This window comes from Mya arenaria, chromosome 1 (genome assembly GCF_026914265.1).
Source record: "Mya arenaria isolate MELC-2E11 chromosome 1, ASM2691426v1".
Lineage (NCBI taxonomy): Eukaryota > Metazoa > Mollusca > Bivalvia > Myida > Myidae > Mya > Mya arenaria.
The window spans coordinates 10,658,897-10,722,810 of record NC_069122.1 but is presented as its reverse complement, the minus strand read 5'-3'; the positions used below and the strand labels follow the sequence as shown (position 1 = coordinate 10,722,810).

Sequence of the window (63,914 nt, the reverse complement as noted above, 5' to 3'; positions counted from 1 at the left end):
GGGAAGGCCAAAAATAAAAATGTTTTAAATATTCATGGTTTGAGGAACGCTCTTTTTCAATTATAGAACAAACATCCTTTGCAACATATTTTAAGGGAATAAGGAGCTAAGCGAATTAAACGTAAGAAGATTTTATCACAATTTGGTTAAAAATGAATTTGCTTTTTTTTTCAGAAAAGTTTGTCGATAAAATTTACTTATTTTTCTTATTGAACCCCACGATATTTCGCATCCGAAGCGAAAGTTGTCCCACTAAGGTATCGGGAGGGTAAAATGGCATTTGAAATTTTATATCTGTAGAATTTAAATAAGTCAATTAATTTCGTGTTTTAGCAATACAGTATTTTTTATCAAATACACATGGCCATTTATTAAGCACTTATTCACAATGTTGCATATATTATCACATGATTATTTACTAACACGATGTGTTTATAAATTGCTCTCATAGAAAGTAAATATTTCTGACTTGACTTGCTACAGGCCAAAATAAACAGTATTTAAACAAGTTTATTGGTATGATTGGTAAGAAACGTCCATAACATATCTGGGAAATGAAGTTTAATGGTACGAAGCATCAAAATTCATTCAAGCGAGCATACGTAAATGGCACCCATTTTGGCCTGTCGTAAGTCAGTAACGTATGTTCGATTGAATGGTTCGTATGTGTGTATAAAGCAGTATAAATCATATCCAGCAGTACTTTCAGTACTTTGATTTATTCTGAAAAAAAACCAACCTTCGTCATAAAGGGAACGGTTATTGGGCTACTTTAGAAAGATATCTAAAATGCCTTTATTATAAGAATGCATAGCTTTATATTAGTTCTCTTAAGTTCATTCTTACTCTAATAACGCTTATATATTTAATTCGCTATATACGCTTTCGTGATACCGTTTTAGCCGGATTTTGCATAGACGTCATTGTTACGAATATTTACATGTTCTGGAATTGAGAGTCTGAATCGCGAAAATACGGGCGTCAGTACGCAGTGAAAATGCGACAACACGAACCGTATTCATAAGGATTCTTTGTGAAATTTTCAACCTCGTCAATTATTTCGAATTTTTAAGAACGATTTTTGTTTATTTTGGATCGTTTTCTTGTTGTTGAATTTATATTTATGATGTTAACAACAACGCTATTTTTTCTTAAAATTCAACTTAAAAGAACACTTTCTTCACTAGGTTGACATTTCTACAAAGATGCTTTTTGCATAAGGTCCCTGGTGTTATCAGCGAAATTGACTACAAGTAAGGAATGTTGTTACAAGTGTGAGGTTGAGTAGCATTAACTATTTGGAACCACCAATGAAACCAGTGAAAACTGATAGCAACTACATTAAAATCCCAGTTTCCAGTGAATTCGTGTTTCAGTGAACGTTCCAAGGCGTTAATTCCATTATATTTATGTATTAAGAAGAGTGTGTGGTCCGTCTGTGGTAAATATATGTATGTATGTGGTGTTTATACATGTGTGTATCTAGTGCATTGTCGTTTGAGCCCATGTCCTGTGCCACTAAACAGGGTTTATTTTGGATTTTTCGACTACTGGGCTTGCCCATCTAGTTTTCATTGTATAATTGCTGTCAGATCCAGGGCGGCTTCCCCTTAATGAATTAAAGAGTTGCATAAATGTATATGGCATATATTTATATATAAGGTTATGTTTTACTCGTGACGTTTCGTTAAGACATTGACCCTTGAGTCTATAAAACAAGGTTATTTTTTGTGGCTATTGGGCGTGTGCCTTTTGTTTCCAATGTTTTTAAACATATTCATAATTTTTGTCTTATAGTGTTGGGTGACCTGGATAGCACGCGACTTCTGGAAATCTCAGATATCAGGCTCTTAAGGTCTCAAAAGGGTTGTTACTTTTAATATTTAAGGTTTAATACATAATTGCAGTAAATATACTAAGACAGGTAAAATTGCTAAAGACTGTTAATGTTGGTGGGGTTTAAGACCCGAGGCGTACTAATTAACTAATATGTACCAGACAAAATTGTTGTTGGCATTCAAGATCACCGAGAAACTGAGAATCTTTCACGTGACTTAGTGTTTACAGATGAAATTTTCCCAGGTGAAAAAAGAGTCACTTAATGGATTTAAAAGCAATTTTAAGTATTTTTGCCGTGGATTTGTACCTAAATAAGTTTTCTACGTGGCTATTTAACTTTTGAGTGCTTTATTGGATTTAAAATATGGCAAATAGTGATTTTTCTGTGCCAGTACAGAACAGGTATGGGGCTTTGTCCGAGCGGGAAACTGGACATTCATATGGACAATCATTTCCTGGGCAAATTACAAGGCAAGACTTTATGCAGAGTTCATTAGACAATAAGATGGTGCATATGTTTGATGAGTTACGTTTTATTAGAAACGAGCAAGTGAATTGTAGTAAGGAAATAGTTTATCTCCATAAAACTGTTGTAAATGTCAATGAAAAACTGAGTCGGGTTATTTCAACAACAAATGAACAGTCGGACCTCCTAAAGACATTGGCTTATAAGTCCATTGATATTGAAGCCAGATCTCGACGAAATAATTTGATATTTAGGGGATTTATTGAGAACAATGGAGAGAATTGCACACACATCTTGCTTGACTTTCTGAAAAACCATTTCGATATTGACCCACGTTGCATATACATTGCTCGAGCGCACAGACTAGGGCAGAGACATCCACGGAGGCAACACCAAAACAGGCCGATCATCGCTAATTTCCGCGACTTCGGAAACGTCGAGCTTGTGATGAGTAGCGTCCGGCGACTGAGAAACACCCCGTTTTCTATTGATTTTGATTTCCCGCGTGAGATCCAGGAAGCTCGGGGGCGTCTCTGGCCAAGGTACAAGGCACTTAAAAACCAGGACACGCGATCGAGGGTGCAAATTGTGTACCCGGCCAAGCTGACCCAGGATGGTACCCTGGTGCACGACGAACTACCTGAGTGGGGTCAGTATATAGCGGCAAATAGACTCTCACAATTGGAAAACCTTAACATGGTAAAACCCCAGTATATTCGTGATGAAAAGGAACTTGATCATCAGACTAACGGTTGCATTACAAACTCACCCTCTGCAAATCCACCCCTGGTGTTATCCAACGGGATATAGTCGGTCATAGTGACTGTGCAGCGCCGGTAAGCAGGGACGTGACACGGACGGCATCACCGCCGTTTATCCCACCGAAAACTTCGAGTCCGCCGGTGCATATGCCAATGGAGGTGAACGTACCACTGGTTAACTCTCGAACGCAGGCACAGGAGCCGCAGCACGTAATGCCTGAAAATAGCGTCAGCGGTTCGGGTAGGTTCATAACTTGTGAAAGTCCCTTAGTCATGGGTTTGGCAGCAAATGACGTTTCTATCACCCCAGTGATGTCTACCAGTAACAATTCTCCGTATCCTACGCAAGCAGTTAGTGATACCAATGTGCAAAATCCGGTAACCACGACGCCAATCGATTTAAGCACAAACTATCCCACCGTTACGGCAATGGATGAAACTTCTGTTAAATCCAGTGTTATTGACCCTAACACTCTAAATATCAGTTCCGACGGAAACACACCTGCACGTGGCCGCCCTAGGGTTGCAAGGTCTACAACAAGGGCTGATCACAGTCACGGTCACAGTCAGCCATTCATTATATATGTACAAGGACTAGCGACAATGCGTGTAAATAAGTTGCAATCTGAAGAATTAATTAATGTTTTTAACTCACATGACATTGTATTGTTTACAGAAACATGGGCCAATAACTTTTCAGATTTACAAGTAAATGGATTTGAGTATTTTGTCTTAAATAGAACCGAACTTTTAAAGACCAGTAAAAGGTCATCAGGTGGAATTATAGTATATATTAGGAATGAATATATTTGTAAAGATACACTTGTTTTCAAATGTCACGATGATATTATATGTGTAAAAATTTCAGCATCGAAAATATGTTTAGAACATGATTTGTATATTTGCTTATGTTATGTTGTACCAGAGGGTAGCTCGCGGCAACCGATGGTAGACAGTCATACATTTGACAGGTTAATTAATTATGTTTGTGAGCTCAATTCAAAGTGTGGCGATAATCTTAATTTAATTGTGTGTGGAGATATGAATGCACATACATCCGATTTACCAGATTATGTGCCGGATGAAAATTTAAACCATATTGATTATTTGCCCGAAGGCTATTTTATTGATACATGTATTGCTAGAAATTCCCAGGACAAAGGCTTAACAATAACGGCTTAATTTTATTAGATTTTTGTAAACAGACGGGTATGCGCATTTTAAATGGGAGATTTGACGAAGATAAAGAAGGCCATTTTACTTTCCTGGGTAGAGCTGGGTCTAGTTTAGTTGATTATGTTATTTCAACGCCTGATATATTTAAATGTGTTGATAAATTCTGTGTTTGTGACCCAAATATTTTATCTGACCATTGTTTGATAGATTTCACGTTTATGTTTAGCAGTTCAATTTCAGTTACTACGAGTAACAGTGAGGCTAAGGACGAAATATAGAGTATACCTCATAAATATGTTTGGAATAATGACCATAAACAAACATACAAAGAAAGATTAAGCAGTGAGAATATTATTGATAGTTTAAATACATGCAATGATGTTGTTAGTAATAGTACTTCAATGCATGATATCGATGCTAGTATTTTACAGCTCAATGACATATTAGATACAGTTGTATCTCCAATTTTTAAACGAAAAATAAGAACTAACAATATTGATGCTAATATTGATCGCAACTCTGCTCATAAAGTTTGGTTTACTACTGAGTGTGCTGGGAAAAGAAATATATTTCATAGACAGTTGAATATTTATAGAAATGATAAGTCGGATGAACATAGGGTTTTACTTAATGCTGCCAGGTCAGAATATAAAACATGTATAAGAAAACATAGATTTAACTATGATAAGTTTCAGACTAAAAAGCTTGAGCAAGCTAGATTTAAAAATGCTAAATTATATTGGAATATGCTGAAGCAATCTGCTGGTATTCAGAATGCAAATGTCACATTGGGTGCTTTTGAGCAGTATTTTAAAAGTGTTAACAACCCAAATAGTATAGTTTTTTACGCCAGATGATGATGTAGTTTATTTTTTGGAACGATATGAAAAAAATGAATTTAGTGTAATGTTCAAAGAATTAAATATACCGATCAATGTTGAAAGTATTTCTAAAGCTATTAAGGAATTAAATACTAATAAAAGTGGCGGTCCAGATATGCACTTAAATTATTTTTTTATTCACGGTAAAGATGTACTATTACCATATTTACATACTCTTTTTAACAAGATATTTGATTCCGGTCATTTTCCAGCGTCTTGGTCTGAAGGTTTTGTTGTGCCATTACATAAGAAAGGTAGTATAAATGATGAAAATAACTATAGGGGTATAACGCTACTAAGTACTCTGGGGAAACTTTTTACACGAATTTTGAACAACAGACTATCTGAGTGGGCCGAAGGTTGTATATATTGAAGCGCAGGCTGGATTTAGGTCGAATATGGGTACTATAGATAATATTTTTGTACTTCATGGTTTATTAACGCATGTTCTTAATCAAGGTAAGCAACTGTACTGTGTATTCATCGATTTTACTAAAGCCTTTGATTATGTTGTTAGGGATAATCTCTGGAGTAAACTTATTAAGTTAGGATTACGAGGAAAATATTTTGGTATAATTAAATCCATGTACTCGTCAGCGAAATCCAGAGTAAAGTATTGTAACCAGTTGAGTGGAACATATGAATGTGTGATAGGTGTACGACAAGGAGAATGTTTATCGCCTTTCTTGTTCTCGATGTTTTTAAATGATTTAGAGTCAATTTTCTATGAAAAGGGTATTAATGGTATCAATATTGATTCGTTTAAACTTTTTCTAATACTATATGCTGATGATATTATCGTGTTTGCTAATAATGCTGTGGAATTGCATGAAAGTCTTAATTTATTGTCAGAATATTGTGAACGTTGGAAATTAGTTGTGAATACTGATAAAACAAAAATAATTGTTTTTAGGAAGGGAGGACGGCTCCCGGCAAATATTCATAATTATTATCATGGTAATGAAATTCAGATTGTTAATAAGTTTAATTATCTGGGAACGGTTTTTACTCCCGGGGGCTCATTTTCAGATGCCCAAAATACAATTGCAGGGCAAGCTTTAAAAGCAATTTTTAAGATGAACAAGTATTTGTATAAATTTACGGACCTTACTATTAAACACAAGTTAGATTTGTTTGATAAGCTTATTTCGCCCATTCTAAATTATGGTAGTGAAGTGTGGGGCTTTGTCAAAGGTAACGCCATAGAGCGAATACATATGCAATATTGTAAAAGATTGTTGGGTGTTAAAAGAAGTACACAGAATGATTTTATTTATGGTGAGCTTGGACGTGTAAACTATCAGACAATTAGATACAGTAATATTATAAAGTACTGGGTTAAGTTATTACGTACAAGTGATAATAAGTTTAATAAGAAAATATATCTTACTTTATTGAATGACTGTGAAATGTACCCTAATAAGAAAAGTTGGTGCTCTTTATTACGTGATCTGTTGAGTTCACTCGTTTTTTATGATGTATGGCTCTTCCAAGAAGTAGGGAACGATAAATTATTTCTTGCTTATGTTAAACAGAGACTAAATGATAATTTTATCCAAAACTGGAATGGAAGATCAGAAGCCTTTAGTAGAGCTTTGTTTTATAACAATATAGCATGTTTTAAACTCCAACCTTACTTAATCTCATGCAGTATTAAAAAGTTTCGATTTAGTTTATCAAGATTACGTGTATCTGCACATAGACTTATGATCGAGAGTGGAAGATGGGCGAAACCCAATCCAATATCCGTTGATGAGAGAAAATGCAATACATGTCAAGTCTTAGAAGACGAATACCACTTTGTTCTGGAATGTGCCCTATACTCTGATATAAGACGTAAATATATACCAATATTTTATAGGCGTAGACCAAACATGCAAAAGTTTATCCAATTAATTACATCTGATAAAGAAGACATATTAAGAAATCTTAGTATATATGTTTACAATGCATTTTTAGTTAGATCAGTTGACATGTATGCGTCCTAATTATTGCACGTGTATTGTGATCTATCCGTTTATCATGTAACGTTTTGAATTGTGTAGTTAGTTATAAATATTTACAAGTTAAACAAACATGTATGATATACTTTTTCATAGAAGTACTGTTACATAAGTGAGTGTTCAGCTTTTATTATTTAGTAAAACAAAATCGAAAGTGATAGTTGCATAAATGATGTGTGCTAATACTTCTGGTGATGTATCTCGACCTGAAACAAAATAAGTATGCATGATTGCTTAAATCCGTATAAGTATTTATTAAATATAACTTTTCACTTCGACACACACTCTCTGTCTGTATTGTTACTAGACTGAATATTTGCACACAGTGATCATATACAATGATTCTCTAAATTTTGTTTCATTTACAGTCATTATCTAATCTTACCTGATTCAGATATGACTATTACAACAGTGAATTTTAAAGTTTAAGTGATTTCCCTTAGGCTCCCTATAGTTTCGTTTTGTATAGGTTGTCGGATATAGGGAATTGCAGATATTTTGCAAAGACAACTCTCATTATAGAACGACTATTGTATATATGTACATGTATTTATTTCAACTTATCTGTGAACAAACATACAACGTTATTGACACGTTAATTTAATTAATAGATTGTATTATAACAGATTTTGATTTACTGAACTTATGAAGTTGGTGTATTTGCGTATTTGATATTTATGTTGTTGTTTTTTGTGTTGTTGTTTTCTGGGGTTTTTTGTTTTGTTTTTTTGTGTTGTCTAGTTTTGTTGTTTGTATGCATGGAATCACCTGAAAACACTATATTGTATATATATTTGTCCACATGGCCTATGGCCTTCTGGATATTCTGTAAATAAATCTTGAATCTTGAATCTTGAAACAATAGTTCGACCGATCTTAAAGCTGCACTCTCACAGATATACCATTTGTGCAATAATTTTTTTTTATTTTTTGCCTTGGAAAGAGCATTTTTTGCGTAAATATCTGCAAACCAATGATAAAAGATTGCTGACAAAAGATCTGATCGCAGATTTGCATATTTCCGTTCGAAAATTAATGTTTTGTGTCTTAAAACGTTACTAACGGTTTAAGAAAAATGCATAAAACATCAATTTTTGAAATTAAATATAAAAATCTGCGATCTAATTCTTTGTCAGCAGTCTTATGTAACTGGTTTCCATGGATTTTCGCAAAAATTGGCTCGTTCCAAGGCAAAAAAATGTCAAAACGTTCAATCTGTGAGAGTGCAGCTTTAAACATTGTAGTCAAATAATATTGGTTTGATAAATAAAATAAATACGCGTTTGTATTGTAATTGCATTTTTAGCGCACATGAACTTATGGAATACCACACAAACAAAGATTTGTCCGCAAATACGTAAAATAATCATAGTCGTAGTTACGAAGAATATTATTCGTTAATAGTATCATCGACTTTTCATACATCTCAATCGAAAAAGGTATAGTTAAAATGAAATGCAACATGGCTAACAAATTTATCTCTCACTAATTGAGAAAACATATATCAAACCTAGTCATAACAGGGGTTTTATTATTGGCGAAAAGGCTTATATTGTCTGTTAATGATAAGGCGTTGCAAATGTCAGGAATTTAATTGGAATTGACGTGAAAATGTTTCGCTAAAAAACAACCGTCTACAACATTGTTTAAGAAACGCAAAATTTCTTCTAGCTGAAATACAACAGTTTTCTAAAGGATATAATATGTTATTATGTTATTCTTAGATACTAAGCACATTGTGAGAAATATTGTTTAGTTCGCAGGTATCAGCCAGCTTATTCCTGGAATTGTTCCAGTAGGAGACAACAGTTCTAAGTGGTAAAACTGGAGATTGTTTCATGCTGTAAGAAACATTGTACAGACCTGGAGTTAATTGAAATTTGCTTAATTAATGGAGAGTAATACTGGAAAAAATATATAAAATACTGCAGATGAATGACAATAATTACATTATTCTAATAAATATGGTAAATCTTGGAAACAACACAACCAATGCTGCAAACAAACTGGGGTCTCTCGCTCCGTATGTCCAGTCGACTGTGTTTTTGTCGATATGTTGGGTTATAGGTCTCTTTGGAAATGTTACGATCATTGTATTTTACCGACGAAGGTTAAAGTTGTCCATTAACGTGTATATTTTCTACCTCGCCATTGTTGACCTATTAGCGACAGTTTTAGCAATAACAAACAATGTCGCTGAACTGGTAATTAAGACATATCCAAAAGTAGATATCGTTTGTCGGACGACAACTTTCCTGGAATATTTCTTGTTAGGAATACCATACTCCGTGATGCTGGCGGTAGCAGTAGACAGATACCGACGGATTTGCCATCCACTTGGATGGCAGGTTAACCGCCGACGAGCAATTTTAGCCTGCGGTTTGGCCACCGTCTGGGCATTTGTAAACGCACTCCCGGTGTTTGCAATGTACAAATGGAGAAGGATCGAACTGAAATCAAGCTACAGGTTAGTTTGTCAGGTCGCTGTGGATGGGGATATTAGGCGATTCGTGACCTCATTTGGTATATTTGTAGTTCTGAAGACGATTATTAGAATTGTTTGTTACGTTATGTTGTACGGACGTATTATATACGCAATTAGAAAACATTTTAATTTTCTGTCTTCGTCAACATGCCACCGAGGACGCGATTCCGGCACTTCCACCGTCGAATGTTCAATTCACCAAGAACGAGCAACATTAGCTTCATCAAGTGACCATTACAGGCAGGATTCCACCGCATCCTCCGGAATTTGTTTAGGAAATAGAGACGTCAGAACAATGAAACCTCACGGACGTTACGTTTCCAAACATACACCATTCCAAGCGTCAGCTGAATATGTTGTTAAGTTCAAGAAATGAAATAACCTGTCAAACATACGAGCCCTTTTCTTTCCCGACAGCTGAAACTGTCTCAGTCAAGAAAGTATACCCACGTGTTTCATCAATCATACGCGAAGCGTATCGGCTCCAAGTTCTATCTAAATCGGCAATTGAACTCAGGGCCTTAGGGTCACGCGAAGCAGGCAGCGTTAGACTTATTGATATAAAAGCGACGAAGATAATGATTATTTTGACTTTTGTCATTGTGATAAGTCTGATTCCCTTTTTCGGAAACCAAATGTACCGAATCGTACATGGTAATTATAACGAAGAGGACATAGGATTAGCCTATGGGTGGTTTCGTCTACTTGGATTTTCAGCATATATCAACATACCGGCAAACTTTATCACTTACTGTGTATTTCATGTAGACTTTAGACGCTGGGTTATATCTTTGCTAAAATGTTCATAGATGAAAATATGGTGGATTATGGTGGTCCCAATTTAACTCTTATTTTTTAACGGTCCGTCGTGCGTCATACTTATTTAACTCTTAATTTGAACCGTCCTTTTTGCGTCATCCGTATTTTACACTCATTTTAAACGGTCCAACATGCGTTATCCGTATTCTACACTTATTTAAAACAATCCATAGTGCGTCATCCGTATTTTACACTAATTTAAACGGTCAATAATGCGGTCCTTAGGTCGTCGTTCATATTCTACACTAAGTCTTACTATTAATATTCCTTAGTGCGTCATCCTTATTTTACACTAAGTCTTATTCTAAACAGTCCATAGTGAGTTATCCGTATTTTACTCTTATTCTAAACAGCCCATAGTGCGTCATCCTTATTTTACAATTATTCTAAACAGTCCATAGCGCGTCATCCGTATTTTACAATTATTCTAAACAGTCCATAGTGAGGTATCCGTATTTTACACTTATTCTAAACAGTCCATAGCGCGTCATCCGTATTTTACAATTATTCTAAACAGTCCATAGTGAGGTATCCGTATTTTACACTTATTCTAAACAGTCCAGAGCGCGTCATCCGTATTTTACAGTTATTCTAAACAGTCCATAGTGCGTCATCCGTATTTTACAATTATTTTAAACGGTCCGTCGTGATTCATCTGTATTTTACACTTATTTTAAACAGTCCGTCGAGAGTCATCCGTATTTTACACTTATTTTAAACGGTCCGTCGTGAGTCATCCGTACTTTACACATATTTGAAAAGTCCTTAGTACGTCATTCACTTTTAACACTTGTTTAAACGATCCGTTAGGCCGTTATCCTATGTGCACGCAGTTTACATCATCAGTCCAAAGTCGTGTAATACATTCACAATTCCAAACGGAAAACCATGTGACACGTGTAAGCAACACATGTTAAAACATATTTGGATTCATATTTGTTGAGGTCGCGCCAATTGTTATTAATAACAATACTTTAATATTTGTGGAATTAATGTCTGTTCTATTGTGCCGTTGTTTTTCTCGTTGCGTGCCTCGTAGGCCTCCATCCGGGTTCCTTTAAACAGGAGCATTGATCGGCTTTATATTGTTTTGGTCGAGTAGTGAAGATGTATGAAATAGTGGTTTTGCCAAACTGAATGGTTAGTTTTCATTGTTAAAATTGCTTCAGTTATATTTGACTGTAATATTTACAAAAAACTGCTTGTGTCGTGTGCTTGATAAGAACTGTTTGACAAAAGCTTGTGTCGACAGTTTTCAAGTTAAAGGCTTGTCGACAGCATGGCCGAATTTGTCATGTCTTGTATGATCTTTTAAAATACCAATTTTACTGTTCGTAAACTGAAACTGGTGTAAGGTAAAGCTATTTTGATGCGCGTATAGTCTGTTTGTGATGGGTTTTATATTTGTGCATGTGGTGATTATACACTCTTGTCTCTAGTTTGGCACCTTGGTAAATCTTTTTAGATGCGCGTATGCTCTGTTTGTGAGGGTTTCATATTTGTCTATGTGGTGTGTATACACTTTTGTCTCTAGTTAATTGTCGTTCGGCTCCTTTTTCTATGCCTCTAAACAGGGTTGTTGTTGTTCTTGTTGTTGTTGTTGTTGTTGTTGTTGTTATGTTTGTGTGTGGGGGGGGGGTAATTTTCGACTGATGGGTTTGTCCCTGTACTTTTTATTGTATTATTGAAGGGTGAAAGCTAAATTGTTGTTTCCGCCAATTTATTCCATGTAACTTGGAACCTTTTCGCGTTCAGCCCTTGTGCGCTTAGACATTTCATGTATTAGTTAAAGTTCATGTTTGGAATTTATAAAAAAAAAACATCACAAGCAAGCTTAACGATCGACGTGATATGTCTCATAAAATTAAAAGTGTGAACGATAACACATTTAATATAGTTTGACATATCGAATCACGTATGCAATCGCGTTTCATCATATGAACCGCAAACAGGAAAATGACTTTTTCATTTCCTCCGCATCAAGGCGTCTGGGAATGTTATGATAAATATCATGTTGTCTGGGAATGTTATGATAAATATCATGTTGTTATAATTTTAATTAAAAACGCAATACAGCTATTTATTTCATTGGTTAACAAAGAAGGGCAAACTGTAAATGGTGTCATTGCTTACATTTGACCTATTTTATATTGACCTAGATATATTTTTTGAATGATTAATACGTAATACGTTTGTGTGTGTCATCATGAACTTGCTGTTTAACTTGGTGTATTCATTTCAGCATGACTTGTACAAACGAATAAGGTTTTTGGTATCATTTGTAGTAGTTTGTGTTCCATCTTTACAAAATCACAGCTTCCTTTCAAGTTTGGACTAGAATTTATATTATTTACTGGGTATTTGGTGGAACTCTGGAGTGAATGTTTGAACACTCTATGAGTAGGAGACTTTATTAGTGTATGATTTGAATAAAAGCTGCACTCTCACAGATTGACAGTATTGACTTTAAATTCATTTTTGTCACAGAATCAGCTGATTTGGGCATCAATGCCTTCATCGCAAATCAATTTCAGTCATATTAGAAAACTCTCTACAGATCAGGCCCCAATATCACAAAAATACTTAAGTCAAATCTCAAACTCAATCTCAACTTATTTTACCATATAACATCAACATCTATTGAAAAGAAATATATGTCTTTACACATTTTTAAACTACATTCTATCATTGCATATGGTGATTGAAACCTTTGGTCTAGATTCCAATCGAAAAATATTCTACAGGCAAAAATGTACTTGAGTTCAATTTATTGCCTTTTAACAAGTACTCAAGTATGTTTTTTGCTCTAGAATAAGATTACTTTGAAATATTGTCAAAATCTTTTAATAACACATTCAATGAGGAAATACGTTTTCAAAAAGTATAAAAACATTCAATATTATGAAAAATACTATGCTTTAATGTGATAAAATGAGTTGAGATTGAGTTTGAGATTTGACTTAAGTATTTTCGTGATATTGGGGCCAGGTCTCAATAGTTTGGAAAGCTGACGAAAAACCTTTTTTCTTTAAGCATTAGAAACACTTTATGCCATAAAACATCAATTTTCGAACGTAAATATGAACAAGTGTGATCTGATATTTTGTCAGCAGTCTTATTACACTGATTTCCAGACATTAACGCATAAATTGGCTCATTCCCTGACAACAAAAATAAACGGTGTCAAAACTGTTGATCTGTTAGAGTACAGTTTAAGTCTTGCCCCAGTTTCTCGAAATTTCTTAAGCTTAACAGGCTTAAATAGCTTATTTCAATTAGCAAAAAAACAAACTTAAATTAAATTTTGATTAATGAAAAATTGTTTAATGTAATTAACGTACAGCTAATTCCTATCTAAAATATAAAAAAAAACTCTTAAAGAAGTAAATATTATGCAAATTATTGAAAAACAAAAATAGTGAGTTTAGCTTAATTCTGTTATAAGAGACTTAAGAAGTTTCGAGAAATTGGGACGATTAGGAAATATATTAAATATTTGATACACTGTTTTCTTGATCTAGTTGCTCTTGTTATCTTTTAAATGTTGAAATTTAGTTATTATCCTCAATATTTCAAAACTAATTGGCAGGTAGTTTGTTATATTGTGGTGTGGGATTAATACTGGGTTTCATATTTATTTTTCAGGCAAATAAATTCTTGTAGATGTTAGATTTTTGTATTTGTGGGAATTCATAACAGTAATTTTGCAGTCACGAATAAAAGTTATTATATTTGAAGTCGTGCGACTTGTTATTAAAATAGTTCTTAGCAAACAATTGATTATTTGGCTCAAGTTAAGAGATTAGATATTAAAGCTGCACTCTCACAGATATACCTTTTTTACAACTTTTTTTTATTTTTTGTCTTGGAAAGAGCAAATATTTGCGTAAATATCTGCAAACCAATAATATAAGATTGTTGAATCGTAGGTTTTCATATTTCCGTTCGAAAAATAATGTCTTATGGCTTAACCCGTTACTAACGGTTTAAGAAAAATGCATAAAACATCAATTTTTGAACTTTTAAATATAAAAATCTGCGATCTATTTTTTTGTCAGTAGTCTTATATAACTGGTTTCCATGGATTTTCGTAAAAATTCGCTCTTTCCAAGACAAAAATATAAAAAACCTGTCAAAACATTCAATCTGTGAGAGTCGGCATGAAAAGTTACATAAAACGATGTGATAATTTGATAAAATAAGTTTTAGTTTAAAGTAAGGTTCGGCAGCGATGCAAAAACCGATTGAGGGACCAACATTTTAAATGTTTTAAAAATCAACTTCTTTTTAGTTGTGAGGTTCAATGCTCAACAAGCATGACTCATATATCCGTTGCAACATGAAAAGCTGTCATTATGAGTTGAGCATTTTTTACGAAAGAATATTTTATCCGATTTCAAATCAAAAAGCATTTATGTTTTCCCGGAAATGTCTTAATACAATAAGAATATGTTTGTGAGTCAAATTCATCGGGACTGCCCAATCAACAATGTATTGTGGATAAGTGTTGATTGCAGCTATTTTAAAAAAGATATATGCATTTTTGTAACCCGGAAATGTATTTCATCCACGAATATTTATTATTTTTTTGAATAACTTTCTAATTTGACAAGATATCATCAAGATCTCTCAAGACATTGTTAAATAGGTAGTCTGGGGCATTTTGACATAAACACGAAGTATTAATGTCGACAGACCTTTTCAAAATAATGTGAATGCTTTTTGATCCAAAATATGTTGTTATCTTTTTTTTTTAAATTTGTTTAACTCCTAACTAACCCAAAACATGTCGCCAAGAAGAAATGTTTCAAACCTGAAAACGATCGTTCCTCAAAGCTTAATAAAACATGTACTTTTTAAACGTTTTAGGTTTTGACTTTCCCTACCCACTTTTGCATCGCTGCCAGCCCTTAATCATTCGTATGAATGTGTCATTCGGAGAGTTCTGACTTCCCCGTTTAAAGTTAAGGGGTTTTTTTTGACGAAGCAAATTGCATTTATTGCATACACAGTGTGTGTATATCACGTGATAAATTATGTCATAAATGCTACGTCGGAGGGCGACATTTTGCATCGAATGTTGACTTAAAACTAAGATAACTTTTCTTTTTCTTCACCATTCTAAATGAAACAAAGGGCAGTCTATTCCGCTTAATTACATGCAATAAACATCGTGTTGTTTATGATTTGTATTTTTTTCTCTGGCTGAAACTATCCATCATAAAAGGGTTATTGATAACACAACTGAATTAAGAATATTGCATATAATTCTGTATGAGATAAGTCCTTAAATGGAATAGTGAGGATACCGATGTAAACAATTCCTTATAAATAAATATACCTTGTGTTTGTGACACAAAGGAAAAATAAACCAAGAGGGTCTATATTTTATTTTCTATAATTTTAATCGTTTGCATTTAATAGAAAATTATTAATTGTAGTTTACACTTATTTTACCAATTTTCAGTTATCGGCTTATATAAAAGGCGGGAAAATAGTTTCACAATTTAAACAAAAACTTTATGCTTATTCATTGTTAGTCTTGGGTGCTTTTATCTACCACTTTGGATCCTTAATGCATTCTCCTCCATGTAACTTCAAGATAAACTCCGTCCAATTCATTGTGACGCAGTAGCAAGCCGGGGCCCAATAATCACCGGAAACGGAAATACAAAATTTGTTTCCAAGGACAACCTTGTGTTCTCCGATGTTGAGGACGTTCCCCTCTTCTAGACCTTTAGCTGGGTTAATCATGCAGTTGGTTCCTAAAAATAAAATAGTGGAGTCTTGAATGGTTAGGATAAACGATATAATTTGCAAAAATATTCCTGGGTGATTTATCGGTTTGTGTATACCACGTGATAAATTACGTCATATGTGCTACGTCGGAAGGCGAAATTCTGCTTAAAATGAAGACTTAAAACAAAGGTAACTTTTCTTCTTTTTCTACACCAGTTTAAATGAAACAAAGGGTGATCAGTGACGCCGCTGATTAGCTGATTAGTTTCTTCAAATACTTCGACAAACATGTTACCAAAATAATGTTTTGACAGTGCGTCTTCAGGCAGCGGTTTTCTGAAAAGTCGAATTTTTTTTTAGACACTTAACTCTTAATCAAAATCTGGTTACAGACCGAAGGCTGGTCTCTGTAAGCGGCGTAGACTGCGCTATGTTTTATCAAAAATGGTGTAGTTATAGTAAAGTTATCGTTATAAAGTTTTCATTCAAAACAAAATATTGCTTTCCGACATAGCATTTGTGACCCAATTTATCACGTGGTATACACACATTGTAATTGTCATATAATACATTTTTTCATTAATCTCAGGGATTCGTTGGGGCTGTTTCAATTAAGGAATGAATTGCGGGTTGATGTCATTATCGAGGTATGAACGCAATTGGGTTGGTCAATGTGTGTGGAGTCCGAAGGACCCCACGCGTACTTTGACCAACCCAATTGCGTTCATATCCCCGATAATGACATCAACCCCGCAATTCATTCCTTATATTTACACCAATAGTTCATTATTTCATTCAAGAATTGTTAAAAAAAAAAACTTCATTTCATTTAAGAAAACCTTTCAGTAATCCGTTTTTACCCATTCTGTAAATAGAACGACCCGACTATAACCGGAAACGTTTTTTTCAAATGACGTCACAATAACGCGGGAAAAGATCAACCACTTGAAATCACATTAAAACGTAAAATTAAAACACTTCTGGTACCAATATATTTAAAATATAATAAACTAACACTTTTAAAAATGTTTATCTATATTTTACGGGACCTGCAAACACAATACAACCAATAACAAGATCAATAGCGTTCATGTATATTGTTATGCAATGAATTACGATCCGAACATATCCGAAGATGTTGCGTTCATCGATTGATGAACGCAATTGCCGAAAGGCAGTTCATTTAAGGAATGGAAGTTGAGGTGTAAATATATTCAAATGACGTCATGTTCACGTTGCCGCGATATACGACGGCACAGATAAGTGAACAATTGTTAGCATTATTAAAGTACCAGTTTCAATGTTAATTGATGACATAACCTCGCACATGTTTCAGATGACGTATTAAGGTTATCAAGTTCAAATATACAGCAATTGAATATAAAGATGGAGTGGCATTCAATATACAACTAAAGTTATTCTTAGGGTCATACATCATTGACTCCATTCACTCCATTGGTCAGTTATTTATAACAAGTAATCCGTTTAGCTACATCGTTCTTAGATCTACTTAAGACCAATATTAAATACCAGCCATGAACACAATTTACCATTTGGGCAGATCCATTTACAATTTCCATCGATGACTGGATTGACACAATCGAGAGGCGTGGCGGGGCAGGGTGGAGGAGAACACGTGACAACGCCTTCTTTGCATATGCATGCGTTACAACCATCTCCGAATGAACCTATATAAAGCAAATTGATTTTTATTACCTTTACCAGTCAATATCAATGGCTTCATATTTACCTCATTCACTTGCTTAAAAATACACAATTACTTCCAATTAAGAAAGGAAGTGTGAGACTCAAATATGCAAATCTTCATTTGATTGATCAGTCTGTATTAAACAAGTTATACTCCTAAACAGTGTGTGTATACCACGTGATAATTTACGTCATATATGCTACGTCGGAAGGCAATATTTTGCTTAAAATGAAAATTTAACTCAAAGATAACTTTCCTTTTACTAAACCTTTTTAAATGAAACAACGGGCAGTCTATGCCGCTTAAAGAGCCCCACCTTTGTTTTATAACCGGAGTTTGATAAGGTGAAAAAAATGAAAAGTTATCATTGTTTAAAGTCTTCATTCGAAGCAAAATATTGCCTTCCGACGTAGCATTTATGACGCAATTTATCACGTGGTATACACACACTGCTAAAGCTGGTCAAATAAGTTGCAGATGTTTAACAATTATTTACTCATTTTGTAAAATTAAATTAATACAGTCGAACCCCGTTGGCTCGAACTCTCAGGGACATGGGAAAATACCTTGAACCTCGGAAAATTCGAGCCAAGCGGGAACGTTTACCTTCAGTATAAAAAATCGGTCCTTTTATTCCAGTTCGAGCCAACGAGAAATACGAGCCAAGCGAGTTCGAGCCAACGGGGTTCGACTGTACATTAACGATGATGTATAACATTTAACAACACGCATTTAGCATCGACAGTATTTCACCTACAGTAATAAGATTTGGTAGGAAATGGTAGACCTAAAAAAATACTTTTGGTTCAGGTTACCCGACTCTACCTACGAAACAGGCGCTGACCCTACCGTTGTTATGCACCAGTCAATTGTAACCACGGCCCACAGGTCCGAGGGTATACCGGGGATAGCCGGGGAAATGGGCCGTGTTTTTACCTTTCAGGTGGCCCCGCAGTGCCGGGTGAATGCGGTGATTTTGACTTCGGGCGGGGGCATTTGGCGGGGATTTGACCAGCAGTTCGTCCCCGCAGGATGGGGATTTTACCCGCGGTTGGCTTGAACTAAAGTCAAAGTCCCCGTTATTCCCCGGACCTGGGGTGGGGGGTGGGCGTGGTTACAATTGACTGGTGCATTATAGCCAGTTCGTATAAAAATAATAATAACTATGTGTTGTAATATGTAGTTTAAGACCTTTTAAGCTGTATTCAAAATATTACTTTAACAACATTCTAAAAAGATGACAATTACGTTCATATATAAAGCCTAATAGACAAGTAAATAAAAATCCTTCCTATCCTACCTGTTTTCGATCGTGGAAGTTCATAGGACTACATCAACTTTTTCTCAAGCCTTCGTCAACATGCTTATGATGCCGAAATACCTAACTCATTAGTAGATAACAATGCTTAAATAATAACAACTGAATACCATACCTGAGGTTTGAGACATCAGGTGTTTTTTATAAATGGAACTTAATTAATTTTGAAAAAGTATAAAGTCAAGAGATCTCAGCAAATCGTAAAAGATCATTAGGGCAGAATAAACAAATACTAATGCTACCTTCCGGAATCCAATTTCCGTCGAACAAACACTGGCACGTCTGACAGCACGAGTCGGGCTCATAGTACATCCGTTCCTTAGGGCAGTTCAGTGGCGGGCAACGTATCTCGCTGCATGACTCATCGCAGACGGGACACCCGCATTCATCGTTCTTCTGTTTATTCACACCACAGCTGGCTTCCTCGCATGGCACCTTTTCACATTTTGTTTCTCCGTTTTCGAAGCACTCACACGTGTAGCAGGGGACGTCAAAAGGACCTGCAGTGTTTTAAGGGCGGTATTACGTAACATGAAAGACCTGAGCGGGTGAGGCATGGTTATCTTACCCGTGTGAATACCAATGTAAACTTACAAACAAGGGGACGGATCCGTGGTCTAGTGGTAATACATTTGACTGCCAATCCGGGGGTCGAATTTTAACCCTAACCACACAAACAATTGGCCTAACCTGAACTAAATTTTCACAAATTATCCATAGACCGATGAAGTTAATACTCTTGCAACATTTATTAATAGCTTTCCATTAAATCTTTCAGAAAGATAATGCATAATGATTTTGTTTTTGAATTGCTTGAAACGCGAAGGTGTTAAAAATGCAAAAGCTAAGAAATTCTAATCAGCAGGGATTATAATCACCCATAAAAACCAAGGCATTTCTTTTTCATTTTTTAAACAGATGTTCATTTTCCATACCATTCTTTCAATGTTTTATTTTTGAAAAAAAAATGTTTTTCATTAAAATTATATTATCATGCTCTTAACCCCCTTTTTTTCTACGAAATACTTAATATTTTAAACAATAGCATCATGGAATGTAAGCAATAACTTACATGGAAACTCCAGTAATTACTTGATTACAGTTGTTTTCAGTGTATGCCTGTTCTGAAGCAGAATTTAACGTGAATTCGTTACGTTCAGAAAAAAGGCCCGCTCACCTATTCCATAATGTTGTCCATCTTTGTCGCAGCCAGGTTCACCACTACTACTGCTGCTGCTTCCGCTTCCGCCGGGAATGCTACCGCTGTGACTGCTACTGCTGTTCCCATCATCGCTACTTCCGCTATTCCCTCCATTGCTACTTCCGCTGCTGTCGCTACTTCCGTTGTTCCCGCCATTGCTACTTCCACTTTTTCCGATGCTGTCGCTACTTCCGCTGTTCCCATCATCGCTACTGCTGCTGTCCCTATCATCGCTACTTCCGCTGTTCCCACTATTGCTACTTTCGCTGTTTCCGATGCTGTCGCTACTTCCGCTGTTCCTACCATCGCTACTGCCGCTGTTCCCATCATCGCTGCTTCCGCTGTTCCCACCATTGCTATTACCACTGTTTCCGATGCTGTCGCTGCTTCCGCTGCTCCCACCATTGTTACTTCCGCTGCTGTCGCTACTTCCGCTATTCCCACCGTTGCTACTTCCGCTGTTTCCGTTACTGTCGCTACTTCCGCTGTTCCCAACACTGCTACTTCCACTGCTTCCACTGGTGTCGCTACTTCCGCTGCTCCCACTATTGCTACTTCCGCTGCTGTCGCTACTTCCGCTATCGCTACTACTACTGTCTGGGTCATACAAGCATACGGGACAACACGCATCTGCTGGGATTATTTGTTTATGGCACGAAAGCCGCGGACATCGGCCGCAGTTGAAGTCACATCTATTACAGCAGCCGCCTGGCACCTGCATTTGACGCTTGTACCCGCACGGCAGAGGGGTGCAAAGCTTCTTTTCACACTTAACATTGCCATTTCTGTAGCACGTACACATACTACATCTGTCCTCAGGGTCTTCAAAGGTTCCTAAAACAGATGGCAGAATTTTAAAATACAAATGATTCATGTGTGCCTTTCAGTAGCATATGGCCTAAATATACATTTGGTTAGGGGTTACCCTACCTAGGAATGTATTTTTGGTGCTTTTCATTTGTAGTTCAAAGCCTTGAATGCTTTAAACAGAAGATGACTTTAACACCATTCCCCAATGATGAAACTAACATGCTTTTATAAAACCTCTTAAGAAAATAAACAAAAAAGCCTATCTAACCTACCTATTTTTGAAAAGGATGTAACCCCATCCAAACCATTTTTAAGCCTAGTTAAAGCGGATGCGTTTCGTTAGTATGTTTTGATACAAAATACATTTGTTGACATGTTTTTTTAAAATAAAAAAGGTATTTTTAGAAAATGTTCAAATCATCATTAAGCATCAGCACAAACTGTTCATTAACCCTTATTAATACCAACCGCATCGGTAGTACTTCGAGCCTTTCCTACATCTGACGTCATCATATGGCGTTTTGGGGTCTTCTTCACTTGAATCATCTTCTGGTCTGCATTCGGGGCAACAAGAATTCGGCCTGAAATATCTCTGCTCCAACGGACAGTTGCAGACTGGGCAATCAATTAACGCACACTCGGGCAAACACCGCTTGCAACATTTGTCAGGGGTTGGTTCCTGCATCTCGTACCCGCAGTGTGGTTCCCCGCATGGCTTCTTAACACACTTCAATGTGTTCTCCGGATAGCACTGACATTCGCTACATCGGTCACGGGGATCCTCAAATGTTCCTGAAATGTAACACGTAATCTTAGTACGCGGTTTCCGTAATAGCAAGAAGGGGCGGGTCCAGGATTCGACTTTACTTGAACTGTTCAAATTGATTTAATAGCAATAACATTTAAACACATTTACCAGTTCACATACTACTTATAACAAAACATGATATCAAAATCGCACAAATGATCTTAAATATATCACTGACCGCATGAGTAGTAATGTCCCTCGACCGTACACCCATTATGCGGTGGAGGAGTCGGGGGTGGAGGCATGATGTACGTGCCGCTGCTTCCGGTAAGCGCCACGAACGGAAGAGTCCAGGCAAGAAAATGCATTTTGACTTTGTTGGTTGTAACTCAGTCTGATGTTTCACATTCAAGTGATGCCTTTAGTACTTTTAGTGTGAACATGTGTGGCTACTCATTATGACGTGCAATGCTATCATTTACAACAGCACTACGTATTTTTGCTAAAACAGTGAAGTGATATATGATATGTCTTTGTCTTCGCTTGTTACATAATTAAGTTTATCATTATTTCAACCGCAGTCTTAGAAATGCAATTTGTAAGATATTTGGTCGATTGTTCGGAATGATGTTAATATTTTCAACAATGTGAAGGGTGTCATTTTTAACTTTCAAATATTAACCACTCTGAGAGTTAAAGTAAAATGGGAAGCGAGTGTCACAAGATATACTTGCAGAATCAAATATGCATACACTGACAAACAAAGCTAAAGCCTAGAAATTGATATTCAAATTACTAAGAAATATCAATTCGATAATTCGACCTAACGTTAACAAGATGGCCCCCATTGACGTGCTTTTGGAAATTTCTGTGAGTACCTATTTCGAGTTATTTTGATATTCAAGTGTACAATATTAACGTTATTGGAATACGAAGTCTAGCTATATATTTGTGTGTCTTAATAAGCCATTGACTAGTTAAAAGGGTAGAGCAGAGTATTGAAACACCACGATGATTAACTCAAATGCAGAATGTAATGTATCGAATGTTTGCAGTTGAAAACAAGTTAATACAATGAGTATCAAACATCTTGTAATGATGAACACCAGAATGTTGAATTGTATGTGTTATATTCCTCAAGAATATGTATAACTCTGAGCTTCTATTTAAAATTAGTTATTAAATAGTAAGGTCATGAACTTGCATTTTTATGTTATAACAAACCTACGTTTTTTTAATATTTCAAGACAACGAGACCTTTCTCATGTTCCAAAACAGTTAGTCGATACGTCAGTTAGTTTCATAGAATAGTGTAGAACGCGCTTCTATTACCATTTCCCTTCCAATTAAGGGACACACTTGTGCCCAAAAATGGATTTTTATTTTATTGTCAATTAAACTAAACATGTTGTTTTATTTGAAAGAGTATTTTCGGGTGAAATATTTTACATTTTGTTTGGTGATAAAAGTTGATATCCTCCGCTGACAGAAATATTACGCAACCTGATGCCATTTTAATATTGCTTGAATTTGCTCATTTTTAAAAACAGCTTAGTTTTCGTTTTTTAAAGCTTCATGTGAACTCACAATATTCTTTGCATAAAAATCAATCATTCTTGGTTTGCTAAACAATGTCTTACAAAGTGATCGAATCATTGGTACAGGCGGAAAAGCGGTCTCTTTCTAATTTTAAGGAAAACACCAAGCTTAAACTAAAATTTAAGATATTTTCGAGCGAGTGCAGACTGCAATGGGGTTTCTACAGTGTGGATTCAATGCTCAGTAAAGCCATGCACAGAGAAATATCTAAAACACTGTAGGCTGTGTTTATAGCAGATAATCCACTTATGCCATTTTATGGAAACAACTGATTAAATCCAGTTTTATGACCACGTGCAAAATAACAAGTGTGTTAAGAAATGAACGAGTACTTTCAAGGTAATCTCATATGTAGAGGTACGGAAATTTAGCATATATCAGCGACATATGCATCTTATTTTATTGTAATTCCTAAGATTATACGGATAACACAGTAAAGAACAGTTAATTAAACAAAAACCATGTAGTTGCGATAATTACACAACAGTCGGCTCATTTTAGCGACTTTAGCTCGTCACTAAGCATATTTTATGCGTAACATATTGCCTACTCTGTGAAGGAGTGTATAACGTCGGCAATAATTTAAGAACACATTGTACTTTTATTATAAATGATCTACTTTTCAATTGAACGGAACAGAAAATAAAACTTGGTTAAGGTCCGCCTTCCTTTTATCGTTGTGATATAGGAGTTATCGTATAGACGAACACAAAGGAAACACTATTTAACATGGAGCACTGAATAACTATGACCATATGTAGTCTTAAATCTCGTCAAGCGGATATATACTCAGTCGTCAAGACAAAATGTACGACTTTATACGATTTTCGTCTATCTTGACGAGTAATAACATCATATGACTTATAAAGTTGCTTTGTTGATACATACGTGTTGTTGAAAAAGCATGTTAAACACGTTTTAATGATTTCATAGCGGTCGTATTGAAGTCGACAAAGTAGGTTTATCTAGTAAAAACCAAAATAGTCGACTATTCAAAGCTGAAGGTTACACATGCGTGTTTAAAAGTTATTGATGGTAAATCGTTTAACTACTATTATGATACTTATGTTTAAATCATTTGTAGCTTATAATAATAACAAATTATATCTATTAGAACGATGCACTTCTGTGGAACAATATACAACAAACGAATTATCGGCATTGTACCATTTCCGGCGTCAAATTATGGTTATTGTTATATCGAGCGAGAGAAAAAAATCTGGCCCAAAGGCAAAGCTTGAAATAAAGGTCATGGCCGAAAAATTTCAGTGTTTTACGAATATTTCAACCGCTGATATTCAAACACTAATATCGATTTGTAACATTCATATGCATCAAAGGTACGTCCTGCGTGAGGCATGATCTAATGGTCATTATTTTAAACATCGGTGAGTGAAAATGTTCCTAACTGGCCATACAACAGTCATAGGCCTTTCTCAATATGTATGCATGCTTAACATTCCATTCTCAGAACGAGGCTCAGATGGGTCAGATGTAAACATTGGTCACTGATATCAACGGCTACTTGAGATGAAGTTGTGATGCCGAGTAATTGTGTGCGATATTACAAGATTTCTAATTATCATTGTTGTGTTTACAACTGTAATACAATTGGAAGAATCAGTTATCATAAATTTCCAAAACAATAAGAAGAATAAAAGAAACAATGGATGGTGAAAATAAGAAGAGATATAGGCTAAGAATTCCAGGTAAGCTCTTTCATTAATAACATAGCAAATACTTTGACTGTTAGAGGTTAATGCAATTGAGGATATTGTATGTCTAACAGTCTTTGACAATATGTTTAGCTGGCTATTCCAGCTGTTTAATATGATAAAGAAATTCTTAACAAATATGTGCTATTTCTTTAAATTAGAAAATGATAATGTTGTACATTCACTATACATACATATCCAACTTTGGTCCTTTTCCCCCGCAGATTTCAAAAACAACAGACATCTGCCATTTTAAGACAGAGTATTTTATAGGATGGACACCTTCAAAGACACAAAGGCTAAGGAAGAAACAGTTCCCAATGTTTCTGACTGGAGTGAGGAAACGACACCATAGTATTGCTGAACAGAAAGCCCATTGCCACAGCATAACCCAAAACTAAACGGTATACTTTTTTATTAGTGAAAACAAACGACAGTCTGTCAAATGTTTTGCAATTGTTTGCCAAGCAACTATTTTCTTCCTTTATCAAACTGTGGATTACAATCATGCACTTCAACTATAACATTCAATACGTACTAGTATTCAAGAACTGGGTATTTATAACTGCATCATTGGTTAACAAATTTCGCTATTATTTCAGATTAAAATTGGATGATGATGATGATGATGATGATGATGATGATGATGATGATGCAACACATTGACATCAGATGTTCAGCCTGATGGAAGCAGGGAGGACAGTCTCATAGCGACCTCTTTACAAAATTATTGATTTAAACATATTTTATTCAACATGTTTATACATATAATCATCGAAGTTCACATTAAATACAATTTAAATATTACATAACGATTAACACAGAGATATTTATGACAAACTAATTAAGTTATATACAGGATTCTATTCAAATTTAATATTTCTAACATTTTATCAATGTGTAGAACCATCCGCTTCTATTCACTGTTCAATCATGGTCGTCGGGCGATGTATAGATAGCTAAATAAAGTTATTGAAAAAGAAAATGTCAACTTTGTTTTTCGCATTTTCCCACAAATCTTAATTAAAGTTATTCTTTCATTGTGATTGTCGTTTTCACATTAGACGAAAAGGTCATGTCCGCAGCAAATGTTCAGGGCTATGAAGCTGTTTCACACTGTACATTTGCACATGAGTCATGTTCATTTTCCTTTAATTATATCTGAAATTAAAATAATGATATACTGAGCCTACTGCAGTATTGCTAAAGTAAACATCCATTTTATATCATTACACTTGTAATATATATCGAACAATTTCAGCGCTCATTTTTTTTTAATATTTCTACATGCACACTTAAACTACCTGACAATAATATGTATATTTAGACTTTCTTCTTGCTTTGTAGCATCTTCGAGTTACCTTCCATACTGACTCAAGAGGCTAAACTGAAAGGAAGATATAACACAAATAGTTTTTTAATGGTCTGAAAATGTAATTTATTTACACAAACATACAGCAGATGCAGGGCTCTAATGTTGGATTAAGAATTAATATCCTTGATATTCAATTTGCAAGACACTCAACGTAAATAGATAATCAGGTAGATGGTTAATGGTCACTAATTACCATGGTATTTATTTTGAGATTATAGCTTTATATCAATACAACTCAATACACATCTAGTTTCTCTGAATATGATAAGAATTTCTGGTGAATGAAGTTCCATTATGTATACATGTTAAGGATTAAAAATGTATTTACCTTTAAGACTATGGACAAATCCCTCGATGTAGAATTTGTAGCTAGAATGTATTGATTCATTCCCAGAAGATAATTAATTTTCCTCTCTATATCTTTCAAGTAAAGAAATGGTTATGTCCGGAATAATACATGAATACTATGGGGAGCCATTCTACTTATCAGCAATGTTTACATCTGACACATCCGAGCCTCGTTCTGGGCACCTCATGTTTTATTCATGAGGTTACTATTAAGAAAGGCCTATAGACACCTTATTCCAGGCTCGTTAATGGATATCGCAATGCGTCCTATGATAAGTTTGTGAACATTCGTGGTCCCTGCTACTTGTTCATCTCTTTCCTCCAGTTTAACTGTCATATCAACATTTTTAACGTTACTCCCGTTGATACGTTTATATAAAATTCGCATTAAAAGAATAGATGTGTCTGTTGTGTGACCCCGTCAGCAGGATTTCTACATACATGTATACTCTTGGAAAGGGTTTTAGCTAAAACGTTATGGTAAAGGTGTTGCACATTTTGGGTAGCACCCGTTTGCTATCATGGAGTCCAGCTTCATTCGGAACTCCTCGGCCATTTTTGGAAAAACAACCTCGGATGTATATGGACGGTTTACATACTTAAAAAGTGGTACGTTTAAGTCCGCTGCAAATAGATCGCGTAGTAATCTTATTTAGTAGTTAAAATTTATGACTTAACTCATGGGAATCGTAATTATGTTTGCAATAATACACTTCACTGGCAATCAATTTAAACCGAGAGCAATGAATACAACTCTTAAACACTACATTTAATTATTGCTTTTATTCAAAAAAATACGGACTACTTCAACAGATGTACCGTCATACATCCGAGGTTGTTTTTCAAAAAATGGCCGAGGAGCTTCGAATGGTCCAGCATGCGTACCCTCCTACCGTCATAGAATTTAATGCTGCAATTAATATAATAATACTATTTATTTTGTTCTGGTAAAACTTAAACTATTATAATGATTATAAAAGCATATAAACTTTATTAATTTTACATTTTTGGCAGTTCAAACCGAAGATATAAACTTCAATTAAGACGAAATCCAAACATTTTCAGTGAAAATCAAATTGTTCAAATTCACAGCCTGGCACAGCGTGCCAATTTTTACATTAGTACCTTGTATCTTTTCTGCAGCACCAATCCTTTTTAAAACCTGGCTAAAACTTTACTTGATATGCAGACAAAGTAAAGGTGCCCTAAAATGTTCATGTATAATGGATGATTATTTTTTGAAAATGGCAGTGGATAAAAAAGGTATTGCACGAACATTAACATCAAAACATTGTATATGTGAATGTCCCCGAGTACCAATAATTATAATATTGAAAAACAGTGCAAAACTTAAGTATGATGAGACTTTTTTTTAAAAATAAAAAATACATGTACTTAAAATTATCTTTGATAACGAAAACAATTGTTCGTTCGAGTAAATATTTTGTGACACAAGTTTCATGGTTTGTATCTTTTTCCAGTTAAAGACATTTTGGAAGTTTGGAAGTTGTCGCCTAATCACGGGAATGAAATACTATCAAAATTGTTATGTCTGTTTTCGACTTTTTCTGAAAATGCAAATATGATATGAATATTTAAAATGCAAATTGTCAATTTAATCTTACATTATGTGGTTTCGATAGAATGTCGCTTTTATTTTCTATGAAGATTTGAAAACAAAAGTTTAGTATTAGTCGCTGATATTCAAAATAATAAGGAATATTAAATGCTACTCATGTCACATGTCATATTTTCTTTGTTTACTTGTCTGAATGGCAATGAGATTATAATTCGTGGGTGAAATAAATGTTCTGTTCTGTTCTGTTCAGAATATCTCATTTCAAATATACAGTTGATGAAAAAGTTCTAAATTATTTCATTTTAAATTATACATGAATTGCCTTCATACATGCGATTTGTTTTACAACATTTTTATTGTTTAAGTTTCCTTGACCCAAAATCCTACCTGGTAGCCCTGCGTTCACTTACCGCTAACGGTCGCTCGCTTTATTTTTTTATTTGTCACTGCAAGCGGGGAACTAAATCAAAACTGCAAGCGGGAAATCAAATCAAAACTGCAAGCGGGAAACCAAATCAAAACTGCAAGCGGGAAACCAAATCAAAACTGCAAGCGGGAAATCAAATCAAAACTACAAGCGAGGAACCAAATCAAAACTGCAAGCGGGGAACCAAATCAAAACTGCAAGCGGCGGGGAACCAAATCAAAACTGCAAGCGGTGAACCAAATCTAAACTGCAAGCGGTGAACCAAATCAAAACTGCAAGCGGGGAACCAAATCTAAACTGCAAGCGGGAAACCAAATCGCAAACGGTTACGAGTTTGACACCAAACGGACTGATTCGGGTTGCTAAGAATAACAATCACTCGTCACCGTTTGCGATTTGGATCTCCGGTTGCAGTTTTTTTATTATAACTTGAACGGTTTTAGACTTATATGATGTCAGCAATCAGCACCCCCTCCGCCCGGATTCGCTTGTGGATCTCAATCCCAACTATATCCACATAGCAATTTGTGGACTCTGTTACATTTAGTCAACACTATGCCACTTTCAGTCTTTGTTTAAGGCAATAATTTCATGTTCGTTCTGGGCGTGATTTTTCCTCCTCAATACATGTAGATTATTTTAATAAAGACAATGTGGGCGTATTTGGGCGTTGGTTATCACATCACAATAAGGTCATTATACGTTACAGTATTTACAGGTGACCCGATATTGGATATACGGAGCAAAGGAAACCATATCGTGTAAGAGCGAACCCGATTATGGTTTCCTGCGCCCCGTATATCCCATATCGGGTTACTTACTTACCCTGTAACGTTTATATCATGTCGACCACCTGTTTACATTAATCAACATAAGGAAACTGTCTTTATTCTATCATCGGTAAATAGACGCCATTTTATACGTTATTATTTATTGACCCAATATGGAAAAAATATGGGGTCACCGCGTGACCAGTTCTGGACCAATCGCGTTGCGTCATTCATGTCGGAGGCGTGATATACGCTCATATCTCAGAATTTACAGGGACTCAAGACACTCATGAATGTCTGGCCGGTACCCTAGTAAATTGGGGAAAAACATAGATCAAACAATGAATACATCATGTTTCCCTGAAAACTGGGTGAATTTATTGCAATTGTTTATTTACAACCCTGGCAATGGTCAACAACTGTTTGCAGTTTGTGTTACACAGGAAGTCAGCCTCCGTCTCTCGTCGGCATCTTTGCAACGCTTGCTCAAGAGATACAACTCCGCCGTTGTCCGGACTGAAAATAAAATATAAAAAATCATTAAAACAAGAACACGACGAGCGAACAAAAAACGGTCGTCTTTTTTAAGCCGAAAAAGTGGGTTTACTATACACGTATGAAATCCAGTGCCTTGCCGAATATCTGTGTAGTGTCTGTAAAGCCATGTGTAAGTTCAATAAGAAAATCCTAAACATTAACATATTGGTTAACGATATTGTTGTTAAGTTTTAAACGTGAATAGTTGATGATACACTGAAAATGCACCATTTTCGACTACAAATTGTTAAAATTTTCTTGAGGGAGTAACCCCCATGCAAAATAGTTTATGCAGTAAAATTTCGGTTCTGAGGAAGGTGCGTATGTCAAAAGGCTGCGTCCCTGATTTACGCCCCCTCTAACGTCCATTGCCGGATCCGCCCCTGTTTATTACACTCAGGTTATACATACGCGACACCATGAGGACAAATAAAATTGGTCAACTGTGTGATTGGTGAACCGTGTCAATAAGAGCTTAATAATACTAAAACGAAGAAGAATGACTTTGTATCGAGTGGCGGAAATAAAATGGTTGTGTATTGTTTAAAGTCGTATAACATATGTATCTTATCATGGAAAAGAGGCTCATATTTTAAATATATTGACATAATAAAAGGGATATACAATGGATTGCCAGATCATTATCGTTTTATTAAATATATATTTTTAATTTCCATTTGCATTCAATACACATTATTTTCAAACGTCAATACATTGTGTCACATCACAGCGATATATTGTCTAAAGATACCGAACGTCTTGTGCGGTCCTTATGTTTTACTGTATGACGAGTTAATTAACATAACTTACTGACGAACGCCATTTAATCAATAGATTGTAATCCGTCATACAGAAAGACAGTTTATATTGTTGTATCCAAGCCGCAACATGATTATGCGTATTTGTCGCAATGCATCATAGTTGTAAGTACAGTACGTTATAACTAAGTAGTTCATGGGTGACCATATCATTTCAATGAATCAGTTAGATAAACAATGGCAAAGTTGTAAAGCCCGACGTCAAAAGGCATAACTAGACCACAAATGAAATCAGAGTATTGTGATTCTGTGAGTCATATATTCCTATTGATATTGTTCACATTTCTACCAAGTTTCATGAGAATATGTGAATGTTTTGAACGTTTTGGAGGTTATGCTCAAAGTTAAAGTATTTTACGCGAACAACAACGATGGCATTGGCAATACTATACAAAAGCAAAGCAAATTACTTTACGTCTGAATTCACATTTACTTAACATTTAATAAAAAAAAACGTTCACCTTTTATCAAGAAATGAGTTCACGAAATGCAAGAACAACTTCAAGCATGTTTTATATCAGAGAAACTTTTCTTAGGGCATAATGCACCAGTCAATTGTAACCACGCCCCCCCCCCCCCCAAGGTCCGGGGGGATACCGGGGATAGCCGGGAAAAAGTGTCGTGTTTTTACTTTCCAGGTGCCCCCGCAGGGCCGGGTGACCGCGGTGGTTTTGTCATAGCGCCAAATTTAGCGGAGATTGGGATATAGAGTCTCAGGTGTGCGGGGGCATTTGGCCGGGGTTTAACCATCAGTTCGTCCCCGCAGGGCCGGGTGACCGCGGTGGTTTTGTCATAGCGCCATATTAAGCGGAGATTGGGCCTTATATAGAGTCTCTGGGGTGCGGGGGCATTTGACCGGGGTTTAACCATCAGTTCGTCTCCGCAGGGCGGGGATTTTACCCGGGGTTGGCTGGACCGAAAGTGAAAGTCACGGCTATTCCCCGGACCTGGGGGGCCGTGGTATCAATTGACTGATGCATAACACTCGGAAAACTTCGTTACACAGTGTCCTTTGTTCGAATTTGCCGATCATCTCAGCAAATATATGGTATAACTAGCATTAACTACTAAACTGCCTTATGGTTCCGTATTCAAAAATAACGAGACGAAATTTACCTAGCATTTGAGTAAGACAGCAGGGCAAGCATTCTGCTATGCATGAAACTGCGACACCGGAAATCGGTTTGGAGGTCAGTCGCCAGGTACCCGGACAACACGTATCCAAGACTGTAATCACAGAAACAATCACCGATTTTAAACGTAAACGTCTGCTTGTGTATTATGTTTTATTTGACAACGATTGTGAAACAAAACTATAATGGAATCTCCAGGGACAAGGCAATTAGCCAAGCATTTGTTGTCGAAGACCCCACCACAACCAAGAGATACACAACGTCACACAAGATTTGTTTTTGTTGGTAATAAACTGGTTTATATTGGTTTCACGATATGTGTATTTGTTATGACAGTTTCAGATAATTGTAAACAAATTTTATCGTTTGATTTACGAAAACCGGATCGGTTCGTTCCATCAGGAAACTCTATCACTTAGAACAAACTGGCGGACAGTGATTCAACACATTGTCAAAATACAATTTAGTTATAAGACAAGCAAACGACTATCTGTGGTATCATTGTTTTGAAGAAATTCAGAAATAATGGTAACATGCAGAATCTCCATCATGTTGTTGAAACTGTACACAAAAAACATGCATTTGCTACTTCAAGCAAAACTTTCGGAACAAGTTTACAAACCGCCGAATCTCTTGAAACTGAAACTGAAATTAGTTTGGTGTCAACAAAAACGACCATAGATCGACTACACATGTATCGATATACAGTCGAGCCCCGTTGGCTCGAACTCGCTTGGCTCGAATTCCTCGTTGGCTCGTACTTGATTAAGAGGACCGATTTCTTGATATTTAAGGTTAACAATCCCGCTTGGCTCGAATTTTCCGACGCTCGAAGTATTTTTGCCGGTCCCTGGGAGTTCGAGCCAACGGGGTTCGACTGTATCTGTATAATAAATAATGGGGTAACCGGCATGAAATGGTCATCAAAAAAGTATTTTACTAGGGGTTAACACATTCTGGTAGTTTCTGTCCCAAATTGTCATCCATACAAAGAAATGCAAAATAGTGTTTGTCATACAAAATAAATCGTTAAGTTGCAAACATTTAACATAAATTAGTCTAAAATTAACGAGTTAATTCCTCAAAAGCGGTAAATATTTGGGACTTGAATTATATAAAAAATATAATGCAAAAATGGAGGGATAATGTATTACCAGCTAGAGGAAAAGTGTTTGTAAAATAATTGAAAAAAAACCTTAATATAAAACAATTACTGGCCAAATCCTGTGAAAGGTATTCTATTCAGCGTCTTTGTTGCTTCGCCTTTGTTAATTCGTTTACTTATGTATAAAAGCACAGTAGTTTGATGGCAATGAACTGCTGCTTTGGTGCCATATAACTTGTAAACAATTAAGTGACATTTAAACTAAATTATTTATTTTTTATCAGATATTTAGACCTTCCGAGATTTTTTGTTTCTTTTCTTTCATCTTTTTCTACTTTTTTTCTTTTCTTCTGTTTTTACTCTTATGTTGTTGTTTTTCTTTTCTTCTATTCTTTTTCTTTTCTTCTATTTTGTTTTTACCTTTTCCTTGTAATTTCGCCATGTATCACGTGTTCATGTTATCATGTTTTGTCAAGAAACTGTTATAAAAAATATATATGAAGATAAACAAGTATGTCTGTCCGCCTGTCCTTATTAGGCGGTTAAGGTACTAAAAACGAAACTGAAGCGGAGTAACACGAGGAAACTCCACTTGCCTTGTTTTGTGACCACTTAAATGGTGTGATTTGATGTTCATAAAACTATTACCATATAATATGAACATTCCTTGTGGTTTGTTTGAAAAGCATAATTATTGCGGTGGGTTCGTTAAATAAACTTCCGTGTAAAGGTTTATTTGACAGATTGTACAAAAAATAACAGAAGTCGGACAGCCTCAGTCATACGTGTGACACGATCGATTGTTGACTTCCGGCAATTAGTGGTTAGCGGTCGTAAATAGGTTGTTGACAGTGTGTTAAATTGTTTCGGTATGCGGCTGCTTATTGAAACATGTTGAGGCTCAGTTCACGTGCAACGAATGATCGCAAATTGCAGGTAACAAAAAATCTGCGACCAAAGCCGACCACTTCCGAAAACTGAATGGTTTCTCTTTAATTTTAAGCGCTGTTTTTCAGAAGTGGCAAACAGGCCGGATGTCTAGAAATGGTTGTTTTAATGCCCAGTCATATATATGACAAGTTCGATTGCCGACTATAACCAACCAGAAAGGCTGCCAACAATGACGAACACTGCCGACTAACGATCGAAATCGGATGAATTTTAGGGACGTGTCAGTAACCCGTCATCAAATTTAATTAAACACCGGTCGTGCATTTTGGGGGGCTTTAATCGAAAGTGAGAATTGTTAGTAACAGCCTTCTTTGTTTGCAAAACGTCGGTTATCGTCCGTGGAACATGTGTGGCCGAGCCGTAATTAAACCATAAATGATAAAGATGTCTAGCTTAACCTCATATCAAAACCATTCACCTACCGCTGCATGCATTCCACACACGTCAAGTGCTCCATATCGGACAACATGTCATTGACAACTCTGACAATGCCCCTGTGCACGTGGTTATCAAACGAACGTGACCCGGAAGTTGGCCGAACTTGAGGTAGGATGCGTTGGAACAGCCGTGCGAGGTCCGCAAGATCGCCGGATGATTGATAGCTTCTACAGGACTGTATGTTAATAAAACGAATATAATATTGAACTAAACTGATTCAATGAAAGTAATGATAAAACTCAAAAAAGGGTTGTCATAAGTTGTATGAAAAGGTTAACTTTTGTAGAATGAATATGTAAAGGTAGTTTATCAAATATTTCTTGATAATGCAGTCTGTGCTCTATTTGATAAACACATTAGGAACGACCTCCTTGACTACACTGCTATGCATCTGAACATTAAACCGTGCTCTTTTCAGAGGGTTTAGTACGGTGACTTAGAGGTTACATACGTGTTATTTTTATCTCGTTTAAACGACTAAGTATCTCGTTTAAACGACTTACGTATCTCGTTAAAACGACATTCTGGCCAATCAGAATCGCGTAATAATATCACTCGAATTCGCGACTTCGAAAACATGGCTGAGGCAAGAGAGGATTTTATTACAAAATACATTAAAAAGGCCTTGCATTCTGATTGGACAATTATGTCGTATTAAAGAGATACATTCTACTTTGTCGTCTAATCATTAAGTCGTTTTAACGACGTATCCAGTCGTTTGAACGATATACATTGGTCGTGTTAACGAGATAAAAATAAAACATATTTCAACTTTCGGTCACCGAAGTTCAGCACTTAAATTAAAGAATTATTTCAAAGTTATTCACCAGTCATTTGTAACCACGCCCCCTCCCCTCCCCTGTTCATGTTCGGGGGCATACCGTGGATAGAGGTGAATATGGGTCATGTTATTACCTTCCAGGTAGTCCAACAGTGCCGAGAGAATGTTGTGGTTTTGTCCTCGCGCCGAAAATAGCGGGAAATGGGCCTTACCTAGGATGTCCCCGGGAATTTTCGGGGATTATACCAGTGTTTGTCCTCACAGGGCGGGGATTTTATATTGGATTGGCTGGACCGAAAGTGAAAGTCCCCGCGGACCTGGGGATGTGTTTGGTAACAATTGACTGGTGCATTATATTACCTTTAAAGTGATTTAGCTGTATTTCAACTTACACTTGATCCTCTGGTGAGGTGTTCCACGTTCACGTAATCATTGAGCTCCTTGCTTTCACTGACTGGCAGTCCCCTCTTTTTCGTAGGTTTATCACTTGAGTAAATGGCATTTTCAAATCCGCCAAGAACAATATTCAAATCACTATCAACAAAAACACTGCCTTCGTTTATACTGTTATGCTGTACACCATATTGCTCTAGAATATTAATGGCGGAGAAAAGTTTATACAGCGCATGCGCTATATATTGAAAAAGTAGTACTAAGTTTGAATCGACGCACGAATATATGTAAGAAGTCAAAGGCGTCACGTGATTTGTTACAATAAAAGTAGACCGGTTCATAACATCTTCTGTTTCTACAACTTTTGAGAAAGGAGATGGAATAAACTTAAGGAAGCGTTCTACAGGACCATCAAACGAATGTAGAATTCTTTCGATATGTTTATGGTAACCGACAGTGTCTAGAATTTCTGTTTCATTCAGACGCGTAATATTCCTTTCGTCCCGTTGGCGATGAACAGTTGTCTGCAAAATAACAAATAGATATAATTTATTGTAGCATTTGTTACACACAAAAAATAGTTCGACAAACAATAACAGAAGATTTGAAATACATAACAAATAGCTTATTTGTAAATAGCAAACATGTTTGTTAAATGGGAGTAGATTAAGCATTTTTTTGAAGTAATCAATCAATTTCTATTCATATTATGTTTCAGGTAATTAACATTATAATCAACCTAAAACGATACATAATGTGCACAGAACAAAATAAATGCCAAAAGGCCCAGGCGTGTCTTACCTTTAGCAAAAGACGTTTTCCGGACTTTAAATGTTTAATTTGGAAAGATAGGCGAAGCGGGAGATGGTCCCCTTGCACAACGGGACGGCACTCAACCGGATGTGGCCCCAGAACCACAAAATCGACCCCTGCCTGCCACTTTCGGTAAGGTGCGTCAATATCACTGTCCGCCCCTTCCGGTGAAGCCAGAATATGATTTCGTACGGTCTCCTACAACAAAATTTATCTTCTTTAAGGCGAAAACAAAATCAGGAAGGTTATTCGAGTGAGAATTATTTTAAGTCATTCTGTAATCACAGTACTGTAAGTTCTGTGAGGGCGCTAAAGTTGTATGTTTTCGCGGTCTCTTTTTTCGCGATTGTTTGGTTTCGATTTATTTTACGAGGTTTTGAATTCGCGACATCTCTGTCTTATCATCGGACAGCCATTGTATATTACGTATCGTCAAATATGAACACAAATTGAAAAACAATACCCAGATTGTGAAAGGAGCCTCAATAACAATGTGCACGATTTTCAATTGAAGTCGCTGCTCACATTTGTTGTCTGAAGAAGCCAACTCTACATTTGTTTTAAACAAAGGTACTTTTAAGACATTTAACCGTGATTTTTAAGTTTCTTAGTCGTATCGGTTTAAAGGTGATCGGTTGTTATTTGAAATGCAGGGCAATCCGATATATTTGGATCAAGAAATTAAAAAAATATTCTAATGTTATACTGAGTAAACAGCTGAACTACATGTATTAAGTTACCTTCAAAGAATCATTCAATTCCTGAATGCCTTCCTCAGACATGACCTTTCCCAGGTGTTCCGTGAGTGCTCTTAAACCGCCCTGGGTTCTTTGAACAGTCATTTCCGGTTCATTCTGTGCATGCGCGTTTCTACTTTCGTCGTCATTTCCTCGAAATTCCTGTGATTTCACTTCTAGCATATTACGTAATACCTCACACTCCCTTTCCTTCTCAGATAATATTTTCTCCGTCTCATTGAGTCTAGAAAGTAAAGCCGAACATTTGAACTTCAAAGTTTCATTTTCACTAGACAGCTTTTCGATATGTTTGTAAGAGTCTACGAGTTGTTTATTTAATTTAGACATAAATTCCCGCGAAGAATGTTTGTCTGAAGACTCTTGTGGAACACATGCTTCTAATTCTCGCATTGACCCAATCGAGGTACGGAGCGGTCGGTTCGAAAGACTTTGGTGACGCATGTTCAAATATGTCATGTCACGTGCGTGCGCTGATTGGTCGTATGGCCCACTAGCCTCGATTCCGACATTTGATTGCGTCATCAGTGACGTAGACCAAGAAGAATCGCTGCTGTATGCGGAAGACTCGGATAGTTCTGTAGGCACCGATGAATCTGATTCATTCGCACAATTATACGCTGACAGTTGACTGTGATTAATATAATCCGATGACGAGAAGCTTTTGTTGACGTCATTAAGATGGCGGCTGGTATTATCATACTGGGCTATACATCCGACAGATTGAGTCCGACCGTCGATCGGCGAAGGCAGTAAGGCGTTTTCCACGGGCTCGCGGACCGAACGTTGCCGGTCGACGGTGTTATGGCCATTAAAGCTGATGCTGCGTCCTAGCGTAATCGGTGGGCGGGGAGGCGGCACAGACGTCTGCCGTAAAACGACTGGAGGACCTTGAAAAGATCAATTAACGCACACGTGTATAATTGTGTGCAGCTGATGTTTGTTTAATGACCTAAACAGGGATTTGAAAACCGGTCGTTGAATCCAGATGAAAAATTAATAATGTCACGATGCAATTAAATGATTACGCAAGGCACACTTAATAGGTTATGAATCAAATTTAAATCACAACAACACAACTTAACATCGTTACCTCCCTTGGTTTTGTTTCAACAAGGTGTAACATTTTTTACGAAATTATCAATTTGAGTTGTCTTTCTTGAATTGTTAGCAAATTTTCACAGAGAAAAGAACTGTCACTGAACGTACCCGAGATTGTTCTTGGAGAGATTGGTTCCGCGTTCTCATAGTCGGGGTATGCCTGTCCGTCCGGAAAGCTGACGAAGATATCCGGGGGACGCCGAGCGCGTGAAGGACTTCCGCTTCCAGTCTTGCATTCTGAAAAAATGTTTGTAAGTTTAAACTCAATATTTATTTTTCATTTTTAATGAATCAAGTTTTACAGGTATCTTAGATTAGGTGACTTAGATGTCACATGATTTGTTTGACGACAGGGGTTAAAGCTGCACTCTCACAGATTGACCGTTCTGACAACTTTTTAATATTTTGTCTTGGAATAAGCCATTTTTTAATGTCTGGAAACCAGTAATATATGACTACTGACAAACAATCAGATCTCAGTTTTATCATATTTACTTTTGAAATCTGAAGTTTTGTGCCGATAAACTATTTTTAAAACGTTCAATCTGTGGGAGTGCAGCTTAAAGTTTGCCACCTTACCTGTAGAACGCATCATATTAAGTGCAATCTGGCTGTGACCTCCCTCAATTGCCTCTTGGTGAGGCGTTTTTCCCTTCTCGTTCCGAATTGTGATGTCAGCACCCGCTTTAATGAGACGTAATATGACGTCACTGTGTCCGCGATATGCGGCGATGTGTAACGCTGTGTCGCCGCGGTTATTCTTTGCGTTAACGTTGGCACCACTGTTAACGAAACAAGGTACATGTATAAGAGAACATATGATTTTACACTTAAAATAATGAATAAGAAACTTAAACTTGACGCGGATTTTTTTTTTCGATGGCATTTTTGTTTTATTACATAAAATATGTGCTCCTGCCAGTTATATGCTCATGGTTTAATGTCTTCGTTTATCACTTTTATTTAAAATGATATGGTTATGAAATACTATATTAACCAATAAAGGGAACTTCTCGATGTTTCAAACAAGTCACATATCCAAAATTATTCTTATGTATGAAATATTTTAAATATTTCCAAAATGAAAGAGAGAATTGTACGTACCTATCCAACAAAACGTCTACACAATTCGTGTGACCACGGTCCGCTGCTGCGTGTAGTGGTGTCGATCCCCACGTCACTTTAGAGTTGACGTCACTTCCGGCCTGGATCAAAATTTCACTCACGTGACTATGCCCATGACATGCGCTCCAGTAAAGGGGCGTGGCGTTGTCCTTGTCAGTCACAGAAGGGGCGTGTCCGGATTGCAAAAAGTTAAAAACCTGATCGAAGTTGCCATTTTTGGCCGCGGACATTAAATCCATGGTGTAACTTCGGTTCCAATCGCCGTGTAGTACGAAAGATCATTAAAAAGCATTTTGCCAAATGCGAAGAGCCACTAGGCCTCTATATTTTCATTGGTCGGCTTATTTCACCTGTAATTAAAGGAAGAATAAGGTTACAAGTTACATCCTGTTTGTTTTGATGATAAAATGACACACCTTAAGTACATTAAATTTTGATGTTAATATTTTAAGGATGCACTCTTAAAAGTGCCTTTGATACCAATCTTGTTTTCTAACTTACTTTGTTTATGAGTGCAACCATAATCAGCACGCGGAAAACACAGAGATAGTTAATCGGTCCAAATATGTGTTTTTCTTTGTTTTATCAATTCTATGAAAGAAATGTATAATTTAAATCATAAAACAAAATACTATTACGGTAGATCGATATAATGCAGGTATGGATATGCAAAATCAATATTATTTAAAATAATTAATTTAAGATTCATTGTATTGAATTGAATTGAAATGAGCATCATTCATACATCTTTTGCATATTTGTGAAATGATACCTGATATATCTAAACATCCATCATATTGATAACATGCTTAATGGTAAAAAAATATTGTAATCGGTTGGGAATAATGCACAAAAGGACAACAACAACTTCGAAGTCTGAATAAATAAAAAATATAAACTAAAATTAAAGGTACTTGCTCATGTGTTTTGGCCAAAGTTTTGTTTTCCCGGTAATGCATCTTAAAACACTTTTTATCGTTATATACTTTATGATATCGAAATTGCAGAAGAAAATACAGTTATAGAATAAAAATCATTTTTGATTTATTGGGGTGCGAACTCGGTCAAGTCAAGAATCCGGTAAAGTCAAGATTAATCGGATTACCGACGCCCAAAAGACAAGGCCGAGTACACTTTTACAAAAGTGGAGATATCTTGACCTCTTTACAATACACTGATAACATCCCGTGGTGATGTCAATCAACCAATCACGCAACAACAAAGCTGTAATTAAGTGATTATTAGCGTTGTTTACGCTAAAGAAAATTGTGGTCTTCAAAGACGATATTTGAGATAATATCAACATTTGCTGAAGGGTTCCAGGTGTTGGTATTTCAATTTAAAGCTGCACTCTCACAGATATACCATTTTTTTTGTCTTGAAAAAGGCAGATTTTTGCATTAATATCTGCAAGACAATGATATAAGATTGCTGACAAAAAATCAGATCGTAGATTTTCATATTTCCGTTCGGAAATAAATGTTTTATGGCTTAAACCGTTAGTAACAGTTTAAGAAAATTACATAAAACTTTTTTTTAACTTAAATATAAAAGTCTGAGATCTAAATTTTTGTCAGCAGTCTTACATGACTGGTTTCCATGGATTTTCGCAAAAAATGGCTCGTTCTAAGACGAAAAATAAAAAAATGTCAAAACGTTCAATCTGTGAGAGTGCAGCTTTAAACACTCCTTATGATTTGCCACTCTTTATTTCTTCATTTAAAAAGTGGATTTCACAAAACCATGAGCGAGTACCATTAATAATAACAAAAATGACAAAACGAGATTCGCGACACGTGATTCCAGTGGGTGTGGCTACCTCAAAGAGCATAGCCAATTATAATAACGAATACGGAACTACCGGAAGTAATATTGTTGCGGATCCGTGGTTTATTGGTTACACACTTGACTGTCAAAACAGGGGTCGCAGGTTCGATTCCCGCCGCAGCACTAAACACATACTTATAGTCTTCCGGGAGGGACGTTAAATGAGGGTCCCTTATGACAGTGCTTTTGCTCTTACCAGGGATACATTCTGTCTGTGCAGTATGCTTTAAAAAATGAAATGACTTACAATCTTATCGGAGCACTCGCCGAGGGGGCTTTGCCCGAATGCGAGTATAAATAAGCTTACACAACACCACCGGAAGTATACTGTTTGTGCACTATACTCCAAAAAACAAAAGACTAACAATCTTATTAAAGCACTCGCCGAAGGGGCGGGCCCGAGGGCGAGTATAAATAAGCTTACACAACACTACCGGAAGTATACTGTCTGTGCACTATGCTCCAAAAAAACCAAGCACTCGCGGAAGGGGCAAGGCCCGAGTGCGAGTATAAATAAGCTTACACAACACCGGAAGTTATAGTCTATCACGCTCTAGTGTTCCGTATGGCATTAAGGCGTGGAGTAATGATTTTTTTTTAAATAAAATATAGGGCCGATTGTTCCGAACAATGTGATTTACGATAGTGTTGTTCACTTTTAAACCTAAACTAGTTGATGATATGTTCACATACTTCAATATAAACTAGTTCAGCTGAAATAAGTGTCTAAAATATTGTTAGAAAATACAGCAGATTGCAAGTGTATCCATAAACTTTCAGAGCAGTAAAGATCCGGAAGTTAACAACGATTATGTTAACAACGATTACGTTAACAACGATTACGTTAACAACGTTGTTAACTTTAACATAGTTCTTAACAATCGGCTCAAAAAGTTATCATTTTTTATTAGCGGAAACTTCACAATAAGGAAACGCCAACTAAGACGAAAAGTCATCGAACTTGTTTATTAAGTAAATATGAATAGACAATTAGCTTCTAAGAACAGGAAGATTATGTTTAAAGTAAGTTCAATTAAAAACCATATTATAAAACAATGCAATGTAACTTCCCTGTGTAGAAAATCGAGCAGTTTCAGGAAAAAATGATTATTCGTTTTGCAAATAAAATTTATCTAAATTGATGACAACACACGTAGCGAACAGACGGATTTTCATCTGACTGGACGCTTTGTAATATTAAACTTCCTTAAACAGGGTCGTACTTGTCTGAATAAAACCCAATGATAATAATCAATCACATGGATGAAATGACATTGGCAAATAGTGTTTTGAATCCGTTTATACACTTGTGCACGTAGGAACGAACAGTTTGGGTTTCAGTGGCGTAGCCTGGGCCTACACCTTTTTTGAAAAATGCCAAAATGATTTAAACCCAAACTGCAATAAAAACTAATAGCTGCTCAAACACTTTGAACAACTCAAACGTTTGTTTTATTACATGTATTACCAAAAAGGTTTGGTGTTTATCGCTTGATGTTATTGTTATCATGGAATATATAATTAAGTGTGTTATGGTGCCTTTTTTCTTCTGGAATGCTCCAAAATCGCACCATTTTGCTTCTTATTTAGAAAGAAATCTTGTGTGTGTTTGGGGGGGGGGGTCTTATCCCCAAACTCACATATAACCATCGGGCATACAAGTTTTTTTAGGTCTAGCTACGCTCCTGGGTTACGATATAGTTATTGCACCTGCAACCTAAGGTAATGAAATAAAAACAAATCTTGTCAAAAAATAGCACAAAATTCTTATTGATGTATGACATCGCTTACGACACATGTATCTTTAGAAGATTGGCGTATTTTATTCCTTTTGTCCTATATTGAAATTAAAAAGTAAACTTAGACAATTTGCTGTTTGGGGGGGGGGGGGGGGGTCCGCTAGTGCTATGTGACGAATGTGTATTGGATCTTCACTCTCACTCTTACGATTTTTTGTCTAAATGTGGATGTAATAAAAAAATAAAGATTCTATTTAAAGTACCGCATACACCCCGTTTACATTTAAAAACAAAAACAAAAACTTGCACAATAAATGTATAATGTTTGTTAACTATCGGCGCCGAAGATTAAATAATTCGAGAGCACGTGAGTAATAATATTTTGGGCACAAAGGGTTGATGTAGTTAATACCTATACTAGAGCTATAAAACAACTTTGGGTTGATGTCATTGTTCAGAAAAAAGGCCCTATTTTATGAAGAATTGTCCCACATGACTTTCCTCATGATAACCCTATAGTGTTTTATTCTATATCGTTTTATGGGTATTTAGGTACAGGGAAAGAGTATGTAAAAAGTATACCGAAACCAATATTACTCATGTGCTATCTTAAAGGGACTCATCCCCATTTTATACGCAGTAAAAACGGTTTCTTTTTTAAACACTTTTAAAACCATATTCCTGTAACACCTCAAAAACACGTTCAAAATGAAACACGTCACATTTTCTCTTTTTAAACACACGCTGTTGGCGTGAGACCACAGTTATTTTTACTATATGTTTCATATAGACACTAACCTGGCTTTTGACTGTATACACACCCCAATTGAAAAACAAGGACATGGCATCTCTAGAACAATTCAAGACACAAAATATAATCACATGAAAACACCATGTTGACCATTGACCCGGCTGTCAAAATTGAGTAGAAATACATAACCCTACCGGCAAGGAGTCAATCGGCTACAAACAACTAATTTTCAGACTTCCAGAAGCTATGGTTTTTCCAACATTTACACTGAAAACTATCAATTTCTGCAATAGAGTGTCAAATTCAGTCAAGTTCTCTGCAAAAAGAACATTTTTTGCTTCTGTTTCATTCAATTTTAATAAAATATTGACACTTGAAAACAAGCACTCTTTTTTCTGTATTAACATCCGGATCAACGGGGGGCAGATAACTGTGGGTCAACGGGGGGGGGGGGCAGATAACTATGGTCTTGAGCCTGTTTTCGGGGGAAACACTAGTGTACCGATTTCAAACGTCCATGTGTTTCAAATTGAAACATGCGACGCGTTGCAAAGCAAAACACCTCTTCCGTTATACTTCAGAAAAACACGTTTAGGATCAGACATCGATTGTTTTTATTTCCTAGTGAAATGTAAAAAAAAAAAAGCTTGTAGCAATGATAAAACACCTACAAAAGTTCAAATAAGCGCTAATTTAAAAAAGAAATAATACTGGAAATGCTCAATTTTGCCAAAACGCGATAGTAACGCATTTGAAAATTGAATCATTTTAGGCTTGGATTTACTTATTTATGTCCGAATGAGTATGTGGCAGTTGCTGTTCGGTCTTTGTTCGTGAAAGTAAAGTAAAATAACTCAATTTCAACACATTTAAAAATATGCCAACATAAAACATGTGAACGGGTCCCTTTAATATTGAAAGATTGCCAGATAAGCCATCTCATATCCGATTTCATTTGTAATAAAGAACACTAACAGTCAAATAACAATTACGTGATTGCTTATAATAATGTGCGCCTTCTTGCGCCGCTGCCTCCGGTGACCTGCAAGTAATACTAATAAAACCTTCACTCTTCTTCCTAGTTGAATTATACATTAAAATCCATAATATTCTATTTCACCATGTACTCGCTTACTCTACCATATATATATTTAAGGAAATAAAGAGGATATATACTTTGGGGTCGACGGTTTTCATAGTCAGACTATATAAAGTTTTACAGCAAATATTGATAAAAATACTATAAGTTAATAATAGAAAAATACTGATATTTAGAATCACTTAGAATAATAACTAGTAATTCAATATACTAATCGTTGTGCAAAAAATATACTTCAGGGGCCGTAATCTGTAGCCAAATGGTATTAACCTTATGCACCAGTCAATTGTTACCACGGCCCCCAGGTCCGGGGAATCGCGGGGACTTTGACTTTCGGTTCAGCTAATCCTAGGTAAAATCCCAGGCCTACAGGGACAAACTGCTGGTAAAATCACCGCCAAATGCCCCCGCACCCCGGGGACATCATACGTATAAAGGCCAATTCCTCGCTCTTTTCGGCGCGAAAACAAAACCACGGCTTCCACTCTGCACTGTGGGGCCACCTGGATTGTAAAACCACTGCCTATTTCCCACGCTATCCCCAATATACCCCCGGACCTGGTGAGGCTGTGGTTAGTTGACTGGTGTATTGCGGGTAAGAGTAGAATGTGAGTGTTTAGATTCGACTATAGAATTCATTGGCCAATACACTGAATGGAATCACTAAGGCAGGTCTAAGGATAAGAAAAATACTATATTAAGTACAGGGGTGGTGTTCAATATGCGACTTCAGTCAATCTTATGGCCATACATCTTTCACTTCATTCACTGTATAGGTCAGTTATTTACAAAACGGAATCCGATTTGCTAAACCAATCTTAGATCCAAATAAGAATACCATCCCTGGACAAGCACAACAGTATTGCATGGGTTTTTAATATTAAACTTATATTAACGTATCATTTTTGTCAACGTATTATTCGATCATTTATTACTGATAAGCACAACCAATCTTTTAAAAGCTTAAGTATATTATTTTTTATCTTTCAAGCTGCACTCTCACAGATTAAACGTTTTGACAGCTTGTTATTTCTTTGTCTTGGAACTAGCATTTTTTGCGAAAATGCATGGAAACCAGTGATGTAAGAATGCTGAGAAATAATCAGACCGCAGATGTTCATACTAATGTTCAAAAGTTGATGCTTTATGCATTTTTCTTAAAGCGTTAGTAACACTTTTAGGCATAAAAAAATAATTTTCGACCGAAATATGAATTCTGCGATCTGGCACCAATTTCTCGAAACTTCTTAAGTCCCTTACAACAGGATTAAGCTAAGCTCATTTCTTTTCTAATAATTTGTGTAATATTTATTTCTTTAAGAGTGTTTTATACTTTAAATAGGGATTATCTTTTTAATAATCACAATAAACAATTGTTCATTTATCAAAATTCAATTTAAGTATGTATTTTGGCTAACTGAAATAAACCAGTTATGCTTAAGAAGTTTCGAGAAATTGGGGCCTGATCTTTTATCAGCTGTCCTATGTTGTGTTTACAACAAGAAATAATAATAGTTTTACGGTTTATTACTAGTACTTGAGAACAGTCATTGAGAACTAAACTACTGTGATAGCATGCAGCATGTAGTAGTACAGAGGTGTGGCTTATCAGCAAGAGGTGTCGCTATTGGCTGAAGTTAAATACACAACATCCTATATCACTGGTTTCCAGACATTGACGCATAATTTGGCTCATTTCAAGACAAAAAATAAAAATGTTGTCAAAACGATTAATATCTGAGAGTGCAGCTTTAAATCGTTTAATCATTTCGATAAACCTTATGATACTACTTATTGTCATCACGACTTTCCCCATTATGGTTTTTCATACCGCAGTGTATGCATATTATTGACCCCATTAATTCAAGAGCAACGTTTTATTGTACGTTTAATACGTTAACGTAGCTATTTCCGCGTTCTTTCAATCATGAAGACATGGCCGTTGATAGTGAAGAATTAACGTTAATTGCTGTGTTTAAGTAGAATAACTTATTTGAGCACGAGTGAGGTGAATGGACAGCGTAAGCAGAAATGGACTAAGATTACAACTATCACGCTTTGTAAGATTTGTACACCCCTCTTTAGTAGTTAGTTCCATGTGATGTGCGGCAGAGGTTTTTTTTATCTATGAAATCGATGCAGCATTTTACATATATGGATGGAGTTGAATCCATCATCATTCAATACTTCAAAATCTTGAAATACATAGTTCAAAGGGTAGTATGGAGGTTATTGCAGAAAATAAGCATTGTACATAATTGGTTATATACCGCCCAAGAATTATTGGGTACCAAAAGTACACGCCCTTTGTGGAGCACCCACTACCTCTTCGATGATGTGGCTCTAACCCACGACCCATTTGATGGTGGGAATCGAACCCACCACCCTCTGTATGTCGTGGCTCGAACCCACAACATTTTCTGTGCCGTGGCTCGAACCAACGACCTATTGTGTGTCGTGGTTCGAACAGACGACCTCTTGTGTGTCATGGCTCGAACCCACGACCTCGTGTGTGTCATCGCGTGAACCCACCACCTCTTGTGTGTCGTGGCTCGAACCCACGACATGTTCTGTGCCGTGGCTCGATCCCACGACCTATTGTGTGTCGTGGTTCGAACAGACGACCTCGTGTGTGTCGTGGCTAGAACCCACGACCTCGTGTGTGTCATCGCGCGAACCCACCACCTCTTGTGTGTCGTGGCTCGAACCCACGACCTCGTGTGTGTCATCGCGCGAATCCACCACATCTTTGGTGAGGAACGTACACATATATATATACTACTAGACCACTGCCACCGTTTTTAGCAACAGCAACGGTACATGTAACTGTTTCATCACCCCTGATCAATACTGTCACCTATGGTTTTGGACTGACCGGAATGTCAAGTATAAATGTAATCAACATCGACTTAAGTTTAGGAAGTTATCACTAATCATTATCTTAGGATATCTTAGCGTATTAAAACTAAGCATATTAAAAACTAAATCTCGCATTGGCATTGGACAAACTGGATCTTTACATTAAGTGGTATGTCAAGTTCGTTACCATATATATCTAAGTCCATACCATATATTTGAAGGACCACTTACAAATATTTCATTTTTTGTTTGTTTGTTAAATTGAAACATTATAACATTTATCTGTTTGAACAGACATCAAATATATATCACATAGCAACTGTAAGATAGTCGTTTATACATAAAATAAATTCAAACAGAAAAGACCCCCACTTATTTCAATGTGTTAAAAAGGTTAAGTGGAAAAAAATGAATCCATTTTAGACACATTTTCAAATACTTATGAATAATCATTATAGATCAGTACTTTACTTAAGATGAGGATTTATAATCATGTCTTTACATTACACACACTATTAATTTGCCTAATGTTTTACCCTATTGAACATTAGATGGTTAAATGTAAGGTATTCTAAGTACTAAATATATATGACATTTCATTATCGGGCCTAAAAAATACATTTGGTTCGGGTTACCCGAACCTACGTACGAAATAGGCGCCGACCCTACCGTTTTGAAAGTCAGTTGGTAAAATAAAAAAAAAATAAAAAAAAATGTTTTTATTATTTTTTATGTGTGTTTTAAAATGTAGTTTAAACCTTTAACGCTGTATACAAAATATAACTTTATCACCATTCTCCAATGATGAAAAAACGTTCTTATATCAAGCCTAAAAAAATAAAATAAAATGAAATAAAAAAACCTATACTACCTAACTACCTGTTCTTGAAAAGGATGTAACCCTAACCCAAAATAATATTTTTGGTCTAGCCATCGTCAATAATGCTAAATTTCAATGTCTGGTTATAAATGTAATGGTTCAAGTTCTATAGTATGTACCTTTATAAAAATAAATGGTATGAAGCACGGCGGGCACATACTTATATTTCTTAATTTTTTAATGGTCTACATTTTATCGTGTAAAATACATACTAAATGGGCCAGCCAATTTATATATATCACTTCACCTGATTTAAATCAATATCAGCTGACTGCTGATTTACTGCAATTATTGCGTTGAAACATTAGAGAAATACTTCCTTTTATTATATACTTTCCGGTTGTTTATAGAGATTTATCACTGAAATAAAATTGATAATTCACTTTTTCAAACAGTTAAAATAACAAATTGATATTTTTCATTGTTTTGAAATTTGACCCCGCTCCTGGTTCCAATTTAAACGTCAACGCGCACAGAGCTGGGACAAAATTTCAACGATGTCCTTTCCGAAAGGACGTTACGTGCGCATATAAATTGGCTCGTTTATCTAAAACCTGTAAATAAATGACTTTAAATTTCAATTTTAGGTATATAATAAAAAGAATAATTGTTTGTTTCAGTGTAAGATAGCAATATATTTCATCTTATGAACACCAAAAGTGAATATTTCACTCGTGAAATATAAATGTTGGTGCTCATTCGGTGAAATACATTACGATCTTACACTGAAACAAACAATTATGTTCTCATTGGGCAAAATAACATGTTGATCACCAAATACAATTTGCATCTTTTGAAAGGGTTTTGATTGATGAAAAGTGACAAGTGATATAAATGCTCGAAAAGTATACTGTGGGAAAATTTATTGCAGTTTGTTGTTTTGTTCTGTATTTCACCTGAAATCGGACTTGAAATGACCTATATCACCCCTCCAACATAAATGACGCCACGCCATTGGTCCAGGACTGGTCACGCGGTGACCTTACATTTTTCCACATTGGGTCACTAAATTTATATCGTACCAAAATGGCGTCTATTTCCCGATTCTGATGAATATTCCGATGAATAAATGAAACATTTAAACATGTAAACCGGTTTGTCAATGTGATATATACGTTACGGGGCTGGTAGGTGACCCGATCAGGGGCGTAGCTTCCAATAGGCCGTTTAGGCCGCGGCCTACACAATTTTCAGGATTTAAAAAAAAATGCCAAATCTGCAATAAAAAGCTTAAAAAATATATCGGAAACCAGGTATTTCAAATCTATCGTTTTCTTTTTCACTAAAATACATATCCATACGACTGTACGTATATATCTTATCGAAAATTGCATACCAGTAGTCTGCGCTTTGACGCCGTTCATTACATAAAACATTTATTTAAGGTAAAACATATTGATATCGTTACTCTCATTAATGTTTTAACAACAAAGAAATATACAATAGAACGCACCAACGACCACCTAGCTAAAATGAAATCCCGGGGATGCATGCCCTCGTACTCCCCTCCCCCCCCCCCCCCCTCCCCCAGAAAGTGGCATACACATATATTTTCGTCAAGCTACGCCCCTGCCGATATACGGGCGCAGGAAACGATATTCGGTTTCACTCTCACCCGGTATGGTTTCCTTTGTCCCGTATATCCCATATCGGGTCACCTACTTAACCCGTAACTGATAACATTGTAATCTTGAATTGCCCTTAGTGGTCAACATTATACTTTGTCAAATAAAGAGGCAGTATTCCTCAGTCGTCTAATATATTTCTTTCAGTAAATCAGCAGTCAGCCGTTATTGATTTTATTTAATCAGGTGAAGCGATTTATATGAATAGACCACTAAAATACATAAAGATTGTTTGAATGTAATTTAATACACAAAATAAATGGTAATGCAACTGTTTCGCATCACACCATTCATTTTTGTAAGTACATTCTGACAATCTATAACCATTACAAAAAGGTTTTAATATTTTTTTGGTATATTTTTTACCTTTTCTCTTCTCTAACCATTAAATCCTTTCAAATAATCCTGAATTTATACACGGCCATCAGTCATACAAAATGCATAGTTGTGCATACCTAAAGATAATACTTTTTTATTCAAGAGCAATGTAAGATATGTCACAGGGCAAATTGTTGCCAATATGATACAAAACACCTCTTATTCGACCTATTTTCAAGTAAAAAATCGAGTTGTTTTTCAAAAATTGAAATGTTAGGTAAACCCAATACATTTAAACTGTCTAATTTAATGCAGATTACACCACAATTGTTATAAAAACAAAGATTAATTCTCATAATTATGACGGAAACAATTTAAGTTTCTAAAAACTCATTCGGGGCATCATATTCATAATTAATTATATTTTGTGACAGTTAATACTATTTTGGAATGCCATTACGTTTTTTGAACATCAAAGCATTTTTTATATCAACTATCGGGTTGGTATTACATTAAATATAGATTGTAATTTTGATAGTAGTGATAATCCATTTACTTTTATAATTTATAAATACTTACACAGCAAACGTCGTACGTTTTCATCTACTAAAATACTGTGTAACTAAAGCTTTTAAGTATTCCACATTTTAGTTCCAAAATGGCAGAGAATCACGTCGGAAGACTTCCCTATAACGTCTTAACGTCACCCGAACAATCGTTACGGCAACCACTGCTTGGGCGTTCACGCTTCGTTAACGTAACACAATACGGCAATCAACGGCAAATGAATGTCATACGTTCCCGTCAGCGAAAAACATGATTAATACATATTTAATATGAGGCTGGGCTGTTGGTAAACGGATGTTATGATAGTACTATACTTACGTTCAGGTCAAAGGAACGGCCTTTGTTTGCTTCTTGTTCGACTATATATAAGAGGTTTATAATTATCACTATTGTACACCAGAGCGATGATGATATGCGTACAATGTATCTATCATTATCAAACCTCGGAGTACTGAGAATGATGATTATGCGAGTGCATCATCTCTATTAAGACTAGTGAACGAATGACAGGCTTTGAGTCCTATGTTTATTGCCCCTGTGTCGAAGCAGGTTACCAAATGTATTGTTTATTTTATTTGGACTAATGAAAAACTGGGGCGTTTTAGGGCTGATACTTAAAACAAAAAAGCAAACCACAAATCAGGGCTCCCCGTAGTGATTTACATTGATCTTAGATCTGGTTGAGTGCATCAGAGAGCAGCAACAATTAGTACCAATAATGGATGGTGTGAGGGTGTGTGTGCGTGCGTGCGTTTGTGCGTGTTTGCGTTTGTGTGTGTTTGTAGTGGCGGGGCGGGGCGGGCTAGTAGGGGTGCAATTAAAAAGGCTTGAAGAAGGCCTTCAAGAGCTGGTCCTATATACTCCTTATTGGTGAGTAAAGCATTGATTTGAGTCTGAGATTGAAGCTTATCAGAAATGCAAATCAAATCAAGCTCCACTTTTTACACGCACGTCGTTCGTTCAAATTAAGAACTATCAACGATGCTGTAACATTGAGCATTCACAAGCTCTTAGTACTACACGAAGTCTGAAACTCAGTATCTGCCTTTAGTGAAAAAGGACCCTGAAACTATACAAGAAATCAAACGGCCATAGTTCAAGACAACAGGGAAGTACGAAAGCTCCATTTTTGAACATGCTAAAATAAAAGTGCCAAAAATATACCATCTGTACCATAAACGTTGATCTTTCTCCTCTAACGTGACATTGCTCTGACGGCGAAAGTAATGAATGACACTTTACTTGTTAATTGTTATATTTTTCCGCTTCCAGACGCAAAAAACTGTCAGCTTAACTTTGTAAATGTCACTTAGGGGTGAAGAGGGCTTAGCTACTTAACCATGCGAATGCGTGCAGAACGAAGTCAACGGCAACAATGATGAAAACGACAACGAGACGATGATGGTGATGATGATGATGATGATGGTGGTGGTGGTGATGATGATGATGATGATGATGATGATGATGATGATGATGATGATGATGATGATGATGATGATGATGATGATGTGGTGGTGGTGGTGGTGGTGGTGGTGGTGGTTGTGGTGGTGGTGATGGTGGTGATGATGATGATGATGATGATGATGATGATGATGATGATGATGATGATGATGATGATGATGATGATGATGATGATGGTGATGATGATGATGATGATGATGATGATGATGATGATGATGATGATGTTAATGATGATGATGATGGTGATGATGATGTTGATGATGGTGGTGGTGGTGATGATGATGATGATGGTGGTGGTGGTGGTGGTGGTGGTGGTGGTGGTGGTGGTGGTGGTGATGATGATGATGATGATGATGATGATGATGATGATGATGATGATGATGATAAGTTTGGAGTTAAACTTTTCATTTATTAATGCTCTTTCAATTTGAGCACTAGTTTTGTTATTAAATATACAGTAGCAGTGTATCACTTATTTGCATTTTATTAAGGGCCTTTCACAGTGCAAAAGTCGTTTGAAGGACAAACACATTACATGTTTAAAATCAATTTTTATTTAGTTTAATGTTCAATTTTTAGCAAGCATAATTTACATACAACCTTTGCAACATGTGCAGGTGTAATAAGGAGTTTGGTAAATTTTACGAAAGAAGATTTTATCGCAGTTTTAATAAAAAAGCATTTGCATTTTTTTTTCAAAAATGTCTTTATACAAAAAGAATATGTTTTTGTGTAACATATCATATGTCTTGCGGCTTTGTGGTGATTGTAGCTATTTTAAAAATATAATTGCATTGTGGTTATCAGGAAATTAATTTTATCCACTAGTTTTCACTATTTTATCGAATACCTTTCTTATCTGTTTGATATATCATCAAGGAACCCCAATATACCGCAAAATATGTCGCAAAGGATGTATGTTTTACTATAGAAAAAAATTGATCCTCAAAATAAACAAAACATGAACTTATCAATCATTTAAAAAAAATCAACACCTTACTTTTGTACTGTTGCAGACCCTTAAGTGTATAGAAGCTTTTGCGCTTTACTGCCCTTATTCTACATCAAGTTATTGAATATATATATATTCATATAAATATATACAGCTCATTAGCAATTTAATTGGTAAGGAAGAACGACCAATGTTGCTTTCCATAATAATCAAATTTGATCTGAAAATTATGTAAATTTATGACATGCTCTGTACACAGCGGTCCAAACGTCGTTCGAATTTCCGTAAGATGTTTAGTCAGTGTGTCCAACATTTTGATTACATACCATCATTCATATCAACAACAGGTTTTTTTTAGGTTTTTTGCAAGCACCAGGATGTCACACAAGCTTATGTCCAACATTGCATGACGGAAGTTTAATGTCAGAGGGAGAGTGCATAAAGTTCATATGAGTTTTATACGGCTACAAGCCTAAACCAATTTGACTAAAAAATGTTGTTGTTGTTTTATTTTTCAGAAAGGAAACGGGTCATTTGTAAGACTTCAGATTATGTATGCTGAATAAAATTTTAACAAAACAATCCATAATTGATACACGGATTACAGAAGTTAATTTTCAACTTAATACGAATTATACTGTAATATTATTTTAGTAAAGGAACCATAAATATGTGGCCCATTGTTACCAAATTGCGTCCCTTGATTAGAAAAAAGGACAATTACAAATAATAACTGTCAACACTTAATGGACTCGTGCACATTGCACAAACCACAACTCTTTGGCAGACTGTTCCCTAATTATCTCCCTTGAAAGTACGTTAAATATTTACTTTTCATAACAACAATGTTTGATGGAGATGAATGAAACATACAATAGATGACAATGTGACAGTGTATGTTGAACATGACTCATAATTCCAGGACCCATTTTTACCTATCACTTTCCTTGATATGATCATAGAATTTATTAACATTTGTGACAAAAATGAATGAATATTTTCAATAGAGACCTGTGCATAGTAAACACGTAACTATTATTTTATTCCTAAGTTATCTCCTTTGGCAATTTTGTGGTATGTTTTTGAACAGTGAGCTACGTGCGTTACAGTGTCACGAAAACAGATCAGTGTGTGCTTCGTGCGTTAAAGCGCCGCGCAAACAGCTCACCGTGAGCTATATACGTTACAGTTCCACGCAAACAGCTCATCGTGTGCTTCGTGCGTTACAGCAACCCGTAAACAGCTCACCGTGAGCTATATGCGTTACAGTGCTCCACAAACAGCTCACCGTGAGCTATATATGTTACAGTTCCATGCAAACAGCCTCATCGTGTGTTTGTGCGTTACAGCGCCCCGCAAACAGCTCACCGTGAGCTATATGCGTTACAGAGCCCAACAAACAGCTCACCGTGAGCTATTTGCGTTACAGTGCCCCACAAACAGCTCACCGTGAGCTATATGCGTTACAGTGCCCCACAAACAGCTCACCGTGAGCTATATGCGTTACAGCGCCCCGCAAACAGCTCACTGTGAGCTATATGCGTTACAGAGCCCAACAAACAGCTCACCGTGAGCTATATACGTTACACTGCCCCACAAACAGCTCACCGTGAGCTATATGCGTTACAGTGCCGCGAAAACAGCTCACCGTGTGCTTCGTGCGTTTAAGCGCCCCGCAAATATCTCACTGTGAGCTACGTGCGTTACAGTGCCCCGAAAACAGCTCAACGTGAGCTACGTGCGTTACAGTGCCCCGAAAACAGCTAACAGTGTGCTATAAGCGTAAAAGTGCCACGCAAACAGTTCACTGTCAGCTATATGCGTTACAGTGCCTCGTGCGTTTAAGCGCCCCGAAAACAGCTCAATGTGAGCTACGTGCGTTACAGTGCCCCGAAAACAGCTCAACGTGAGCTACGTGCGTTACAGTGCCCAGCAAACAGCTCACAATGTGCTATAAGCGTAAAAGTGCCACGCAAACAGTTCACTGTCAGCTATTTGTGATAATGTTTGTTAAAGTTAAATTGCTCACTGTGAGCTATATGCTTTAGAGCGTCCCTCAAACAGCTCACAGTGAGTTTTATGCGGTAAAAGCTAGATACGGTCTTACATGTATACAATAATTTTATTGAAATGCATTTTTTAGAATTATATTTTATACTCTGATTATATTAATGATATTGTATGACTATATGGTACGTACAATGCACCTTTAGCACTCGAAATCAACTTAATTTCCAAAGGTACGTTCTTTTCTCTTTTTATAAATGCAGCTTATGGGTTGTGAAGCATAGTCGTGGATATCCAAAGTTAACATAAACTATCTTATCGTCCATCAACGATTAATAGAAATGCAATTGTACCACTGAAAGTGAGAAATGAGTTGATCGTGGTTATTGTGGTGTAGTAGGTAAAAACAGCACGTAACTGTAACTAACACCTTAAAACATTTGAAAAGAAATTTCTTCAAAAGAATTTAAACGGCTGCTAACATTGTGATTGTTAAAATAAACTTCCTAACATTACTTTTGAAAAAGTTCATATAGATAATATGCACCAGTCAATTGTAACCACGCCCCCTCCCGCGGTCCGGGAATAGCGGGGACTTTGACTTTCGGTCCAGCCATCCCCGGGTAAAATCCCTGCCCTGCGGGGATGAACTGATGGTTAAATCCCCGCCAAATGCCCCCGCACCCAAGGGACCCTAGGTAAGGCCCATTCCTCGCTATATTTTGAGCGAAGACAAAACCACCGCATTCAGCTGGCACTGCGGGGCCACCTGAAAGGTAGAAACACGGCCCATTTTCCAGGGTATCCCCGGTATACCCCCGGACCTGGAGGGGGGAGGGGGCGTGGTTACAATTGACTGGTGCAATACAACCGATTGCTCACTAAAAGTAAAAGATCTGTTAAGTTGTGTAGTAGGTAAAAATAGCACATAACTGCAACTAACACCTTATAACAATTGACAAGGAATTTCTTCAAAAGAATTTAAACGGCTTCTCACATTGTGATTGTTAAAATTAATTTCTTAACATTACTTTTGAAAATAGTTCAGATAGATTAGATATAAACACCGATTGCTCACTAAAAGTCAAAGATGCGTTAAGTTGTAATAGTTTTAGCTTTTTTTCTTTTCTTTTTTTTGTTATTTGTCCTTTTTATTCAGTGATCAACAATTTGGTCCACAATTTTTTTTTAACTAAATAGAGATTGAATGTTAAATTTACTGTAATTTAAATTATAATTTGAACAATAATTTAATCATTAATTATCGAAAGAATGCACTTGCAGTATGTCATTTCATTAGAATGGGTATTTTTTAAGCCTCTACTTCATCATAAAGGTATCCTTGAGCTATTTCGTGTTGGCACATGAATATTAATGATGCGAATATTAATTATAATTTCTAAACGCCAAAAACGTCATGCTAGAGAACCACAAGAGGATGTCATCGCTCGTCCGACAGATAGAGAGATAGTTGTATAGTTATATTCCGTGTATGAATGACTTATAGTTGTATAGTTATATTCCGTGTAGGAATTACTTATAGTTGTATAGTTATATTCCGTGTATGAATGACTTATAGTTGTATAGTTATATTCCGTGTAGGAATTACTTATAGTTGTATAGTTATATTCCGTGTAGGAATTACTTATAGTTGTATAGTTATATTCCGTCCAGGAATTACTCATAGTTGTATGAAGAAATTATGTATTGTTGTAAAGACATATTCCGTGTAACTACAGCCAATGCTAAGCAAGCAAATCAGAAACTCTAATGAAATGCATCGAAATTTATACTTTTTTACAACTAAAGTATTTATAATTTTGTATTTTTCAATTTCTCCATGTTAAATAAATTCATTTGCCATGTAGATCTATTCATTTAGCAAAAGTTTACGGTTGATTTGTGAGCAACAAGCATTGCAAATAATAAATGAGTTTGTTAACCGTGATTTTAATTTGCATGATTATGATTTTTTACAGTCGAAACGTTCATATTTTGTCTTGTTAACAAGCGGATACATAAATACGCCCAGTTTAAGATACGCAATGGATAATCAATCATATCATTAACAAGACAACAAAAATCGCAAAAATGTAGACAACATACCAGCAAACGGCAGCCAATTATGCATCAACGCATTTAAAACGCGTGGGAAGGAGAATTTAAAGTCGCACATTATAGTTTGATGCAAAATGAAAATGAAAAAAAAAAACAAAAAAAAAAAAAACGTATAATAAAGGTACAGATTGAAAATTACTAGCCTTTATAAATGTTTTTTTCTTCTAATTCATAACTACTAGTATATGGCCAAAAAGTGCCAAATATCGCTTACATTTTTTTATTTTAATTTTATGTTGTTGTTTTTTTATCATTAAAACTGCACTCTCACTGATTGACAGTTTTGCCATTCTATTTTGTTTTGTCTCAGAATCAGCTGATTTTGGTGTCATTTCACTCATATAAGATCATTCACAATAGAACAGATCTCAGTTGGTTGGAAAACTGCCGATTTTTTTTTCTTCTTGAATCGTAAGTAACGCCTTTAGCCATAAAACATCAATTTTCGAACGTAACTAAGAAAAGTTGCGATCTGATCTTTTGTCAGCAGTCTTTTATCACTGGTTTGCAGACATTAACGCAATAATTGGCTCATTCTTAGACAAAAAAAATGCCAAAACAGTCAATCTGTGAGAGTACAGCTTTAAAGTCAAATGAGTTTAAAATGATGATGAATTAGAATGATATGTTATTTGGGTCAACCTATAGTGTGCGCCTTTAAAGTTGCACTCTCACAGATTTCTATTTTTAGAACCTTTTTTGTCTTGGAAAGGGCAAATTTTTGCGTAAATATCTGCAAACCAATAATATAAGACTGCTGACAAAAGATCAGATCGCAGATTTTCATATTTCCGTTCGAAAATTAATGTTTTATGGCTTAAACCCGTTACTTGCGGTTTAAAAAAAATGCATAAAACATCAATTTTTGAACTAAAATATAAAAATCTGCGATCTAATTCTTTGTCGGCAGTCTTGTATGACTGGTTTCCATGTATTTTCACAAAAAGTGGCTCGTTCCAAGACAAAAAATAAAAAAGTTGTCAAAACGTTCAATCTGCGAGAGTGCAGCTTTAACAGAACAATGTTAAACTCCCGTATGGCAAACAACGTCTTATACAACTTAACTTTCAAGTTTAATTAAAAAGGACAACTGAATTAAAACTTAATTTTTACAATCTTACATTTCATGAAACTGAATTAAAATTTAATTTTAACAAGCTTACATTATATTTAAACGGTTAACGGCTGAATTGGAAAAAAAAAACAAATTGAAAAGAAATGCTTCGCAAGTGATTTGAAACTGCATAAATTATACTGAAAAAGTACATAACTGAATTGAACAAGATCTGGTCGGACACTCGGTCACAAAATATTTACCATAGCTGACGGATACTTTAACTTTTATCGAATACATTGGTAGCATCACGTGATAATGTCAGTCAACCAATCACGCAACAACCTTTTGCTGATTCGCGTTACTTACGCAATTCAAAATTTAGACTTAAAAGACAATATATCTGAGCAAATATCAGCATTCTTTCAGCAAGGAGTTCAGCAGTCAGTATCTTAGTTTTAACACTCTTAATGATTTGCTACACTTTATTTCGCAATTATTTTATTTTGCGTAAAATTCGCATTTTACAAACCATGAAAAAGTCCCTTTAAACACCGGGGCAGAGTGTATGGATACAGGTCATGCGTTTATCCCTCCCCATCATGTTCAAAATGCCTTAACAGCCGAACCCCGTTGGCTCGAATTCGTTTGGCTCGAATTCCTCGTTGGCTCGAACTAGGTTTTATAGACCGATTTCTTTATTCTGAAGGTAAGTTTCACGTTTCGCTCGAATTTTTTGAGACTAGAGGTATTTTCGACGTTCTTTCAAAGCCGAATTGCATATTTCAAATTCATACAATCAACACATGTATCTTAACAACATAAGTGGGAGAAATGGGGTTAAAGGCTTGTGACATTACCAGGCACCCTCATATGGGGTGTTAAATTTACCTTGAAAAATGTGCTAATCATCCCGTTCAAAAACTATTTTCTATTAAATCGGCTGAGCGCATTAATACAACCCACTATAATAAACAGGTTCTTTGAAAATTCAAAAAAAGGCGTTCATTATAAAAATTTAGGACATATTTTAAACTCCTATTACCATTATGATATACAACTCAAGGTGAAACCGATTTGATGGATGAGCAGCATTATATCAGTATTAAGATAGACGAATCATTATTAAGAGTGTCTTTTTTCATAATTACTTCATAACACATGATCCAATGAAATCTAAAATATTTCTCTCATTTGAAAAGATATTGCTTTCTGTATAAAATGGTCGATTAAGCAAGTATTTAAAACTCGTAATCTGCATAGCCGAATAAAAGCCTTTAATTGTTATTTGTTGACCTAAATAAACCACAATTGTATTTAACAACGAGGTATGTGGTGGTATTCAATACTGGTCTTAATAAGATCTTATAACGATGTAGCTAATCGGATTGCTCGATATAATTAACGGACCTATACAGTGAATGGAGTCAGTGATGAATGCCTATAAGATTGTCTTAAGTTGTAAATTGAATATCACTCCAGATGTATTTATACAAATTGAATATCACTCCAGATGTATTTATACAAATTGAATATCACTCCAGATGTATTTATACGTATGTATACAATTTAAGCCAATGAAATGGCAGATATGCAATCATTAAGTACTAGGCTTAATCATTAAAAGTTTCAATTCTAGCGCGTGTTTAAAGGTCCGCCTACCGCCACTTATCCGATACACACTCCCTGCGTCAAGTTTTGCGTTGACAGTGTGTTAGCCAATGAGGTTTTATTCTAAGTATGTGATATTCATTATGCAACAAAAGTCAATCTTATAGGGACTCATCTTCGACATCATTAATTGGATCGGTCCGTTATTGATACCACGAAAACTGATGATTTTCGTCGTTTCTAGATTCATTTAAGACAAATGAAAACTTGCCCAATATTCTAAGCTACGCTCTCTCAGCCTATTCTTAATCATTAAGATTTTGCTTCATGTAATATAACTATTCCATTATACATTAGGAACTACAGTGACATACCCAGTAGTAAAAATGTACTTTCTAATAGCCCCTCAAAATGAATAACCCCTTAAAACTCTCACAGATTGCACGTTTTGACAACTTTTTTTTTATTTTTCATCTTGGAACGAGTCGATTTTTGCGAAAGTGCATGGAAACCAGTTAAATAAATCTGCTGTCAAAAAATTAGATTGCAGATCTTTATATTTATGTTCAAAAAATGATGTTTTATGCATTTTTCTTAACCCGATTGTAACGGTTTAAGCCATAAAACATTAATTTTCGAACGAAAATATGAAAATCTGCGATCTGAGTTTTTGTCAGCAATTTTATATCATTGGTTTACAGACATTTACGCAAAAATTTGCCCTTTCCTAGACAAAAAATAAAAAAGTTGTAAAAACGGTAAATCTGTGAGCGTGCAGCTTTAAAATGGCCTCAATTGTGATTTAATCAGCTTTTGTCACAATCGGTCACAATCGGTCTAAAATAAAGTAGAAACTAAACCCTGTTCAGAGGCGCAATCATGTCAGGGGAAGGGCAAAAAAGACACTGAATGAGCGATACAAAATGAACAAACAAAATACACGCATTAAAATAGCTTAGTCAATAAATTATTGGATTACCGTCGTCTATTTATAGTATTTTGAAAATTACTTTACTGTGTGTTCTTTTAAACTTAAATTGTAAGGATGTAAAACACAACTCATCATATATATCGATTTCGTAAGTTAACGGATTTTGTCATCTACTGACTTATTTTAGCAGATATTTTAAATAGCATTGCTAATAAATAGTTTACATCAGAAACAAGTTATGATAATTATGACGAAATAAAACTTCATCGGTATTCCAACCAAGTTTAAATATATAAAAACTGCGCTGTATGTCATAATACTAATCATTATTTGATATTCATCAAGGCAATTTAAATAAACAGGCCGATCCTTCTATCTAGTTATTCAAAACAAAGAATACATTGGAATTTAATGAGATCGATTAATTTTCAAAATCGTATACATAGTACACGTTCATAAATGTCACTTCTTTTCGAATATATCTGTTTCGGAAGGAAACATATACGTCTGAATGGCTAAGTGGTTATGTCGTCCGCCTATGGAAAGGGAGATCGAAGGTACGAGCCCCACTAGGGACTTGTTCTCATACGGCCGGTTGCTGACCCAGCAGCTAGTTACATATTCTCTTCCGCATTTTTCCAACTTGTTTTCGATGGAAAATGGCCGAGATGTTTCGAATGATTATGGGTACCGATTGTTATATATATACATGGTATTTAATGAACTTGCTTTGTTTTCACCTAAACTGTTCAAGAGAGAATAAGACACACCAAGAAAACCCCTTTCAGGGCTAGTATTCAAAATTGGTCTTAATTGCATCTAAGACCGATGTAGCTAATCGGATTACTTGTTATTAATAACTGACCAATAGAGTGAATGAAGTCAATGATATATGACTCTATTTACTTCAGTTGCACATTGAATACCACTCCTGGCTACATCTCAATTCCGTGCAATCTTTATCATTGATAGGCATTGCATTTTGTCATATATGTATTATTTGCATAAAAACAGGTCAAGGCAATGCACAGTTTAACATACACAGATTACACGTGCAAGGGGACTGGGCCACGAGTACTACCAACATCTACCAAAACATATTCGTATGATATTGTGAACGGCTATGTCGCAATCGTATGACCATTAATAATGATGTGTAAGTACATACTAACAACATTTAAATTTTAGTGGTCTACATACTATTGTGTAAACTACGCACTTACTGGTAAGCGACTGGTAATATCTACCAGTTCACTTGATTAAAATCAATAACGGTTGACTGCTAATTTACTGAAATAAAAGAACTGGCAAATTTGAAGTTCAGTATACTGCCTTCTTCTCGGACAAAAATATGGTTACCACTATTATAAATGAAAACCACGCTCGCCACTCTAAAAAGTCATGTATTACACTTTAATTCATTCGTGGATAAACGTATTGGTTCATTAAGACTTAACTATTATACTCTGTAAAGATTATTTACATGCCGACAAAATATCATGATTTGGAAATCAAACCTTACCTTAAGCCATAATGTCAAGTAGTCCAAATAAAAAAAATACACAGTTATTAATTATAAATAAATTTAAAACAAGTTCGATTGACAAAACCTGCTACCGTTAATATAATCATACGAATTCTACGTTGTCTTATCAGAATATCAAAATAACGCGTCAGAGCAAACAGAATAATTTATGAGTAGATTTTAACTTCCGCCTTACACCGCGATAAAAAGAACTGCAATTTATTTACCAATGAAATATAACCTCGCTAGCCACTTCCGTGTTTAAAAATAAGCGGTCTAATGACTTACGATGATAGTTTTCTACTTAATCTACTTGTAAGGCATAGCTTTCATAGAGGTAGTTATATGATATGAAAGTTATATCGAATGTTAACTTAATATCCTTCTTAAAATATGTTATGATACGTTTGCTTTTAAGAGACAATTAACCATGAGAAATTATCCATTATATTGGCTGTCTCGTGATTTAAAATTAAACAATTAAAATGATTTACGAAGGGAAATAAATACGTGTAATTTACCCTACGAAAAGAGATTTATTTATACACAATGTAACATGAATAATGATTTCTATACGGTGCCAAGAAAAATATGCACAGTCACCGCCTGAACACATAAGAAATTGTTTTTCATTAATAGATAGATAGATAGATAGATAGATAGATAGATAGATAGATAGATAGATAGATAGATAGATAGATAGATAGATAGATAGATAGATAGATAGATAGATAGATAGATAGATAGATAGATAGATAGATAGATAGATAGATAGATAGATAGATAGATAGATAGATAGATAGATGGATGGATGGATGGATGGATGGATGGATGGATGGATGATGGATGGATGGATGGATGGATAGATAGATT

At 35.8% G+C, this 63,914-nt stretch overlaps 2 protein-coding genes across 3 annotated transcripts; both read right to left on the bottom strand.

Moving 5' to 3' along the window:
• Window positions 1-19,375: 19,375 nt before the first annotated feature.
• LOC128221705 (spore coat protein SP87-like) lies at window positions 19,376-22,322 on the bottom strand. Its single transcript, XM_052930342.1, has 4 exons — window positions 22,193-22,322; window positions 21,675-21,998; window positions 20,373-21,230; window positions 19,376-19,695 (listed from the first exon to the last, which is right to left on the bottom strand). The coding sequence occupies exons 1-4, from the start codon at window positions 22,320-22,322 to the stop codon at window positions 19,376-19,378; spliced, it is 1,632 nt and encodes a 543-aa protein (XP_052786302.1).
• A 7,795-nt stretch (window positions 22,323-30,117) lies between these two features.
• LOC128217959 (ankycorbin-like) lies at window positions 30,118-63,227 on the bottom strand. 2 transcript variants are annotated; one of them, XM_052925471.1, is made up of 10 exons: window positions 63,039-63,227; window positions 39,697-40,067; window positions 39,172-39,374; window positions 38,701-38,829; window positions 37,477-38,381; window positions 36,725-36,934; window positions 35,923-36,447; window positions 34,734-34,924; window positions 32,239-32,349; window positions 30,118-30,283 (listed from the first exon to the last, which is right to left on the bottom strand). In XM_052925471.1, the coding sequence occupies exons 2-10, from the start codon at window positions 39,954-39,956 to the stop codon at window positions 30,145-30,147; spliced, it is 2,673 nt and encodes an 890-aa protein (XP_052781431.1). In that variant the 5' UTR covers window positions 39,957-40,067; window positions 63,039-63,227; the 3' UTR covers window positions 30,118-30,144. The 2 variants fall into 2 exon arrangements, with proteins under 2 accessions (XP_052781431.1, XP_052781512.1); XM_052925552.1 differs by lacking the exon at window positions 63,039-63,227 and adding an exon at window positions 51,395-51,626.
• Between the last annotated feature and the right edge of the window lie 687 nt (window positions 63,228-63,914).

Excerpts from the sequence above, each read along its gene's own strand:
- LOC128217959 (XM_052925471.1), bottom strand. The coding sequence starts at position 39,956 with ATGGATTTAATGTCCGCGGCCAAAAATGGCAACTTCGATCAGGTTTTT. Across the intron at positions 36,448-36,724 it reads GAAAACGTCTTTTGCTAAAG|ACAACTGTTCATCGCCAACG; the intron begins GTAAGACACGCC and ends GTTATTTTGCAG. Across the intron at positions 32,350-34,733 it reads TGTGTGGAATGCATGCAGCG|TCTTGGATACGTGTTGTCCG; the intron begins GTAGGTGAATGG and ends CTGTGATTACAG.
- LOC128221705 (XM_052930342.1), bottom strand. The coding sequence starts at position 22,322 with ATGCATTTTCTTGCCTGGACTCTTCCGTTCGTGGCGCTTACCGGAAGC. Across the intron at positions 21,999-22,192 it reads GGGACATTACTACTCATGCG|GAACATTTGAGGATCCCCGT; the intron begins GTCAGTGATATA and ends GTTACATTTCAG. Across the intron at positions 21,231-21,674 it reads CTCGAAGTACTACCGATGCG|GAACCTTTGAAGACCCTGAG; the intron begins GTTGGTATTAAT and ends CATCTGTTTTAG.